Source organism: Rhipicephalus sanguineus, chromosome 3, assembly GCF_013339695.2.
Source record: "Rhipicephalus sanguineus isolate Rsan-2018 chromosome 3, BIME_Rsan_1.4, whole genome shotgun sequence".
NCBI classification, from domain to species: Eukaryota; Metazoa; Arthropoda; class Arachnida; order Ixodida; family Ixodidae; genus Rhipicephalus; species Rhipicephalus sanguineus.
The window spans coordinates 26,608,159-26,680,247 of NC_051178.1; positions in this window are offsets into that span (position 1 = coordinate 26,608,159).

Here is a 72,089-nt window from a genome sequence, read left to right on the forward strand (position 1 = left end):
ACACATGGTCAAAATCAATCCAGTAGGCGTCCCTTACTTTCTTGTAACTTCACGCAAAGCCGCACATATTTTTTGTCCACTAAGTTGAGCGTTTGTGATTGATTGACGGAAGGCAGCGGACATTATTCGCTTCAAAAAAGCATCCTTTTGTCCCATAAAATAACTAGAAGTTTGTTGCGTCAATATCATATGCAGACAGACAATGGAAGAAAGCTCTGCAGTGAACTGTTACCTTTTACTGTTATTGAAATAAAAACAAGCGCGTACGTGTTAAACGTCTCGATAGCGCTAAGGCGCGGCCGGCCATGTAAATTGCCTGACAAAACTGATCAACTCTCCAGATTTCATGGAGTACTGAGTAAGAAGAAGTACGGGCGCGTATCCGTGCACACAGGGCTATATTGACTCATCGGGAAGAAATGCGGGCCTTCCTTCTTGTTTTTTCTTTTTGGTATCCACACGAGCAAGATGTAAATATTTAATTAGTTCAGTCGTGGTACGGCGGTTCGTAGCAAGTCGAACACAAGGTAAACAGGTAGAAATAAAACAACAAACAACATCACGTGGCGCATAGCCGCAGGCTGTCGCCGAGGGAAAGTATCCCGTTCATTGGCAGGTTGCGCTTCTCTAAAATGTAATAGTAACTTTGGGTGAGCTTCCTGCATCGATTCGGCAATGGAGAACGTACATATTACGGTAGGCTGCAGTCAACGCTTTTATTCGAGACAGGCGGCTCCAACCGCTCACAACGAAGCGCCGCTGTCTACATTTCTATACTCACCGCCGACCGCCGATCCATATTTGTTGCTGCCGCCTATAGCCCAATCTCGGGGAAAATATGGTGCATGGCTGGCTACGCTGGTAGGAGCCATGTTGGTTCCATATTATGTTAAGTTCATGCGCGGCATGCATGTTCATCAATAATGGGGCAGAAAGCTTACACGGAACTGCCGGAATGCCATAACGACTACTTCGTGCCCAACCTTGGCTTTGCGCTACTTTGGTGGTCTTTAGGCACCAGTTCACCGCTAGTGAGCCGCTCTAGTAAAGTAGAGAGGTGGACGAGTTAGAACTGATGTATCCTTGAAAACATTTCAGCGCGAACTGGACGGAGCACAAAGAAGAGGACACAAGACGAGCGCTGTCTAACAACTGAAGTTTATTGAAAGAAAAATCAAACACCAGAACACCAACAACGCATGCGCGGAGGTTACCTGTAGTCAAAGAACTAGTTAAGCTTACGTAGCTCACAATCTAAAAGGCAGACGGAAGGCTCAGACATGCATTCATCTCCCGCATCTTTAATGAAGTACGCTTCCGCAAGTTCACGTGCCCTTTTATATCTATGCTTGTGCAAGATGACAGTGTTGTCGAAGAACGGTTTACATCCACAAGCCCTACAATGTATCGAAAGGTGCGACGTCAGCATTCCCTTTAAGGTGCTATTGTGCTGTCGGAGTCTTTCATTTATGCATATACGCGACTGGCCTACATACACATTACCGCAGGAGAGGGGAATCCTATAGACTACTCCAACAGAGCATCAAGCGGGGGGGTTGCGATGCTTGACCGTACAACCCACACCCGAAGTTCCTCTAGCCTTGTTTTCAATCGCGGCACAAGCTTTACCAACTTTTAGGTTTGATGAAAAGAGAACATCGACATCAAAACTTTTTGCTATCTTCTTAAAACGATGAGACAACCGGTGCACGTTAGGCATGACCGCGTATCTCGTGCGCTTATCGTCTGCTTCACTGGTTACAACTTGGCGGGATTTGCACTTCCGAAGTAATCTTTCCGAGGCTGACACTAGAACATGGGCAGAGAACTCAGCATTCTTTAGACTATCAACTTGCTGCAGAAATCTATCTTGACATCTGTGTGTGTAGGACTTTTTCAAGTTTGATTTTTTTTTCAATAAACTTCAGTTGTTAGACAGGGCTCGTCTTGTGTCCTCTTCTTTGTGCTCCGTCCAGTTCGCGCTGAAAAGTTTTCAAGAGCCGCTCTAATGGGTGGTTTCTATTCAGCGACTCCCACAGAGGGAAAGCTGTCACCAAACCTGGTCTGTCGGATTGTTGACACAGTGGGCGTGACAAAACGCAATGAAGAATGTTTGCTGCGGGTCGAAATCCCGCAGATCAGCCAGCTGCCTCTCCTTGGTTTGCCATGGCCTGAACGTGCGGTAGAGGGAGCGCATGGGTGCGAGGTCACCAAATTGGCGTCGCCGCATGGGTGCCGCCCAGCTGCTGCCGTACGCCGAGCTCAGGCACCGGTGCTCATTGGAGTACGCCTCACGAGTCTCTTCAGACCACTTCTGCAGGGATTCTCCTGGGCCGTACGGGTCAAAGATCTGCCAGGAGAAACAATTAATGGAATGTGCTATGTTTAGTACAGCGAAAAAAAGATGCTTGATATCCCTGCCATAGCAATCGGTATAACACGAAAGTTAACACAGAAGTAGTAGATTGCTTTAGTGCATTCGTATATCAGATGTTCTATAATGGCTATTGTTGTTTGGTAGATGTAGCACCGCCTGATGTGGACGCACTCACCTTGACGTCTAGTGGCACATCTCCGTACCGAAGACTAACGCTCATGATCATGCTTTAACCCTTGCGGTAGCTGACGTTCTTAACATATACGTGGAAAGCGCATATGGCGTATTCCGCGCAAATATGGCATCAACAAGCACTCCTACAAAGCGTCTTGAAACGCGAAGAGAAACGCTACGCGCGTTGTATCTTCCCTCTAGTCTGGGAGTTAATTCTCACAGAGCGAGCGGAGAACGCGGTCCGACAGCCAGGTGAGCGTCGGAGAGCTATTTTTCGATATGTATGGAAGCTATGAGCGAGGCTTGGGCTGCAGCCACCACCTCGCGATGTGTTAAAGAAAATTACACATCTATTGGAAACACGCTGAATGGGACGGTTCCAGCAACGGCGCGTTTTCTTTTGCTTTTTCGAGCCTGGTGGTAGACATGTCACCACACCGTTATAAAGGAGACGCTTGTAGCAACCATCCATCCATCCATGCAAGAACACTCTGAGAGGAAAGTCTGAATGATAAAAGCACGTTCATGTAGCCTCCGTTATGTGTTTAGCATTAGCCATCGTCGCGGACTGAGAGGTCATGTGTTCGACTCCTGTCAAGGTAGTTTTTGTTATAGTTTTCTGTCTTTGCCATTTGATGGCGCTCATTTTGCTGATGTATTTCCGTGACGAAAATACGTCTTGAAAATCTTGGTGGACCCCGCCATAAAACACTTTCGTGTTAAAATGAAAGGAAAAAAAACTAACCCTACATTCATTGCGCCAGAGTGCAATAGCTACTTTACCCGTGGGTATTCACAGTAACCAGCCTCGGCCTTAACACGTAGTCGTCATTATAGAACAATGAATAAACACTTCACGGCATGTACTTAATGCGCTCGCTGCTCATTTCTGAAATTTTCTGAGTGTACGTGAAGGCAAGCCGCATGTAAACGACAACTGTCGGCAAATGAAAATTCAAATTTGTATTTTTGCTATTTCGGAAGGAGTATTCGTCTCTGTAGCTTAAACGAAAGGGTTAAACTTAGGAATCTTTTTCAGCTTTTGACAAACACAGCCTCCAGTCGCTTTTTCACGATAGCTTTGCAAAGGCTTGATTCCAAGCAAATAAGTGGAATCAAGTGACTGTGAGTCACTGCAGTGACGCTTGCACAGGAACATTCCGTACATAGATTTCAATGCTCAATTCTCACTTAAGCAAGCTGGGTGTGTCGAGATAAGAACAAACACGATGCCCCAATCACCATTCTTGATTTTGATGAAAATCACTCCATGCGCAGGTGTTAGACCCAGAGCAATGACTTCAAATTTAGTCTTGAGAAATTTTTTTTGTTCGCGTAAAAAGAAATATACTGGCATTGGCCGCAAAAAAAAACGTTTCACTAATTTTCCAAGTTCTGGTTTTTGAGGGCACCTACTACAAGAAACTGCGCCCATTTTGGTCAGCATATTTATCTTAATTAAAGAACAAGTGAAATTCAATCTTATGAGCATTTTATTTCTCCTTGATGGCGAAGGTGTTTTGAAGGAAAGATCACAAACACGGCAAACGTTACAAAACTGGTGCATTTCAGGAATTTATTGCTGCAGACAAGCTAAACTAAACATAATAAATCTAAGTAAATATTGACTTTAATGTTTGATATTTCCCTTAAAAAGTTTTTCGTAGTTTTCGCATTCGAATTTACACTTCAGAATTTTGGCCAAACTTGTGGTTTACCAAAAACGATAAGTATGAAAATATTTTTCTCAAAAAAGCCACCTTTATATTTAAAGAATTTTGCTTATTGAAGTCGAGGACGTTGCCTACCATCCTGTGCAAAACATTTGCATTATTTGACTCGATAACAACTCAAAATGCATCAGATGTGACCAACTCAGCCTAGTGGACGCGCCACTAATAACGTGCTGTCATGTAACAAGTACATGTTTAGATTATGGAATTACCGCAAATTCTGTGCATAACACTTAACTGGATATTGTACTCAGCTGCACTGAAAAGGGTGGCCTTGTGCTGAATTCGAAGAAAGTGCCATTTTGGCGATTGCGGAACATTGTTGTTAGGACATCTCGTCGATATAGAAGGCATTAGACCTGACCCACAGAAGAGAGCGGCTATTGAATCGTTCGAGCACCCAGAATTTGTGAAGCAGATTCGTCGATTCGTTGGGCTCTGCTCATATTTCCGGTGGTGCATACGCATGTTCGGAGATGTCGTTCACCCTCTGACGATCTCCTGCGTGAGAACAGTCTGTTCAGTGGACCCCTGAGCGTGATGCCGCTTTTATCCAGCTCAAGTTTTTGTACCTCGGCACTCCGATCCGTCCTCTCCAACACTCATGCAGACGCAAGCGTTCTCGGTATCCATGTCGTTCTCGTCCTACGCTCTAACAAAGAACATGTCGTGGAGCACGTAAATTACTCTTTAAGCAGGCCTGAATGCAACTACGCTGTGACCGGGTTTGAATGCCTAGCGGTAGTGTTTGCCGTGGTGCGGTTTCGCTCGTACGTCTACGGTCACCTGTTCTCCATCGTCACAGGTCACCATTCTCTGTGCTGGCTGGTCAATCTTCGGGACCCATCCGGTTGCCTCGGATGACCCTTCGTCTGCAGGAATATGTCTTCGCTCTCTCGTACAAGTGTGGCTGCCGACACATAGTTTATGCAGCACTGAAAGACGAAGTCGTAGAACCGGAAAGCACAGCAAAAGCACTGATCTAGGTTTTCCACGTATTCATCTTTCAGCGCTGCATCAACCACGCAAATATTCAAAGTAGCCTAACTTTCCATAATGCCGTCAACACGCTGATGTGGATCGCCTCTCTAGGATGCCACTAGCTACACGGACTGTGAAATCGACAACACTGACCACCTTATCGCTTCTTGGTCGCCTGACTTTCTCGATGCCTTCACTTTCACCACTGAGGAGCGCAGTCACAAACATGAAATCTCTCTTGCCTGCATCACAAGGGCCTATAACCGAAGGCCAATTTTGCGTCCCATATGGTCTTCTTTACAAGAGGAACTTGTCAACGATGGGCGTCAGCTTTTCTCCTGGTCGTTCCTGTGTCTATTAAACCATCTATTCTGCGTATTACGCTGACCTCAGGTCACTTACGAAGCGCGCGATTACACCTAATCGCACCGAAAACCGATTCTACCTACCTCAAATGCACAAAATAATTGATACCTACATGACTAGTTGCACACAGTGTTAGGGCCACAAGCGACCCACCCCAAGTTCAGTCGGTCACCTGCAACTAGTGTGCCCATCGGTTCCCCTTTTGAAAATGTTGGCATAGGCCTGATCAGACCGTTTTCGTGTTACTCAAAAGGAAGCCGGTGCATAATTGTGAGTGCTGAATATCTGACGCAGTACTGCGAGACGGCTGCCTTTTCCTCTGCCACGGCATTGTTAGACTATATCCCGCGTTCCCGCCGAACAAATTCCTTCAAAAATATGTACTTCAATTGGGCGGAAGTGTACTTGGCAGTGTTGTGGCGCCTTATTGCCTGTGCAATTCGGATATTCTCATTTTGTATCACACACTTGCCAGAGTTGCACCTAAGGGTCCTCATGTAAGAACACCTTACCTTCTTAACAAATCGTCGGCCCTCTTTCATTCATCATGTTTTGGTTTTGTTGTGCCTTCATTTAATCGGGTCAGTCAGACATAAAGTAGCGCTTTTTAAATCAGCATTCCCAGCTTTCAAGTATTCTTTTTCGTGTCTGTTTCACTATATGCGACGCTCGAGTGAGCAACAGTGGCCATTGGATATGGATGTGAGCAGTGTGCATGTTAAAAGTCAATGTGTCATCACCAGTCCAGTAATCTGACGGGAGAATTGCAAAGCAATGTTCAACTGTTGGCGCCTTTCTGCCATCATAAGCAATAACATTTTTTTTTGTTTTCTTATCATAGGCAGAGGTGGCGCGCGACTTCACTTGAGATAACTTGCATTTGTGGAAAAATTTATTGTGCCTATATTAACGACGCTGGAGGCCAAAAACCTTGTTTTGTCTGCTTATTTCTGGCGCCCAAAGCGCGATTTCTGAATGAATAAAAATCCGGCCTCAAATAATATGTGACCACGGTCGCCAATTCACCGCCGATGTTGTGGAAGCATTACTTTGTTCGTGTGCCTCCACGTTCCCATACTCCCAGGTTATTATCCGCAAACTACTGGCCTGATGCAGCGCACAAACCGAACACTGATCAACGCATTATCAACGTAGAACGTCACGTGGAACCGCAACAACCGAGATGAACATTTACTGTTCGTGGCGTCCGCTTTCAACTGAACAAAACGACCGCCTGCATCCTTTTCTTCTTCCTGTAGTCTCACGCACGTGGGCATGTGCTGAACACTCTTTCGTTTCATTGTACATGACGCTTTGCCTATCACGGACTCCAATTCGCCAACATGGCTTGACCCAAAATCTACTCGCAGACTGCGCTGGGCCGTTCGTTATCCTGAATCATGGAAGCCAGGTTAACCACGTCATCACACATCTAACTTCAAGTGGCCGATGTTAATACAAGACTGTAGTCACGAATGTTGGCGGCCTGAAGCCGAGCAATTCGCCCGAGAGAGGGGAAACCTCCCGAAGTGTCACTGCCAGTGGAAAACTAGGGAAGTGCGAGCAGAGAAAGAGGACGACAACGTCTATTATGTGATTGCCACGGTCTCTGCTGAGCCTCAGTGCTAATTAAAACCCGCTGAAGCTTCTCCGCAGTATGTAACAATGTAGTGAATCTAGGCATGCAGTTATGACACCTGCGTTCGGACCGAAAACGTTGTTCCCTTTGTGCGAAACCTTATCAAAATAGCGATGAGTTTTTTTAAGGATCATGGCCCTTTAGCATGAGTAAAACCTATATTAGGCACAAAAAACGCGGTGATTGGTATTGAATGTTCATGGTCATTTGAAGTAGCGATCCCAGCTTTGAAAAACTGATCAGCTAAGTTGTACGTAAAGATTTTGAAATGGTTTTGCCAGCCCTCATCCTATCCGCGATGCGCAGCGCCTATAGGGGCGCCACTGAAAGCCGCGTAGCGGCGGCCGTTGGAACCGCTCGCGGGTCGCGTAGCAGACGCCTCATTTGCGCGCGTGCGATTCGCCGGTTGTGCGCGTCCCAGATAATTACTTTTGCGGCAACAGTGTGCGCAAAGGAGCCGCACTTTATAATAGTGGACATGTGTCCGATGTCACAGCTGTGTGGGACGACAATGTCCCCATACGCGACAACTGTTTGTCACAGACCATCGTCAACAAGCTTGTCCTACGAAGTGGAGCTCATCGTAAGTACACGGCTTTCTTTATAACGTCCCGATCCCTAACGCCTGCATGCATTGACGCGTGAACTGATGTTTTTTCTCGACACAGTAGCTTCGTTTACGTGCCATGTGCTGATATAGTAGATTTTGAGGGAGCGCTGCCGCACCGGCGTATATATTTCACAGGGTCGGCCACGTGAAGGGTCAGCGTTGGTAAAACTTTGAAACCAGCACGATAAACTTGTGAAAAAATAAACGATAAGCTTGTCATCATCGGCGCGGAAGCGCACAGCGAACATTCTGCACCGATGATCGCATTCGAGTGCCATCAATAGGTAGAATGCAGCCGATTTCGTACAGCACACGTGTGATTCCACGACGCTTTTTAAAGGAGCCGTCACCTGCCCTACATTCTCTCGCATTGCGCTTCGCGCCATTCGTTTTTCAAGTGAGCCAAGGTATCGCGTCTTATCAGTAATAACAACCTCATGTGAACTGTAGTGTCTACATTGCAGGCGAGGCGACGAAGTTTAAACATAGTAGCGTTCGCTGAAAACGTAGCGACAAAAAAGAAGAAATAAAAACACGGTAATCGTTCTAACACTGCCGTAAACAAAGCGCGATTGCTTAGCTTCTACGTCGTACAGCCGCAATCCACCGCCGCCGTCGCTTTCGCGCATGAAATAGCACCGGAAACCTGTAGATGTGCGTTCCTGGCGATTGTTTGTGTGCGTTTGAGCAGCCGACAACGCAGCAGGTATTTTTCGACATCGCTGAGGCCCGCCAGAATCGTTAAATCACGATGAAAAACACATCCATCCGTGCACTCGCGTATAGACGCTCGCGGGAACACTGCTAGACGGGCCCCGCGAGCGCTTCCGAGCCATGGCGGCAGATGGCGTCGTCGGCGCTTTGCGCATCGCCTATAGCGACTCTCTTGAGTGTCAACAAAAAGGTACACGCAGCACATGGAGCTATAAGAATAGAACACAAAAAAATCACAGTGTTCTCTTGATTTGGCGTAACGTCAAGGAATGCCAGTCTCTGCATCGTATGTGCGATGGGCAGCTTACACAGTGCCGGCTCACAAATGTGGCTGATACACGTTGCTGACTGAAGGACTTCCCTTGCTCTCTTTTGCTGCTGCCAGTGTAAACACCCGGCGCTCAACAGAGCTGCCCCCCCCCCCTTGGAGTTCGTCATAACATCCCCACGGTGCATTCACTATCGCAATTGTATCGCTAAACATTCTCAAAGAATTAAAAAAACTTTGATTTCACTCTTAGGTGCTAGCGAATAAGGATGTGTTTCGTGCGGCCACCGTGAGTTCCTATAAACGCAGCCATATGGAGTACCTAATTTAAGCATATGTCACGCGCTCGAAACGTAGTGGGTACAAAATTACAAGACAAAATCAAATGTGCGACGCTGGAGGAGTCTCCGAATGTTCACGGAAATAGCGTACATTGGGGATCACAGAATTTCAAAAAAGAAGAAAAAACAGGGCGTGAAGTGCCCTGGGATTTTCTTTTGGCAGCACAAAAATTCGCTAAATATTGTCAAGGGTGAGAGTATAAAAAGAAGAAATGTATCTACAAAATATACAGACGGAGATAGAAGCAGCTGCTGCCAAGATGGAGGAACAGCAACAACACGAGCGCTATTTCATTCTTCGTCTTCTTCGTCTTGTTGAAGCGTTCTTGTTCCTGATTTGGTTTCGAGGCGGGTCTCAAGGGCGGCAATGGAAGATCCCAGAGTAGTCGGCGGCACCGCCGCGCTCTCCATGGCTTCCGCATGCGGGCCAGGCTGGGGAGGGCGAGTAGATTGCTTTTCAAGAGCTTCAATTTTGGCTAGGAGCATCTCGTTTTGTGCCCGGAGAGATGCCACTAGGTTGTGGAGCTCAGCGTCAGCCGTTGAGCGGGAAGGGCAGGGGGAAGAAGAGGGGGAGGAGGAGACAACCCTACTAGCGCCGCTCACCTTATTGCCATTTTTGACGATAGTTGCCCAGGCGTCACCCGCACCTTGCTTCTTGGGTTGTTGCTGCTGGGAGCGGCTCTGATTCCCATGGCCGCCGTGTGGGGGCGGTGGTGCTGCTCCTCCCTTCTCGGCGCGCTCACTGGGTGGCACCGACGTCGAGTTGACATCACTGTGTCGTGGTGAGTCCTCGCCACTGCCAGAGTTTTGTGCCGGCGGACGTGTCGCTGACTTCCACGCCGGGTTGTTTTTGCCGCCCTTTGGGCTGGCCGACTTGGCGGCCGTGCGGTATTTCGCCGCACAGTCATTTGAGTTCGTGGCGTGGCCACCACCACAAACTGCACATTTCGCGTTACACTCGTGAGGGGCTCGCACCCCCTCGACAAATGGCGCGTGTTGTCCACACAGGCCACAACGACCTTGGTTTGGATTGGGGCACGTGTCCGTTCTGTGTCCCACGGTGCCACACACGCCGCAGGCCGGAATGGTACGGAGGTAGGGCCGGACAGTGATGATCTCGGAATTGTAGTGGACAGTCCATGGCTTGACCTTCCTGGCGAAAGTGAGTCGGGCCTTGTTGCACGTCCCAAACATGCGAATATCGAGGATAGCGCCCTGCCTCCATTGAATGCTATCGTTCAGGGTTTCATCGGTCTCATACCTGCCAAGTTTGGAGAAACAGAATCCGGGAGATCTACTCAACAGGGAGGGGGGGTATGAAGCATGCCGACCGCGGGGGGGGGGGGGGGTACTGCGATAGCATTTATATGGACACTGTCAGCGGGATTTTGCGGTCGCCGCTGATCTGTACAGAGTCCAAACCGATAACATCGCTGCGAGTAAATGCGCGCTATAGCGCTATAGGGACGAACGCGGTTGAAGCAGAGATGAAACGACCCGGCCGTCACCGTCGTGCGAAGGACACATGCGATAACATCGCTCCGCGTGCGAGGCCTGTCGTCGCTTGCTTACCAGTTATTTCGTCGGGCAGGGGACCATAAGGGGCGCCGTTGAGACGGGGACGGTCGCAAGCGCTGGCGATGAACACGCTATCTCGACAGACATCGGTAACGGCTACCCTTTTTAAGGCGAGATAACTTGTGGGATAGACTTGTGTGTAAACAAACGCATCATCTACGAAATATTAACGGCTGATATAACCTATAACACATTTAGGATCAATTTTTTAAATTGCGTGTAGCGCATCTGTACGCGAAACGTCCCACCTCGCGTCACCGTGACCCACGGGGCGCGCAATGCACTGGACGCGCGGGGCAAAACTGGATTTCCGGGAGATTTTCCTATGACCCGTACAACCGGGAGAAACGTTCAAAATCCGGGAGTCTCCCGGGTAATCCGGCAGACTTGGCAGGTATGCGGTCTCATGATTAGCTATGTAGACGACGCCATAGCTGACATCATCGTCAAATTGCTTGAGGTGGCCGCGGAAGGACACATCCCCTTGCGCCGAGTTGATGACGAAGTCCCTAAGAAGGCGGTCAGCCACGTAGGCGTTCTTGGTACTTGCGACAATAAGGTTCTGCTCACTGGAGATCACAAAGCTAAGGTCTGCAGCCAACTGCGCACCAAGGTAAGTGCGCAAGGACAGGCCGAGCTCACCAGGTTGGAACGCGGCTCCGAGTGCCAGGGCGGTCCGGGGCATTAGGACAACTACAATGTCGTCCGGGTGGAATTTCTGAAGAGGTTTCGGCCTCCATGCTGGTTTGGCTTGCCCCTTTTCCTTGCGCGAGGTAGGAGCTTGTGGCTTGGACAGCTGCTTGCCGGGAACGGCTTGGGCGGTGGCCACCGTCAGCTTGGCCTTTCGTCTCTGGGAGCGTCTCTCCACAAGACGGAACAGATTTTCATTGCGGATGGGCTCCGCTAGTGTCAAATCTTGGTTCCCGGCAGGCGCAACGGTCGTCCATGCCATTTCCTGGGGGTCGTAGCCGCGTTGAGCTTAGGAAGCGTCCATTTTGGCAGGAGCGTTGACTTCCCCGCTGCCGGATGCTAGCTGAGCCGCTGGACACGGCGTTGGCGCCACGAGGCGAGACGGAAAAGTCGCTCTAATTTGATGATAAATCGGCCCACCTTGACAAATTAGATGTCTCCGTGGTCCGGGTGACTTGCTGGGTCCAGATGACACAAAATTTCTGGGGTCCGGTAGAAAGGTCCGTGGCTCCAGTCGAAAATCGACAGAGCCGACGTGCCTCGCATCCGTTCGCTACGCGCGCTCGTAGCGTCCCCCCACTGAAGGACGCAGCTGCTGGATGCCACCGCCGCGTTGCGCAACGCACGTTGGAAGGAGCAACGCGCAACTGTTGGTATGCGCCGCTGCGCCATCACGTGATTGCTGAGAGAGAGTGAGAAGAAGAGGCCACAGCTGGCACCGTGCCAGGGTACGATCGGACGAACGGACGCCGCGAGTAAGGGACTGACTACCTTTCACGCAAGAAGCCGGTTCAGGGCTCTCCAGCGCGGTGACCGCGTGAAACGGCCGCTCCGTTTTCTACAAAGAGACAGCGACTGTAAACTATCTTGTGCTTTTTGTTCGTCGAACATTATTATTTCGACAGTAAAGAACATATTTTGTTTTGAAAGTGCCAAATGAAATGCCCTGAAGGGCTTCCGCAAGGTGTTTTTGTAGCGCCGACAGCAAAACGTATGGTGAGCGCGCGGGCGGTATCCTACCTAGCACGCAATCGAGGCGCGTCCGATAGAGCGCGACTCCGTAAGTCCTCGCCCCCATAGCACCGCTTGGTGAGAACCACGGAGAAAGTGGTGTGGACGCAGCCACGTTGACGCCTAGTGGCACATATACGTAGGGAGGACTAACGCCCATGATCAAGATATAACACTTGCGTTAACTGAAGTTTTCAAGACATACCTGGACACCGCATATGGTGAATCGCGTGCAGAAATGGCATCAACAAGCACATAGGAAACACTGATACACGATATGCACTCCTTCGAAGCGTCGTGAAACGCGACGAGTGTCCTGCCTTCTCTCTAGCCTAGCCGGTACTTCTCACAGAGCGAGCGGGGAACGCGGTGCAACTAAAGCCCCTTGATGTTGGAAAGTAGCGGCGCTCCTTAAACCACGCCGCCTCACCCTGGCCGCGCCGTCAACCTCCTCTTTATTCACCCTCTCTTTCGCGGAGCCGACGCAACCGCAACGCTGAATGGCTGCGACGCGCGATACCTCCCAGTCAAGTGACCTTGACGTCACGATAAGCGAGCGCAAGCAAACTTCACGCGCTTTCAGTTGCTCACGCACGCCATGAACCCTTCAGGCGTGTGTGTACGGGTTTGTGCAGGTGTGTGCGTGTTTGTACGTGTGCATATGTGCGCCTGCGTCTGTATGTGCGTGTGCGCACGTGTTAACGTGTGAGTACATGTACGTGCGTTTGTGTATGTGTCTTCGCGCGTGTTTGCGCGTGTACGCACGTATGTATGTATGTATATGTATGCGCATGCGCGTGCGTGCGATTTTGTGCTTTCGCGCGCGTGTGTGTATGTGCGTGCGTGTCTATCACGTGTGTGCATGTATCGCATGTGCATGCGCGTGTGCATGTATGTGCGTGCATATCTGTATCACTTGTGGTGCGCGTCTGCATCGCTTCTGTATGCGCGTGTATATGTATGTATGTGCGTGCGTGTCTAATCGCGTGTGTATGCGCGTATGTATATAAGTGCGTGCGTGCCTGTATCGCGTGCGTATGATCGTGTGCATCAATGTGCGTGTGTGTATCGCGTGTGTATCTGTGTGCGTGTGTGTATGTATGTGCGTGTCTCTATCACGTGTGTATGAGCGTGTGTGTGTGTCTGCGTGCCTGTATCGTGTGCGTGCGTGTCTGTCAGCGGAAATCCGAAGGAAATTGAGGAGGAAAACGCGCGCGCGCGGACGAGAGTGTCGCTACTCTCTAGTTGAAGGATCGTTAGGTGCGGCAGCCAGAGGTGCCTCGAAGAGCTATTTTTGGATATGGATAGATGCTATGAGTGAGGCTTTGGCTAAAGCCACCACCTCACGGTGTGTTAAAGCGTTCACCAAATTGCACTTCTCTCATTGTAAACGCGCCGAATGGGACGGTCGTAGCAACGGCGCGTTGCCGGAGCTAAATCTGCAGGCAACGAAGATTTTTTTTTTTTGGTTTTTCGAGCCTGATGCCACACATGTGACCGCCCGGTTATAAAGGGGACACTCACAACATCTATCCATTCATCCATCGACCCATCCATCCATCCATCCATCCATCCATCCATCCATCCATCCATCCATCCATCCATCCATCCATGCATCCAAGAGCACTGTGAGAGGAAGGTGTGAGGCGTAAAAGACGCGTTCATGTAGCCTCCGGTGTGTGTTTTGCCGTAGCTCAGTGGGCTAAAAGCTCGTCAGCCATCGTCGCGGACCTAGAGGTCGTGGGTTCGACTCCTATCAACGGAACTTTTTCTTCTAGTTCTTATTCTTTGCTATCTGATATGGCGTTCATTTTGCTGACGTATTTCCGTGAGTGAAGTGCGTCATGAAAATCTTGGTGGACGCCGGCATAAAACACCTTCTTCTTAAAAAAAACACAGAATATGTTGCCCCACTTCACTCAAACGAATGTAAAGCAAGCGACCAAAGCAGCTGACTGGATGTCACCCATCAATGCATAACGGCGAGACGATGAGGAACGTACTCGTAGGGCTTTTCGTACCTGCATAAATCCTCGGGCGATGAGCGCTCCCAGGCCTGCAACGTTCACAGCTTTTGGCGCCGACAAGTGGAAGTACGGCATAAACATGTCACGCACAGATATCAGCAGTGTGTCTGTGTCGTAGTTGAAGCGGACGCCGTGCCACAAGGGGTTGTAGCAGTAGACGTCCGCATAGCCATCAGCAAGAATGAGGTGCGGTCGCATCGCCTCCAGGGTGTTTCTCCACGAGGCGAGAAAGTCCTGCACGCGTATCAAGTCGTGCTTCAGAGGTGTATCCGTAAATATAATTTCTTGAAATATTAGACAGGACACGAGCGTCAAACTCAAACATGTCGAAATGAAAGTTACTTCGAACATAGTGAATTTTTACCAATCATACATTATCCTTGCGATGCCTATTCATTTTGAAGGTATCATCACAACTTTTTTCCTTTTTAAAATTTTTGTGCTAGCTTTTTTTCTATTTAATCAAGTTCATACATTTAATAACGTAATGACATTGTAGTTCGAAAATCTTGCTTGCATGCACAAGGCCCTACTGCAGCCTGCAACCTCCATTCCTGTATGTGGTTTTCATGTCATTAAAGTTTGTTATGAATAACTAGACAAATAAGGAATGTCGACACAATGACTGACACAAGCCACATTCAGAATACTGTTATTGTTTAGAACATGGACACCATGCGTCCTTCCCAGGCTCGCAGCTAAATTCTCCGCTGTGTTGGCGGAGATCATCATCATCATCAGCCTGTCTACGCCCACTGCCGGGCAAAGGCCTCTCCCATGTTCCGCCAATCAACCCGGTTCTGTGCTTTCTGTTGCCACGTTATACCTACAGACTTCTTAATCTCATCTACCCACCTAATTTTCTGTCTTCCCCTCACGCGTTTGCCCTCTCTTGGAATCCAGTCAGTTACCCTTAATGACCACCGGTTATCCTGCCGACGTGCTACGTGGCCGGCCCATATCCATTTCTTCTTCTTAATTTCAACTATGATATCCTTAACCCCCGTTTGTTCCCTGACCCACTCTGCTCTCTTCCTGTCTCTTAAGGTTACACCTATCATTTTCCTTTCCATCGCTCGCTGCGTCGTCCTCAATTTAAGTTGAACGCTCTTTGTAAGTCTCCAAGTTTCTGCTCCGTAGGTAAGTACCGGTAACATGCAGCTGTTATATACCTTCCTCTTGAGAGATAGTGGTAGACTACCATTCATGATTTGATAATGCTTGCCGAGCGAGCCCATCCCATCCTTATTCTTCTAGTTATTTCACTCTCATGGTACGTCTCCGCGGTTACTACCTGTCCTAAGTAGACGTACTCCTTTACAACTTCCAGCGTCTCGCCACCTATCGCGAAGCGCTGTTCTCTGCCAAGATTGTTCCACATTACTTTAGTTTTCAGCATATTAATTTTCAGACCTACTCTTCTACTTTCCGTATCCAGTTCAGTAATCATGAGCTGTAATTCGTCTCCCGCGTTACTCATCAATGCAATGTCATCAGCGAATCGTAGATTACTGAGATACTCTCCATTAACTCTTATCCCTAATTCTTCCCAATCTAGGGCCCTGAAAACCTCTTGTAAACACGCGGTGAATAGCATTGGAGAGATCGTGTCTCCCTGTCGTACGCCCTTCTTTATTGGGATTCTGTCGCTTTTCTTTATGAAGGACTATAGTGGCTGTGGATGCGCTGTAGATTTCTTCCATTATGTTTATATAGGCTTCGTCGATGCCCTGATTCCGCAGTGGCGGAGATACTCGTCATTAACTGCAATAAGGTACGCATTTCGGCTGGTTGGTTCATGACTAACTGTAGAAAAAGCGCTAAAAGACGGGACAAGAAAAGGACACAAGCCACGGCACTGACTAACAACCAAATGTGTTTTATTCTTCCAGTCTGCATATATATACTCCGCCACAATCTCAAGGAAACAAAAAGCAAAGAAACAAAGAAAAAAGATTATTAGCCTGCGCAGAGGCCAAAAAATACTCAATCGGACAGAAATGTTAACTCCTTCGGAAGGAGGGAGATTGAGGGGAGGCTGACACATGCTTCTCCGCCATTATAGATATGATACGCTTCAGAAATGAGACGCGCCCGTTCATCATGGTACTTCGACAGGAATATGGAATCTTTAAAAGATGGCTGGCAACCACATTCATTACAGTGAACCGACAATTGACTATCTCTGGCTTGTTTACGGACGTTGTTCGCATGCTCGCGCATGCGGTCGTTAGCGCAACGCCCCGTTTGGCCGACATAGTAACAGCCGCAAGAAAACCTATTACAACATTCAACGTACCTACTTCTGGCGATGCTTCTTGCTGCATCTTTTCGTCTTGGTCTCACGATTTACTTGCTGGCACAGGCTACCAAGCTTATTTTTTGGCAGAAAACAACAGTCTAACGCCTGCCCTGCTGACCACTTTCTTCAGATTATGTGCCACCTTGTGCACATAAGGAATAACCACTACTTTTTTCTGCGGGTGTGTCACTGATTGAACAGCATGTGAGCACTTGCTTTTAAAATCAGACGCGAGGCTTTCTGCGATACTGGTCAAAAGCGTTCCTGGAAAACCTGCAAGCTTCAGGCGTGCTACTTGAGAACAAAAGCTCGCTTCGACTTGGTGGTCACAGGACCTCTCAAGCGCCGCCTTCATGCAGTCCCTTGCAATACAACGCTTGACAATTTTAGAATGCCGACAAGAAAAAGGGAGAAGGCTCTTTGGAGACCTAGGCGCATAACACCAACGTACATGGCTGTTTGAGAACGAAAGTTCCAAGTCCAAGAAGCGTAGCCTATTGTCTGAAGGATGCTCAGTGGTCAATTCAAATGGACTTAATTCCGCGAGGAACACGTGAAAAATTTCCGCAGCAGGCTGCACGTCATGAGAGTAAGTGCTATAAAAAATTAAAAAGTCGTCCACGTATCGCATCACCTTTACCGTGCTAGTCTGTCTGAGCGTGTTTTCGAGGTCACGGTCATAGCTGGCTAGAAGAATGTAACTGAGAACAGGGGCGATGCATGAGCCTATGCAGACTCCTTTCCGTTGAATAAAAATCTTATCGTCGAAACTGATGAAGGTGGATTGTACTACGCTTCTGGCTACGCTTCTTGGCCTTGGAACTTTCGTTCTCAAACAGCCATGTATGTTGGTGTTATGCGCCTAGGTCTCAAAAGAGCATTCTCCCTTTTTCTTCTGCGCATTCAAAAATTGTCAAGCGCGGTATTGCAAGAGCCTGCATAAAGGCGGCGCTTGAGAGGTCCTGTGACCACCAAGTCGAAGCGAGCTTTAGTTCTCAAGTAGCACGCCTGAAGCTTGCAGGTTTTCCAGGAACGCTTTTGACCAGTATCGCAGAAAGCCTCGCGTCTGATTTTAAAAGCAAGTGCTCACATGCTGTTCAATCAGTGACACACCCGCAGAAAAAAGTAGTGGTTATTCCTTATGTGCACAAGGTGGCACATAATCTGAAGAAAGTGGTCAGCAGGGCAGGCGTTAGACTGTTGTTTTCTGCCAAAAATAAGCTTGGTAGCCTGTGTCAGCAAGTAAATCGAGAGACCAAGACGAAAAGATGCAGCAAGAAGCATAGCCAGAAGTAGGTACGTTGAATGTTGTAATAGGTTTGTGTATAAGATACCTCTTTCTTGCGGCTGTTACTATGTCGGCCAAACGGGGCGTTGCGCTAACGACCGCATGCGCGAGCATGCGAACAACGTCCGTAAACAAGCCAGAGATAGTCAATTGTCGCTTCACTCTAATGAATGTGGTTGCCAGCCATCTTTTAAAGATTCCATATTCCTGTCGAACTACCATGATGAACGGGCGCGTGTCATTTCTGAAGCGTATCATATCTATAATGGCGGAAAGGCATGTGTCAGCCTCCCCTCGATCTCCCTCCTTCCGAAGGAGTTAACATTTCTGTCCGATTGAGGATTTTTTGGCCTCTGCGCAGGCTAATCATCTTTTTTCTTTGTTTCTTTGCTTTTTGTTTCCTTCAGATTGTGGCGGAGTATATATATGCAGACTGGAAGAATAAAACACGTTTGGTTGTTGGTCAGCGCCGTGGTTTGTGTCCTTTCCTCGTCCCGTCTTTTAGCGGCTGTCTCTACAGATACTCGTCATGCCCTCTGAAGTTATACATATAATCACATGAGCATAGTGGAAATGGTCTGCAGGTGTCGAGAAATTATACTCAGTCTAATCACGTAATAACAGCAAAACGTGAGCTTAGGTAAGCCTGTCTTTTATTAGAGTTGTAGTAAACTTTCTGAAGATTTAGAAGAAACTATATTCTTGAAGCGGATCTGTTTAAAGCCAAGGTAAGCTACTGGGGATACGTCGTGCGCGCTTTCTAGCCCAGCTGCGAGAGCGAAGCCTAACGAGAGGGAAAGCATAGGTAGATCTAAGTGGCCGAGAGGGAAGCGTTCTGTAGCGAGTTGTACCTGGTAGAGAAAGCTTGTAGACATGGACGGGGTGAAGCTGGCTAAAGAAGAGGAGATGAAAGGAGAAGCTATGGCGGGAGTGGATCAGGTGGTGTGGAGAGTAGGCGAGCGCAGAAACGTGATTGACTGTACCAGTCAAAAAAAAGTTTGACCAATGGTAGCGCGCCTTGGAGCACAAGTGGTGCTTGTGAGAGAGCAGGAACGACGAGCCGAGCGTTGAAGAAAGCGGGGAAAAGGCCACCAGCTCCGCTGTTTAATCATCCTTCGCGATGTCAAATCATTTGAAGATGCGCATAGTTATTAGTTTTATTGCAAGGTGCACTGAGTGAAAGCAGCCAGAATTGCTAAAGGTAGAACAAATATTCTATCCGAATTTAAATCAGCTTTGTCATTTCACTTATACCACTACTTGATGAGCGATTTCCGTGACTAGGGATCAAAAAAAAACAACAACACACATCTTGGAACAAACTAAACTTGAAGTATTTTTTGGGCATTCATCTAGTTCGTAATTTCGCGTGTGTGCGTATCTGTTGCCTTTTCTTGAATCCACCACTGTGCGCCAATTTTTTTTGGCATGAAAATTACGCATCGACAGAGACGAAGCGATGCTAGAATGGGGGAAGCAGTAAATGTTTATTGTGGGGAGACGAAGAGAGGCCGCCGTGCGTGTCTCTAGTCGGCAATTCCTCAACGAGGTAAGGGCAAGACGAAGTAGTATCGCAGTGGGTTTCTGTACACACGTCACGTTCTCCTATCCACGCATGGGTGATACGCAGAATTTGAAGGAGTCTTCACATAGCACATGCTTTCCACTACGGGCTCAAGTGTTTCCCGAGCTCATGCTACAGTTGTTTATAGAGATCCGTTATATGTGACGGGAGCTATTTTAACTTACGTCATTACCGCAGAATTCAAGAAATAGATTTGATAGGGGTTAACGCTTCGCAAAGTAGTTATCGCGAGCAAAATGTATGTTTGGCTTTGTTTTGCAATTTATATTGCTGCGGACAGCCATCAAAAGACGATTAGGCTGAAGACGACGACGACGATTTGGAGACTTTGTGTGCCGCTGCCTTGCCCGAGCACTCTCCTTTAAATACACTTGTTTACAGCCTCTAGTCTTCGTCTGTTCACGTAACATTTTGGTGGAGGTGCTGGGTACCTCCCTTCGTCACGAAGCTTCGCAGTGGACGCCACCTTGAGCCTTCGAACATGGCTCTGGAAAATGCGCCGACCACTCCGGCTCCAACACCTGCCACCAACGCGACGTACATCAACGTCACCGCTCCTCGTGACCCTGGTGTTTTCTCTGGCGCCAACGGGCAAGACGTCGACAAGTGGCTCAGCCTTTACGAACGCGTCAGCACAGGCAACCGGTGGGACCCTACTCTCATGCTTGCCAATGTGCTATTCTACCTCGACGGCACCCCGCGAGTGTGGTATGAGACGCATGATACTGAGCTGACAAGTTGGGATCTCTTCAAAGAGAAGATACGAGAGTTGTTCGGCAACCCTGACGGTCACCAGCTCGCTGCGAAGAAGGCGTTGTCGACCCGCGCGCAGACGTCAACAGAGCCGTACGTCATGTACATACAAGACGTCTTGGCTCTCTGCCGTGCAGTTGACCCGCACATGACGGAACAGGACAAGGTTGCTCACATTCTCAAGGGTATCGCTGATGATGCGTTCAACCTGCTCGTCTTCAATAACGTGTGAACTGTTGATGCGGTCATCAAAGAATGCCGGCGCCTGGAACTCGCTAAAAGCAAGCGCATTCTTCCGCAGTTTGCTCGCTTGCCTAACACCGCGCCGACGTCGTCCTGTGCCGATGTTCCCCGTTCAACAAGCAACGATGCCAACGTTACCCGAATTGTGCGACGAGAAATTGAAGCTGCTTATCCAGCTACCTGCGAGCCCAGCACCTGCTCTCCCCCTGCAGTTCCGGTTTCGATGATTCAGGCAGTTGTCCGTCAGGAGATTGCAAGCATGGGACTCCACTCTGTCTGCTCGGTAAATCACGTGGACTCTCGGCCGCATCCTCCGACTGCACCCCCTTCACCGACCCAGTTCCAACCACGTTTCCGCAACGCTGAATGGCGCACTGCTGACGACAGGCCCATCTGTTTCATCTGCCGCCGGATTGGACACATCTCTCGGCATTGTCGCAATCGCTGGAACTCTCCTGCACAGCACACGTACACTGGCTACAACCGCGCCTATGGCTCTTACCGTCCCTCTACAGCACGTGCCGATCACGCTGCCACTGAATCTGTTGCTCCTAGCCGCCCGTACTCACGCTCACCTTCGCCCCTATGCCGGCAGTCCCGCTCGCCCCAGCCCCGTCGCTCCAATTCGCCAAGCTTCAACGCACGCTCCCACCCGGAAAACTAGATGATGCAGCGCCCGGAGGTGCCGCTGCATTGCTCCCTACGCTGCCAAATCCTCTACTGACCCTTTCGACCAATATGAACCTCATTGAAGTCCACATCGACGGTGTTCCTGTTCGTGCTCTAATCGACACGGGTGCCCATTTATCTGTGATGAGTGCTAGTCTTCGGACTCGCCTGGAGAAAGTTCTCACACCAGCCGCGAAGCCAGTTGTCCGTGTCGCCGACGGCGGAACAGCTTGTGCAATTGGCATGTGTACAGCTCGAGTCGACATCGCCGATCGCTCTACCATCGTTGTTTTCACCGTACTAGCCCACTGCCCCCACGACGTCATTCTAGGCTTGGACTTTCTTTCTGCTCATTCGGCGCTCATAGACTGCTCTACCGGTACTCTCCGCCTTGACCTTCCTCTTCCAGATCACCCTGCGCCGCCCCCCATTCGCCTAACCGCCGCAGACTTCGTTCGCTTACCACCCACAGCTCTGACCTACGTTGACTTGGTACCATCCTCACCCGTGCCCGACGGGGAGTACGTTGCGACTCCTGTCAAGGATGTTCTTCTCTACCAGGGTATTACAGTGCCTCGTTCTGTATTATGTATTACATCCAATCGCACATGTTTGCCAGTGGTCAACTTTGGCTTGACAATGCAAGTGCTGCCACGAAGGATATCCTTGGCACATATCAGCGCCTTCGACGATCCCTCGATAGCATCAGTTACGTTGGAGGATGGTACTACCGAGCACACCGACCACTCGCAGTCCGCCGCATCTGTTCTCGACGACCTGAAGAGGATGATTGCGCCAGATCTACCCCCAAAGAATGCTGACGACCTCTACCGGGTTCTCTTTTCGTACCGCGATATTTTTGATCTTCATGACCGTCCTTTGGCACAAACTACGACCGTGAAACATCGCATAAATACTGGCGATGCCGCTCCTGTTCATAGGCGTCCGTATCGAGTGTCACACGCAGAGCGTCAAGTGATTCAGGCAGAAGTCAAGAAGATGCTCACCAAGAACATCATCGAGCCATCATGCAGCCCACGGGCTTCACCCGTTGTCTTAGTGAAAAAGAAAGACGGCTCGTGGCGATTCTGCGTGGACTACCGGCATCTCAACAAAGTAACAAAAAAGGACGTTCACCCCTTACCTCGTATTGACGACGCCCTTGACTGCCTACATGGTGCTCGCTACTTTTCGTCTATTGACCGACGCTCTGGCTATTGGCAGATCGCTGTGGATGATATGGACCGCGAGAAAACCGCTTTTATCACACCTGATGGTCTTTATCAATTCAAGGTGATGCCATTCGGACTATGAACGCACCGGCCACATTTGAACGCATGATGGACTCCCTCCTTCAAGGATTCAAGTGGTCCACATGTCTGTGCTACTTGGACGACGTTATAGTGTTCTCCCCCACTTTCGAGAGTCATCTAGAGCGCCTATCTGCAATCCTGCAAGTTTTTCGCCGAGCCGGTTTGCAACTTAACGCATCGAAGTGCCACTTTGGTCGTCGCCGGATTACCGTACTTGGCCACCTCGTTGATGCCAATGGAGAACAGCCGGACCCAGCCAAAATTCGCGCTGTTACGAATTTCCCGATTCCTAAGTGTGTGAAAGATGTACGCAGCTTCATTGGTTTATGCTCGTACTTCCGCCGCTTTGTGAAAAATTACGCGGTCATAGCACGACCACTTACTGACCTTTTGAAAAAAGAGGTGCCATTTATATGGGGCGACGCCGAAGCTTCCGAGTTCGCTCATTTGATCCGGCTGCTTACAACGCCGCCCGTTCTGGCCCACTATGACCCTTCTGCGCCGACTGAAGTTCGTACCGACGCCAGTGGGCACGGCATAGGCGCAGTACTAGCCCAACGACAGCACAGCACTGATCGCGTCATCGCCTACGCCAGCAGGCTCCTCACAACTTCGGAGCGCAACTACTCTATCACGGAACGTGAGTGTCTGGCCCTAGTTTGGGCGGTTGCGAAATTCCGCCCATACTTATACGGCCGACCCTTTTCAGTCGTAACGGACTACCACGCGCTCTGCTGGTTGTCCTCACTGAAGGACCCTACCGGACGACTTGGTCGCTGGGCGTTACGCCTTCAAGAATATTCTTATACTGTCATATACGTCTGGTCGCCTGCACATGGACGCCGATTGCTTGTCCCGTTATCCGGTAGACGAGGCCGAAGACACCGACCACGACGCATCCAATGGCATCTTTTCTCTGTCTCCTTTCGAGAACATCGCAGACGAGCAGCAACGCGACCTTTCGCTGCGAGAACTCATTCACCGTCTGCAGACATCGCCCAATGACACTTCAGTGCCCCACTTCGTTCTCCAGGATGGTGTCCTATACCGTCGTAACTTCCATCCAGACGGGCCGGAACTTCTTCTAGTCATACCGAGACAATTACGCCGAACTGTTCTTTTTTAACTTCATGACGCTCCAACTGCAGGACACCTAGGTGTATCGCGCACGTACGACCGCATCCGCCGTCGCTTCTATTGGCCCGGTCTCCTCCGTTCTGTTCGACGCTACGTTTCTGCCTGTGATTCCTGTCAACGTCGCAAAACGCCCCAGATGTTGCCTGCTGGTCATCTCCAACCAATCGACGTTCCCGTAGAGCTGTTCTTCCGTGTTGGACTTGATCTTCTCGGCCCCTTTCCTACGTCATCCACCGGGAACAAATGGGTAGCCGTGGCGACTGATTACGCTACCCGATATGCCATAACACGGGCTCTCCCCACCATTTGCGCCACCGACGTCGCGGACTTTCTCTTACATGACATCATCTTGCTCCATGGTGCTCCACGACAGCTACTCACTGACCGTGGCCGTAACTTTCTCTCTAAAGTTATCGCCGACATTCTGCGTTCCTCCGCCACTCAGCACAAACTGACCACCTCGTACCATCCACAAACGAACGGTCTCACGGAGCGGTTCAACAGAACCCTCACGGATATGCTGTCGATGTACGTGTCGAATGACCACCATGACTGGGACATTCCTCTCCCTTACGTCACGTTCGCATACAATTCTTCTCGACACGCCACTGCCGGATTTTCGCCGTTTTATCTACTGTACGGTCGTGAACCCACTCTGCCACTTGATACTGTTCTTCCTTCGGCTGCCACCCCAACTACCGAGTACGCACGTGATGCCATAGCACTTGCCGATCATGCGCGCCAACTTGCCCGTACTCGGCTGACTGCCTCGCAAGACACACAGCGACATTACTACGATGCCCGCCACCGCGACGCACAGTTCTCGCCTGGCGCGCTCGTGCTGCTCTGGTCGCCTTCCCGTCATGTGGGACTTTCGGAAAAGCTCCTGTCTAGATACACAGGACCCTACCGCGTCATCCGCCAAGTAACACCCGTGACCTACGAGATTACTCTGGTCAGTCCTCCTTCACCATCTGGCGCGGTGTCAAGTGACATCGTGCACGTCAGTCGACTCAAGGCCTACTCCAGTGTATCTGACCCATAACTTTAAAAGCTCCGGGACGGCGCTTTTACCGCCGGGGGTCATGCTGCGGACAGCCATCAAAAGACGATTAGGCTGAAGACGACGACGACGATTTGGAGACTGTTGTGTGCCGCTGCCTTGCCCGAGCACTCTCCTGTAAATACACTTGTTTACAGCCTCTAGTCTTCGTCTGTTCACGTAACAATATGCACATAGGAGATGACTGCAGTAGCTTCAATCTTGGCATGCTTCGGCACTTGGTGCGCTTCTCTATAACGTGTTAATCTAGCCTCCCTTCGCTCCGCTGTTTCAGCAAGAAACTTTGCATTTGCTTGAGATTTCGCATTCTGCCATCTAGTTGTATCTACTGCATCACTGAATACAGCCTGTCCCTTACTATGAAGCACACGCACAGACGGCCTTGCCAGCGCGCCATTCATTGCGAGACTGAGCCACCAAGCGCCGGAGAAGCGTCCGCTAAGCCTTTGCCTAGTCACGTGGTGGAGACGCGAGGATGACGCCGTGCAGGTCGGACGCGTTCCGATCGGCTCCCATGTTTTCCTATTATCTTGGTGCTTTGTGAGGCCGCGTTCAACCGAAATTGCGTCGCATCGGACATCTGAGCTCATCGGAACTCTGTGGAGACAAAACGTGCACGGGTGGGTGGATTATTAGGGGCGAAGCTCCTTAAGGCGGCACCCGTTCGTCCCTCGTAGTCGTAGTCGTAGTAGTCGTAGTGCGTAACCAGTCTTACGCTTTGACCTCCAAGGTGGTGCCGGTGGGAGATTTTTCCTGTGCGTTGTTGAACAATAAAAAATTCGCAGCGTGCGCGTTAACTAAAAGCAGAATTCTTCTGTCTCTCATTCCCCATTAGCAGCCATTGGCATGTTCCAGTAGGAACCGTTAGTAGAAGTATAAGTGTTAGCTAAAAGCCGACTTCTTCTGTCTCTCATTCCCATTAGCAGCCATTGTTTACCTCCAAGGTAGTGCCTGGTGAGATTTCTCCTGTGCGTGATTAAACAATAAAAATTTTGTTCAAAACGCCGTTGATTGATGCAATAAACCAACGAAAGACGCCAGATGTTTTGTAAAAGCAAAACGAAAGAACGCCAGGTGTTTCTAAAGCAAAACGAAAACACGCCAGCTGCTTAACGAAAGACGCCAGATGTTTTCTAAAGCAATGGTTTTCTAAACAATGAAAATTCACAGCGTACATGTAAAATTAAAGTGAGCTGCAAGTCGTCATAACTCATCGAACCTTTAGTATAAACGCGCCCGATCTCACGTCGGTGATGATGTACTGGGCAGAATTCACGGAAGATTCACGGTTTACCGATGAACCTCCGCAGCTTCGCCCACTCATCATCATCCGTGGATATGCTGTTATAGCACTCTGAAACGCGGTTCCGAAAACACAGCGCGGTTTATTAATGTATCTCCGCCATTGTTCCAACTACTTCTTCTTTTTCCTCAGCCGACTACCCACTACTAGTCTATGTCCCAAGTGCGTCGTGCCAGAAGAAGAAGAAAAGTATGCCACAGATAGGCCCCCCCTGCAGACAAGTGGCCGTGGGCACTTGAAGAAAAAAAATGATCAGACGGAACTTGTCAGAATGGGTGCCGGCTTGATCCTTTCAATGCTGACTGTGTCTTCATGCCCATTACGCAGGATTGTAAAATGATGTTCAGAACGCTTGATGACTGGGAACGGACCGTCATAGCGAGGCTGAAGGGCACGGCGAGACGCATCGACACGAACAAAAACGTGTGAAGATGTCTGTAGGTTTGCCGGCAGAAAAACGTCGTTCTTAGTGTGAGCTGAAGTTGGTGATGGGCGCAAGTTTTGCATGAAGACCCGCAGACGCTGGACGAAAGAAGATGGATCCGAAACACTCTGCGTAGTAACGGGGCTGACGAGGTCACCAGGCAAACGGAGTGTGCAGCCATAAACCATCTCGGCTACAGAGCAGGCAAGTTCTGGCCGAAGTGTTGAACGCAGGCCGAGAAGCACGATGTGGAGGTGTGATACCCAATCTTCGGCGTGAGGCTGCGAGGCGAGTGCTGCTTTTAGATGACGGTGGAGTCTCTCCACTAAGCCATTTGATGCTGGATGATACGCAGTTGTGCGAATACGCGCACAACCCAGTAGAGATGTGACAGAGGTGAAAAGCGCTGACTCAAACTGTCTGCCTCGATCGGTAGTCACCGTTGATGGTACACCGAAACGACTAATCCAGGTAGCAAGAAAGGTACGAGCAACTGTTTCTGCCGTGATGTCAGGCATTGGAGCTGCTTCAGGCCACCTAGTGTACCTGTCAATACACGTAAGCAAATACGTATTTCCCCGACATGGAGGTAAAGGCCCGACAATGTCCAAATGAATGGTGTCGAAACGTGCATCAGGGAGAGGGAATTTTCCCCATGGAGGCTTGGTGTGCCGTTGTACCTTGATACGCTGACACGCTGTGCAAGTGCGAACCCAGTCACGAATGTTAGCGCGTATGCGCGGCCAGACATAGCGTTCAGTGACCAGGTGTTGCGTAGCTCTTACGCCTGGATGGCAGATGGAGTGGAGGGTGTCAAAAACAGCACGACGCAGCTGTGAAGGTACATAGATACGAGTGCAGTTGTGTGAAACATCGCACCAGAGCGTAACGTCGTCGTCGGGAAAGTTAACTTGTTCCAGTCGGAGGGAAGTAGAGTATCGGAGTCGTGGAAGCTCATCGTCTAATGCCTGTGCCTCCGCGAGCGAAGACAATGAAAGGTCGGTGGTGCCTGTCGTGGCATTGATGGTAATACGACTGAGAGCGTCCGCTGCACTGTTAAAGCTGCCTTTTACATAACGTATGTCTGTGGTGAATTCGGCAATGAAAGCAAGGTGCCGAAGTTCTCTAGGAGTGTGCGTGGCACTGCAGGAACGTAAAGCCGAAACAAGTGGCTTGTGGTCGGTGAGAATGGCAAATTGTCGCCCTTCAAGGAAGTACCTGAAATGCTTCACCGCAAGGTGGGCCGCGAGGAGCTCCCGTCCGAAAGTACTGTATCGGCGCTCAGTGTCGCGTAACTTGCGGGAGAAGAAGGAAATTGGAGCCCATGCACCATTGATCCATTGATGAAGAGCGGCTCCAACTGCTTCTGAAGAAGCGTCCACCATGAGGCTAGTGGGAGCAGTTGGTGAAGGGTGATGCAGGAGGGTGGCCTGGGCGAGTTTGGTCTTAACGGCGGAAAAAGCTTGATCCGCGACCGTGTCCCAGGGAAGTGCGGCTGACTCGGCTTGCGAAGTCGAGAGTAGTGCTTCCAGAGGCTGCAGCAGTGTAGAGCATGTAGGGATGAAGCGGCGATAAAAATTGACGAGTCCGAGAAAACGTCGCAGACTACGTATGGACGTGGGAGGCGGGTACTCGAGGATAGCTTGAACCTTGTCAGGTAGAGGAGTGATGCCATCTTTAGTGATCTGATGTCCGAGGAATGCTATCTCCGAGACTCCAAACTGACACTTTTCTACATTGATGACAAGGTCGTAATCACGCAGTCGAGTGAAAAGCTCACGTAGATGTGCCTTGTGCGTTTCAGCGTCCTTGCTGGCAACGAGAAGATCGTCGATATAGGCGAAACAAAACGGCAAGCCTCTTGTGACTTCGTCTATAAAACGCTGAAATGTCTGAGCTGCGTTTCTCAAACCGAAGGGCATTCGTAAATACTCATAGAGTCCAAATGGGGTAATTATTGCAGTTTTGGGAATGTCAGAAGGCTCAACGGGGATCTGGTGATAAGCTTTCACGAGATCAATCTTCGAGTATACTGTTGTGCCGGTTAAAAAGGCAGTACAGTCCTGAATATTGGGTAACGGGTATCGATCTGGAACGGTGACTGCATTGAGAGCCCGATAATCACCACAGGGCCGCCAGTCATTGTTCTTCTTGGGAACCATGTGTAGCGCCGACGACCACGAGCTTGATGACGGACGAATGATCTGCAGCTGTAACATATGCTCAAACTCGTTGCGAGCAATGCGAAGTTTATCAGGGCCAAGTCGGCGAGGGCGGCAGTGAACCGGTGGGCCTGTGGTTACGATGCAGTGGGTCACAGTGTGCTTGGGGGTCTTATCCATTGGAGACTGCGTTGTAATCTCCGGAAACTCGTTGAGCAGAGCTGTATATGGTGACGTAGGCGGTTTCACGAAAGTGGGGTTTAGGGCCGTAGCGCGTGACAGAAAACCATTGACCGATAAGCCGGTATAGCTATCCACCAGGCGACAGCGGTTCATATCCACGAGCAGATGAAAATGCCTTAAGAAATCGGCGCCTAAGATTGCGTAGCGTACGTCTGCTATCCAAAATAACCACTGCAGTTTCCTCTTGAGACCGAGATCAAGGGTCAGAGACTTCTGTCCGTAAGTTGCGATGACCGAAGAATTGATCGCTTGTAAAGGAGTTGACTTCTCGCGGAGACGCCGGTCAGTTTTGGACGCTGGAATTATGCTGACTTCTGCTCCAGTGTCCACCAGCAAGCGAAGACCTGTGGTTCTGTCGGTGATGTGGAAGAGGCGGCTTGATGCTTGGCCTTGATCGCCCGCCGCTGTTATTGACGATCGGCCGGAGCGTTTCCCATGCGCCATGAGCAGGGTGGCACACATCTGCGAGCCGCGGCACGAAAACGCCGGTGATAGTAGCATGTGTTCCGCGGTGAAAAGCGGTGCTCGGGCTGGTGGCGGGGCCGTTGCGGAGCAGGCGACGTGAGAGATGGTCGGTGTGGACGAGGCTGGTCATTTAAGTTGCGAATGCTCAGCAATTGCAGACGCAAGTTGGCGACTTCAGCTGCGAGATCTTTTACCGTTTCTCGAAGGGAATCTGCTTCGGAAATCGGAGAGGTGTGGGCAGCGTTTATGACTGCCGGAGCCACGTCCATCATGTCATCGGCCATTTCTGCCAGCTCCGACAGCGTCTTATCCTGAGCTGGGACAACAGCCATTCGCACGGTAGGTGGAAGACGCTGTAGAAACAACTCACGTAGTATGGATGTTTCCAAGCCGTCCGGCTGGTCCCCAAGTAGATGCTGCAGGTGACGTAGAAACTGTGTAGGACGGCGGTCCCCGAGCTCTTCGTTGCACAGAAGTTGCTGAATGCGCCGATGCTTAGGCGGAACGAGTCGGTGAAGAAGAGCCTGTTTGACTGTCGTATATGGAGTGTCACCAGGCGGGCCCACGAGGATGTCGCGTATTTCGGCCATTGCCTGTGGCGGCAACGCTTCAACGAGCATCTCATGCTTGCGAACTTCTGACGTGATGCGATGAATGCGGAACTTGTTCTCGACTTGAATGAACCATAAGGAGGGATCGGCAAGCCACAGCTGTGGTAGCGTTATAGTAGTAGTACCTCCAACAACACCGGAAGAGGGTACATGGCCAGGTGCAGTGGCAGCGGTACCAGGGCTGAGGCCGTCGAGATGCTCACGCTGCTCCATGGAAGGTCGCGTTCGTAGTCCGGGTCACCAATAAATATAGCACTCTGAAACGCGGTTCCGAAAACACAGCGCGGTTTATTAATGTATCTCCGCCATTGTTCCAACTACTTCTTCTTTTTCCTCAGCCGACTACCCACTACTAGTCTATGTCCCAAGTGCGTCGTGCCAGAAGAAGAAGAAAAGTATGCCACACTGTGATTTTTTTTTTTGATATTTATAAGTAAATTTCGTGTCGACTACGCCGGGTGTGAAGCTAGACGCCGCCTTTAGCTCCAGCCGCGCCGCTGTCTACGTGGCGCGCAAGCGTCCCTTCTCTGGCAGAAAATGTATTTTTCTCCCCAAATTATGAGATGCACTGCAAGGAAGCGGGGACCCAGTTTGATGATGAGGAGAATAACAGGAATTCCGGTTGAATTACAATGACTAGAAGACGATCGGAAGTGAAGAAAGCCAGCGGAGCTTTACGCCGGCGTTTAAGCCCAACGCTGAAGCGCCTACGCCCGGCTGTCACGGCTTCGGCGATGTCAAGAAAAAAAATTACACCACCTCCCGCTAAAGGGGACCATGATGCGATGCGAAGAAACATTTTTTTCATGTCGAGCCCGCGTTTCATCCGTAGCAGGTTCCCGCCGACGTTGCCGTTTGCGCTGGGCTTCCCTAGCTCGGAGCTCGGGGTCCGCTTGCAGACGCTTACGTTGCGCTTCGGCGCGTCGAGCCTTCCGCTGCTCCACCCGCTGCTCCGTGGTCTCGGCAGAGTTAAGGTATTACTGCAACTGGTGTCGACGTTGACGTTAGAACACATGACACCGGAGCAGCCGGCGCAGTGATTGAGCGTATCTACGACCTAACGCGAGCTATTTATCTAAACGAAGAGGGGGAGTGGAGAAGGTGAGTGGAGAGGAGGTGTGTTGAGAGGGTTTGCGCATGCGCAGTGAGGGTGGTGACGCCGCACACCGCCACCGGATTGAACTCCGCCATAGGATGCTTCGCACCTAAAACATTACAAGGGCCAGCAAGAATCTAAGGTCGTCGTGAGGCCGAGAGGCGGTCTATGTATCAGCAAGCTTGGCCTGTCTATCGTGGCCGAGGCCATATCGGGGGTGGAGGGCTCGATCCGAACGAGAGAAACCAGGACACGATGTGCCCTAATCCACTGCAAAACATCATGTTCGTCAGTACTCCGAGCCAAGAGAATGTCAAGCGCTACGTTAACGCTCAAGCTATTACCGTGGCATGTCAGGAGCACGACGTCAGTGCATACGTGGCTGCTCCAAATGCCACCTGCAAGGCAGTCATCCGCGGGATCCCGCTAAGCGACGGTCCAGAAGCCATCGACCATAAGATTGTTAATGAAAGAAATCCGCTGGCCCTCGGAGCGAAGGGAATCATGAGTACCGGCGTTACCATAGTGCTATTCGTTGGATACAAGGTTCCCTATTACGTTTCCTACGGCGGCACCCTAATCAAGTGCACTTTATACGGGAAGCAAGTCGATCTGTCTGCTATGCCTGCGGCCGACTCGGGCACCGCTCTGACATCTGCCCGACGCCCGACGCATCAGGCTGCAAGGCTTGCAGAGAAGCTATGAAGCTAGACGAGGATGAAATTTGTAAACCGATATGTAGTTTGTGCGGCGACAGACATCTCACTGCATCCAGGGACTGCAAACACGGATATCAGACACCTTATGTCGTCAGACGCACGCGAGACCTGAGGGCCCGCGCCACTCAAGGGAGGTCCCCATCATTCGAAGTGGACGCCTCGCTCGAGTCAGGTGGCTGTCATCAACAGGACCAGACCGGACCATCACCAGCTGGAGGCCGATGCAGATCGCGAGGAAGATCCAGACCCAGAGGCGGCAGTGGGAGCCGCTCCACATCCTGGGCGCGTCAAAAGTCCCGCTCGAGATCCGGGGCACGCTCCAGGTCCAGTTTCAGGGCATGGCCCCGATCCCAGGCCCGTTCCGGGTCCAGTTCCAGGCCTGATCATGGAAGGGCTGATGCAGCCGGCACAGGCCCGGGCCGTTCGCCCAGGGCAGGCTACAAGTATGCCCCAGGGCTCCAGCTATCCGCGGCGGTCCACGCTAATGAGGACCAGGGCAGGAGAAAGTCAAACCTCACCTGGCCTGACAGGGTCCGTAGCAGCGACGCCGAGCAACGCATGCAATGCGACCCGCCCCCAGAGCTTGCTAGGGATGCGGACGTATCGCAATTGAGAAAGTAAAACGCAGAGCTTAAGGATTCCCTTAGCAAGATGACCAACGAAATGGCTGGAAATTAAGAGAATGCTAATTGCGAAGCACAACAACATTGAACGCGAAACAACCGATACGCCGGTGGCGGCCCCTGCTGGAGAAGGGCTCATGGCAACCAAACGCAAGGCCGTAGTGAGGAAGCTTAAGAACATGGAATCTCAGGTAGAGGAGTGTAAACAAACGCTGGTAACAATTACGACGAACTTCAAGCTGGTGGTAGATAGTGGAGCTAGCATCACGGAGAGCGTTAGGCAGATGCAGCCTGTACTCAGCCACCCAGTCGAGGGGCTAGGGGCAATGAACGATCGTATCGTAGCGCTCGAAAATCACGTCAAACTAATAAATCGGGGCCACCTGGAGCGTCGGCAGGCAGCATGAAAATGGCCATGCCAGCACTAGTTAATGGCCATGCCCGCACTAGACTAGAGGTGCATCACAAAGAGGAACAGAATTTCGGAGCCACCTTGACCTCCCAGAGCGTAGATGAAAGTAGAATATCTAATGGCCAACGATAAAGGCAATATCTGTATTTCGCAGTTGAAGTGGGGGGAAGGTGGTACGCTGGTAAAAGAGCACTGCTGCAGCAGTACTTTAGAACAATAACAGACAAACCTCATATTATAGCACTTCAAGAGACTAGCCTCTGCAGCGTCCCTCGCTGGCTACTGGGCAGTTCCTGTGCAGTCAGGAGGACGATGTGTCTGCACACTTATAAATAAGAAGCTAGCACACCTCGCCCACAACCTGAAACTCGTGAGCAGCAAGGTCAGTCATGTATAGGTGGAGATGCTGCTTGACACACAGCGGCGCAATCAACGTAAGGACACTGTCTGTGTGTTCAACGTTTACAGCGACCACAAGCACAGGCGCCAGCAGTTCCAGACGTTGCTCGCGAAGGCAGAGGAATTAGCTGGTCCTCGCCCTCTAGTCGTAGTCGGTGACCTCAATACTCCACACTGCTTATGGCGAGATATGCAAGACGAGCGAGCGTCGGTACCACTGGTATGGAAATTCCTGCGCATCAGGAATTTTTCCGAAGGTGTACTGCTGAGACATCGAGGCTCGCCCCAGGGATCTGCCATTTCTCCGGTGCTGTTCAATCTCTGTATGATTGGTCTGTGTAAATGACTGGTTGCCGTGGACGGTATCAAGCATACCATCTACGCCGACGACATCACGATTTGGTGCGGCGGCGGTAGCGATGCCGGGTGCAAGGTGCCATTCACGCGGCAGTCGTCGAGGTGGAATCGTACCTGCGCCCAACGGGACCCACATGCTCACCCGCCAACTCGCAGCTCCTGCTCTACAGGAAGGAACGGTTCTCCCGACCCAAGGGAGGGGAACTCGTCGAAGAAAGTGACAAACACAATTACACCAGCGACGGGGAGGAAATCCCGAGGGTATACACCATCAGGAATCTTGACATGTTTATCGAAGCAAATGGCGGCAACGGCACCGCTCTGCGGAGATCATCGTCAAGACTGACAAAGCTTTCCGACTCGTCAAAGATCTCCGGGAGACACAGAGGACTTAAAGGGCCCCTCACCAGGTTTGACAATTTTGAGCTGACAAGTGCAATGCATACATTCGGCGTTCACGATCACGTCTGCCAAAACTTGCACTGCTACGCGCCGCTGACATGGTTGAAATTTCAAGATGAATGCTGCTTCCCTTCTCCTCGCGGGCGCGCGCTCAGAGAATGAGGGGATGACGTACACGAGGGAATGGCCGTACGTTGACGGTAGTGCTGTAACGTCGCTCGTCTATGTAGACGACTGTGCTCTGACGTCGCCAACAGTAGCACGTGACATTGCGATAAATATTTGAGACGACGTGTAGTTTGTGTAATTTGTTGCTTGAATAGATTAACAAAACTTGAGAACAATAATAAAACACACAAACGGAATGTGTGCGTTTTCCTTTTATTGCGATAGTAATTATACGGACAGTGTCGGCTGATTTTTGCCGTCACCGTCGCTGCCGTCATGCGCCGTATATGTATACGCGTATATTATATATATATATATATATATATATATATATATATATATATATATATATATATATATATATATATATATAAATATATATATATATATATATATATATATATATATATATATATATATATATATAGAGAGAGAGAGAGAGAGAGAGAAAAGCCACAAATAAAAATAATTCAAGAAATACATTCCGACACGCGGAATCGAACGGCCGACGTCTCGCTCCGAAACGCGGTGCGTTAGACGTCTAGGCCACGAGGAGTGCCGTCTTTCAGCGTGCTAACGCGAGCTATTTATATACACCATTTACTTCAGCGTGCTTTCTTACTCACCAGCGAGGTGGCGCGATGTGCGCGCTAGGCGCTGGGCGCGATTTAAAGGTCGTCGCCCCGCTCCTGCGAACGCCGATGCTCTTCGCCCTACAGGGCGTGGTCGCCTCCGTGCGCTTATCTCAAGGAAAGAAGGGGGGCGGGCGGGGGTGGAGTGGGAGCTTGTATATCTTGTGCGTTCCCCGCGATCTCTGTGCTGAAGTCACAGAGCGTACGAAGATCACTTCGCTCGCTGCAGCGGCCGCGTTTGCGAAAGGAGCGCGCCGTTCAAGCAGAAATAAGTAACAACTGCGATATTTAGTTCGCGCTCGTCCTGTGTGTACATGTTCATTCGTTTCGTGCGTCCTGCTTCATGTTTCAGCAGTGCGCTTCAAGTATCGAGCTTTGATTCGCGCTCGTCCTCTGTGAGTTCTTTTCGTGAGTCCTTTGCCCTCGAGCGACGCGCTGGCAATTTCGAGCTGCTTTCCGTTCTTCGCGTTACATTCCAATTTGTTGCTATCGCATTGTTTACTTCGCCGTTGCGGCAAAACTATGACATTTTTTTTCAATTTTTACTGCAAATCGCAGCGAGATGCGAGACTAATCTACCTCTGTTTCGCATGCGTTCATGCGTTCGTGTTCTGGCGCTTTGCGCATTGTGCAGACGCCACTAGACGCCACCTCTTACAGCGAAACTAATTTTGTGCCGCGCTCTAGCGCTGATTAGGCTCATTTAGCCTCCCGCGTCTAAATAGATGTTCATGCGGCACAGCGCTGGTGTCGCGTCCGTACAAATGTCGCAGCTTTCGTGCTAAGTAATAGGTTGAAAAAGCCAAGTGATTGGCGAGGGCGCATCGGGATAACTTGCAGAGATTGAGCGCAAAGATCGCCGTCACAACTCCGCTCGCGTCTCTGGGGCTCGGGCTGGTACGGGCAAGTCATGCGCTCGTGACATTGTGTGCGCATGACGTGTTCATCCGTATGCGTCATGTGATCCTCCCGCTCGCGTGCAAAAAGGGGTTGGGAAGGGATTTGGCTTGCGAAGGCTACACGGGGCGAGCTGCAAAGGTTTCAAGCTAGCCTCGTCGCATCATGGTTTCGCGCCACCTCAGAACATTGGTTTTCTCAGCTTCTAATGGACCGATTAGGAACATTCTTGTGGTATAGTGCTGTTGGGCGCGCAACAATTTCCAGTGTCTAACTAAAATTTGTTGTCACCTGGTGAGGGGCCCTTTAAGGAGGACAATTTGCTAAGGCTCATCAATCCGTTCGTGCTCTGCCAATTTACATGCAGCGTTGCCGTGTACAACTGGTTCCGGTCGCAGCTGGACAAGCTGGACGTTGTTATCAGGAAGATCGTCAAGAAAGCATTCGGGCTTCCTGCACGCACACACACCGAAAACCTATTCGCGCTAGGTGTGCACAACTCTGCGGCAGAGATAGTGGAAGCGCAGCAACGCTCGAAGCTGGCTAGATTGTTCACTATGGCGGCTGGTCGACTCATACTTAACGAACTGGGTTTCATCCCTATGCAGGTGGAAACAAATAGCGTGCGTATATCGAAATATGCACAAGAAAACGTCACTGTTGCCCCAGTCCCCCGCAGCACTCCCCCTGTACACAATGAGGGATGCCGTCGGGCGAGGGCGACAGCTCTACTGAAGAAACGGGGAAAACCCCAAGCCAGGAAAGCTAATAGGGAATGTATTAGTATTCAAGTTGGTATGATGGGCAAAGTCTAATGGTAATATCTGGCCTTCATCGCACGCTTCATCGCGCGATCAAAAAGCCGCTCACATTAGGGAATCAGGTTTCAACAGTGTAAGTGCTGAAAGTGTGTACAAAACTGAGAGAGAAATCTGGTTTCTGTTTGGTTGATAGCGTGCGCGCGTGTCTAAATACTCGCTTCGTGCATTTCAATAAAATTAGGTTGGAAGTCAGCGCCAGTCTGCCGTGTTTATGTGTCTTCTCTTGTCCTCCTTCTTCGCGCTGCACATAGTACATATCAAGACATGCAACAATTAGCCCATTCACGGATTCTTCTGGATACCAACGGGTTATATTTGTTTGTTATATACAATAGGCGTTCTAATGTGAATGCGATATCCACATTGTGTTTCAAATTGTATAATTGATATCCATGTGTAGTGTGAATGCGTATCGTAATGTGTAAAAATCACTTATTATGTCACATGTTATGTACATGTCTTCTTTGAATGAACACCTCCTTCACAAACGTAACCAGGGCCGGAACCTTTGTCAGGATGCTAGAAAGCGACATTTTTCTCCGGTCTTGGCATTTAGATTTCTCTGTACGAACCAAATGCCAAGTAGACTATGTATATGACTATGCCTATGTCTAGAGCAAGGTTTTGTTCTGGTGGGACGTGGTTTACTAACGCGTGGACTTACGGAAAGTCCAGAAACGTCAAGGGTAGAGCGTGGAAGGGCGGCGGGCGTCGAACAGCTAAAATCTGAGAAAGCGTGAGCTTCTTAGATTTTAGCTCAGTATCTGTGGCAGCCCGTGACTACCATAGACACTGAGGCATGCTTGCTCGTATGTTTCGTCATCCTCTCTTCCCTACATTGGTCACATTTTTCACACGGGTGCGAATTTATACAGTTTCCTTATACTATTTGGCACTATTCAGCATTTCTCAATCAACACAGCGCTAATGTGCAACTGCAGTCTTTTAGTGCAGACCGTATAGTGATAAATATTTGCCATTGAACGTCTCCTTCAGGGGGAAGAAAACGAGCATTCGACTTAAGCCTACTATTTTTTGCCGTTTCACTAAAACATCACTGTCCCCCTCCAGCATGAGATCTAGTACGCGAGTACTGAATTGCAGCCAGTCTCGACGTACAAGCAGCTCTAAATAACGGCAGCTACTAAAAGCAACTGCTGGTAAGAGAGCTTAAGCAAGGTGCTCAACTTTTCGCAAAGCTCAAAGTTCCCGCTACGGCGGAGTGGCCCTAATCCGCATACCAATGCTTGTTTACTGTAGTATCGGTCGTCCTAGCTTCTCAAACGCGTTCACAGGGGCCACAGTAACTGACGTTGGTATGATGCGCAAAGTCTATTGATAATATCTGGGGTTTTACGTGCCAAAACTACGATAAGACATGAGGCACACCGTAGTAGAGAGCTCAGGAATGTTTGACCATCTAGTGTCCCTTTAACATGCGCCGACATCGCTCAGTACAGGGGCCTCTAGCATTTCGCTTTCATCGAAGTGCGACTGCCATGGCCGGGGTTGAACCCGCGCCCTTTGGGTCAACAGCCGAGCACCGTAACTGCTGAAGGTAAACATTAGAAGTCTGTCTGGTTGGGTAAGTAAACTGAGATAACTAATATTTATTCTCCAACCAAAGTTACGAAAACACGTAAAAACCCGACGTTTCGGAACCAGCTCGGTTCCTTCCTCAGGGGGGACTGCGGCGGCTTGGCAGCGGCCTCTTTAAGGCACTCTCGCGGCGGTTAACGATCCCACGCATTACCGCGGAGCGTAATGCGTGGCCTATGCGCATACACGTAGCCCATGCGCATACACCGGGGGGAGAGTTCCGAGGGAACGGTTGATATTTTGAGTGGTCCTCTGTATGTGCCACGACTCCAGTAGTAACCTCCTCCTCCACTTGGTTTCACTTTCGAGGATGGCGGTTCCGTTGAAGTCTATTCTGTGGTCAAACGTCTCCGCGTGCTTGGCGACGGCGCTGCGTTCTTTGTTGAGTTTACGGACGCCGTTGACGTGTTGCCTAATTCGTTCGGGGAAGTTTTTGGTCTCGCCGATGTATGACGAGGGGCAGTCGGCGCACGGTATTTTGTAAACGACGCCGGGCGGCCTGTCCTTTGTTGGTCGGTCTTTCGGGCGGGGAAGGAAGCGGCCCAGCGTGCATGAAGGCACGTGCGCGATGTGCACACCTTCTTTTCTAAAAATCCGGGACAACGCCGCGCTGGCTCCCTGAACGTATGTTCAGCGGCCCAGCGTGCGTTCATGCACGCTGGGCCGCTTTTTTCCCCGCCCGAAAGACCGACCAACAAAGGACAGGGCGCCCGGCGTCGTTTACAAAATACCGTGCGCCGACTGCCCCTCGTCATACATCGGCGAGACCAAAAACTTCCCCGAACGAATTAGGCAACACGTCAACGACGTCCGTAAACTCAACAAAGAACGCAGCGCCGTCGCCGAGCACGCGGAGACGTTTGACCACAGAATAGACTTCAACGGAACCGCCATCCTCGAAAGTGAAACCAAATGGAGGAGGAGGTTACTACTGGAGTCGTGGCACATACAGAGGACCACTCAAAATATGAACCGTTCCCTCGGAACTCTCCCCCCGGTGCATGCGCATGGGCTACGCTCCGCGGTAATGCGTGGGATCGTTAACCGCCGCGAGAGTGCCTTAAAGAGGCCGCTGCCAAGCCGCCGCAGTCCCCCCTGAGGAAGGAACCGAGCTGGTTCCGAAACGTCGGGTTTTTACGTGTTTTCGTAACTTTGGTTGGAGAATAAATATTAGTTATCTCACCGTAACTGCTACACCACCACGGCGGACGATGCGCAAAGTCAAACACTAATCACTGTCAATAAGCATTGCTGAGCAATAGCCCGATCCTTAGTGCGTTCAACTAGGAAATGCATATAATTTTAATGACATGGGATCATTTTCCAGGATTTTATTTCGCAGCGCAAAATTTTTCGTTCGTTGTTGGCTGTAATGACAACAGTCGTAGTCAACGCAACGAGAAGCTAGGAGAAAGTAAGCATAATTTGGAACATTTACTCTCCGGCACACTGCCCTATATTGTGCACGGCACTAGAGCGTTCCATGCTATTGATGAATTTCACTGCCTTTTATACAGCACGCTGAACTGACACAGCACTGAGTTATTCCCACTCACTTTTGCAAGTCCTATAGGAGGGAAATGAAATCGCAAACGGAAACTCATTATGGCGGTACCTGGGTACAAATACGTACAGAGGTGACGGCAGGGACGTCTGCGTAAAGCATGGTAAGGATCCTCTCGGTTTCCGCCTCGCGGGATGTACCCAGCACCACCTTGATCTTGGTGAGCTGGGTGAGGGCGATGTCCTTGCTTTTGGCATCCATCCACTCGCTCTCGTTGATGCTGCGCTGGATCGCTGCGGAGATGCTGTACATCAGTGTGTCGGCCATGTCACGCGTTTGCTCGACGATCCTGTAGTGAATCTCTGGCCAAAAGGGCACGACGCCCATCAGATGTATTAGCAGCTCCATGCAGCGCCCTGTTTGCACAGACACCAGTTTGCCTGCGAAGCATCAACCGGAAAGATTAGTGTGAGATCTAAAGGCGAAAGCCTTAGATAGCTCAACAAACGCGAAAACTGACCGTCATTGTCCCGCGGCGTCTGTGTCAACACGAGTGATTAAAAAAAATCATCACGTTATGACGTCATAATATGAGGCCACAGATCGCAAAAAATTTGTGACGTCACAAGGGTGTAATTATTATCTCATAATTACATCGCATAATGTGACGTCACATTATGACGTCATCACATTACAGCGTCGTTTTATCAAAGGTGGGGCAATGACGGAGGCAGTTCCGAACTACGGGAGGTGCAAAAAATCACAGCATATCCACGGAGTGGATGATGATGAGTGGGCGAAGCTGCGGAGGTTCATCGGTAAACCGTGAATCTTCCGTGAATTCTGCCCAGTACATCATCACCGACGTTTGATCGGGCGCGTTCATACTAAAGGTTCGATGGGAGTTATGACGACTTGCAGCTCACTTTCATTTTACATGTAGGCTGCGAATTTTCATTGTTTAATCACCCACAGGAGAAATCGCACACACGCACTACCTACGAGGTCAAAATCCAATGCCTATATATACGAGGTGGTCAGTGAACGGTTGTGCAGCGCGAGCGGTCGGTTTTTAGGGGCGAAGCTCCTTAAGGCGGCACCCGGTCGTCCCTCGTAGTTGTCGTAGTCGTAGTGCGTAACCAGTCGTAACGCTAGTACCAGATCTTGACCTCCAAGGTGGTGCCGGTGGGAGATTTTTCCTGTGCGTTGTTGAACAATAAAAAATTCGCAGCGTGCGCGTTAACTAAAAGCCGAATTCTTCTGTCTCATTCCCCATTAGCAGCCATTGGCATGTTCCAGTAGGAAACGTTAGTAGAAGTGTAAGTGTTAGCTAAAAGCCGACTTCTTCTGTCTCTCATTCCCATTAGCAGCCATTGTTTACCTCCAAGGTAGTGCCTGGTGAGATTTCTCCTGTGCGTGAATAAACAATAAAAATTTTGTTCAGAACGCCGTTGATTGATGAAATAAACCAACGAAAGACGCCAGCTGTTTTCTAAAAGCAAAACGAAAGAACGCCAGATGTTTCTAAAGCAAAACGAAAAGGCGCCAGCTGCTTAACGAAAGACGCCAGATGTTTTCTAAAGCAATGGTTTTCTAAACAATGAAAATTCACAGCGTACATGTAAAATTAAAGTGAGCTGCAAGTCGTCATAACTCATCGAACCTTTAGTATAAACGCGCCCGATCTCACGTCGGTGATGCTGTACTGGGCAGAATTCACGGAAGATTCACGGTTTACCGATGAACCTCCGCAGCTTCGCCCACTCATCATCATTCACTCCGTGGATATGCTGTGAATTTTTTTCAATCAAGACGCTGCCGCGACGCTGCCTCGCGACGCTGCCTGCGTCGGCGCCGCTGCTCCTGGAGGCAAGATAGGGGGGGGGGGGGGGGCGTAGGAGAGGATAAAGAGGGGGAAGCGTAGGAGAGGAGAAGGCGATACATATCACGTACTGTCGCAGCGCATTGTCTTTAGGGAGCCTTCATGTGTGCACGCCCCCTCCGTTTTTAAGACTGGTTACACACTACTACGGGACGAACAGGTGCCGCTATAAGGAGCTTCGCCCCTAAAAATTACATCTCCCGCTAAAGGGGACCATGAGGCGATGCGAAGCCGGAGCACTTGTACGATCGCGTTCTGTTGGCATTCGTTGGGCATGCTACCGACCTCGGTCAGATTGTTATTGAACCAAACTCGGTCGCACACGTTGCAGCTGTGCCAGAAGCTCCGGTCGAGGAAATCGCGCTAGAACCGGGCGTCGGCACCGTCGAAGCCAGGCGTTGAAGTTTTGTCACGCATAACCCCAGCAATTATGAATATCATTACGTAGCAGTGCGCTCTCAAAGAAAGGGTAGGAACAAATCTATAGTGCACAAGTGGCGAACACCACGTGCGCGCATTGTTTTGATACTTCGTAGCTTGTTTCTTTCTCCACAGTCGGTCAAGAGCGCGCATATGTACCACGCGGGTCCGCGTTGCAGACCGGCAGTACGAAACTGGAAGAGTGCAGTTGTTAGAACTATTCTCCTGCTTGGTCCTGCTTATCCGCACACACTGCTGCCCAGTCTGGGTTGCTTTTTTGTGTCGCACGGTACAAATAGGGATGACAGAATTATTTTTAGTCCGTCGAAATAGTGGAAGCCAGAGGCGCTCACTGCAAATTACTGGCAGAGTTTTCGTTGCATAATGTGAACCTCGTTCGCAATTAAGTTTTCTGCTTCTAACTGTCGTACATTCCTTGTCTTATTCGCCCTCTGGGCGTCGTTTTCCACGCGGAAGCGAAATTCAGCCTCGGTCCAAGCGGCACTGGTAGTGTGAGCACCTGCATCTCCGAGCTGCCGCCGCTACGGGTTTGCCAAGTGGCTGATCACAAGGCAAAGCTTGTCGCACCATGCCACCTGGCGGCGAATTTGTTGTTTTATAAGAGCGGTTGCGTTATTATGTCGCGTACTATATTTTTGACAAACCTGTACCCGATTTGTAGGGCATAAACAATGGCGGGGCCGCTTGGTTGAGTTGGTCACAGTTGACGCATTATACCTTGTTAGCGACTCGTAAATGCAATGTTTTTATTGCGATAGGAATTATATGGACAGTTTCAGCTGATTTTTGCCGTCGCAGTCGCCGCCGTCATGCACCGTATATATATATATATATATATATATATATATATATATATATATATATATATATATATATACATCAAAGCCACAAAGAAAAATAACTCAGAAAAACTTTCCGACGCGCAGAATTGAACGGGCTACCTCCCGCTTTCTAGCGCGCGGCGTTAGACGGTTAGGCCACTAACAGAACCATCTTTCAGCCTGCTAACGGCGAGCTATTTATATACACCACTTACATCAGCATGCTTTCTTAGTTGCCACATAAATGGCGCGATGTGCACACGTGGCGTGCTTTAAAAATCGTCGCCCCGTTCCTGCGAAAGCCGTTGCTCTTCGACCTACAGGGCGTGGTCGCCTTCGTGCGCTTATCTCGAGGAAAGAAGGGGGCGGCTTGCGGGGGGTTGTATGTCTTGTGCTTTCCCCGCGATGTCCGCGCTGAAGTCACATAGCGTACGAAGGTCGCTTCGCTCATTGCAGCGGCCGCGTTTGCGAAAGCAGCGCGCTGTTCAAACAGAAATAAGTAACAACTGGGACACTTAGTTCGAGGTCGTCCTGTATGTACCTGTTCGTTCGTTTCGTGCGTCCTGCTTTATGTTTGAGCAGTGCGCTTCCAGTGTCTAGCTGTGACGCATGATAGTTTGCGCTCGTCTTGTGTGCGTTCTTTTCGTGCGTCCTTTGGGCTCGAGCGACGCGCTGGCAATTTCGAGCTGCTTTCCGTTCTTCGCATTAAATTCTAATTTATTGCTATCGCATTCATTGCTTCGCCGTTACGGCGAAACTGTGACATTCTTTTAACGCGCTAGTTGCGTTCGCGACTGGCACGTAGACAAACGTTGCGTTCCACGCGCGAGCCGCATTCGCTTTTAGCCGTGTCGGGGCCCAATTTGGCTCAGACCTGTTGCGCTGCTGTCGCATTTCGACCACTCCATTGCGCGGTGCCTATACGTCCCCGCGTGTGCTCAGAGCTTCATTAAACACCGTCATCGCTCCAGCTAGACCTTCGACTTCGCATTCTTAGAAAGCTTGGAGCATCTCTCGTAATTTTTATTTTTGTGTGCTAGGGTTGATGGCCCACGCTCAAAATCGCTATCGTGGAATAGGATGGATGGATGCTATGAGCGTCCCCTTTAAAACGGGGCGGTGACATGTCTGCCACCAGGCTCGAAGAAAAAAAAAAGCTTCCTTGTTTCATGTTGGCCTAATACCTTATCTACATTGATTAAATCTATGTTATTATACCAAACAAATATAAATTCACGGTCCATCTCTCTGCCTCTTAAGGCAGAATGACCTCATTTTTCCCCCATTATTTATTTTTGTTCTTTATCTCTACTTTTCTGCCACCAATACTCTAACCGTCTCTTACTTATTTCTATCGCGGACGTGTGCAGCTTTCCATTGTTGTCCCTAAAACCCAAGGCTTCATGTGGACTCGTGCCCACACGTATACCTGGGTGAATATCGCCACATTCAATCAGTACATGTTCCATCGTTTCCTTAGTTCCCCCGCAGCATGTACATTGTTCTTCTTCGTTAATGAATCTCGCTTTATAACTACGCGTTCTAAGGCAGCCCGACCTTGCTTCAAACAGTAAAGCGCTTCCCCTTGAATTATCATAAAACCTTTCCCTCCTTATTTCGTTTTTTCCCTTTCGGTAGTTACTCAGAGCCGGCTTCTTTTCCATCGCTGCCATCCAATAAGTCATCTCCGCCTCTCTGACCTTCCGCTTAATGCTCCTTGTTGCCATATCGCCCGCACTGCTAGCCGTATATTTACTGATGAGCCTCCTAGTTCTTTTTCTCCACTGCGTGTCAACGCTTTTTCTATACAAATACCTGAAAACCTTCTTTGCCCATCTATTGTTCTTCATTTTCCTCAGCCTCTCTTCGAATCTCATTTTGCTCTGAGCTTCCCTCACTTCAAAGCCTGTCCATCCCATATCACCCTTTACAGCCTCATTTGTCGTCTTCCCGTGAGCGCCCAACGCGAGGCGGCCCACCGTCTTTTGATTTACATCCATTCCTGATTGTACCTCTGACTTCATGCACACTACTGAGTTCCCAAATGTAAGCCCCGGGACCATCACACCCTTCCACAGCCCTCGAAGCACCTCGTACCTATTGTATCCCCATAAAGCTCTGTGCTTCATAATTGCAGCATTCCTCTTTCCCTTTGCTACCGATGCTTTCTCTTGTACCTCCATATATCTATCCCCCTCATTTACCCATGCTCCGAGGTACTCGTACTCGCTTACCCTCGGTATTTTTTGGCCCTGTATAAAGACCGCATGGTCCTCGTGATCATTGAATACCATCAATCCACATTTTGTTGCACTAAATCCTAGTCCTAGAGCCTCACATTCCCTTCCGCATATATCTGCCAGTCGCTGTATATCATCTTGACTGTCCGCAAATAAGACAATATCATCAGCATAAAATAGACCTGGAAGCTTCTGCTCAACCATCGTGCCGACCTGCTTGTGTGACAAATTAAATTCAATGTTGCTACCTTCTAGCGCTTTTTCCATCCTCACCATGTACAGCATGAATAACAGCGGGGACAAAGGACATCCCTGTCTCAGCCCCTTGCTAATTTCAACGCTGTCCTTACTACTTATTCCTTCCCATTCTATACAAACTGTATTTTCTCGGTATATTTCCCTCAAAAGCTGTATACAGTCGTCACCTATGCCCACTTCTTTCAGTATATCCCACAAAATTTCCTGATTAACGTTGTCATACGCCCCGGTAATATCTAGATAAGCTACGTATAAGGGCCTGTTTTCTATTTTCGATATTTCTATACACTGGGTAAGAACAAACAGATTATCGTCTAACCGGCTGTCAATTCGAAATCCATTCTGAAGTTCTCCCAAAATATCATTTTGTTCTACCCACGCTTCTATTTTTAATTTTACTGCCTGCATCGCCAACCTGTATAGCACCGATGTAATGGTTAGCGGTCTATACGAGCGAATGTTATCCTTTTCTCCCTTGCCTTTATAGATTAAGTTCATTCTACTTTTTCGCCAACTGTCTGGTATTTCCCTCTCCTGTAAGCACTTTTCTACGGCTTTCAGCAGTGCTTCTTTAGTTTTATGTCCGAGTTCGTTAATGAGGCTGACGGGAACCCCATCTAAGCCCGGAGTAGTGCGCTTAGGAATTTTTCCTTCGGCCTTCTTCCAATTGAAATTCTCTAGTACTACATCTTCATCGGTTGCACTCCTTTGCGTAATTTTACTCATCGGGGGAATCCCCTGGGCGACCTTTTTAAACGAATCGGCTGTTATCTTTCGGATGTATTCTAGCGCTTCATACCCTTCCAATTGATTTCCTCCTTCATCTACCATATGTTGTTGCATAGTGACAGACTTCCTACCCAGCGCTTTTAGGTGGCTCCAAAATATCCTAGGCGCGGCCTTCTTCTTTTCGCGAATCTCTGTCATCCAGCGTTCACTTTCACCTTTAATTTTTGCCTCGACTAATTTCTGCACAAAGGATTTTTGCTCTAAATATATTTCCCATATTTGGTTGACTTCGTCCTGTGGCCGCTTCTCCTTTTTTGCTTGTCTGTGCTCCCGTGATGCCTCACGTCGCTTCTCGATCGCCTCCCGGATTTCTTTGTTCCACCAACGTTTTGGCTTTCTCTTTCCTTTCCAACAAATAGTTTTCTTCTCTTTTTCCATTTCTTTCGTGATTACATGTAGCAGCTCACTATACTTCCAGTCTTTGCCTGGTAGTTCGTCTACTTTTTCCTCGACTCTTGCGGCTATATTTCTGATCTGTTTGTCATTTAGATACAAGCTGCCAAACTTTGATTCTATGTTCTTATTTTCAGTTTTATATCCCATTTGTAATATTATGCGTTTATGATCACTACCCAAGCTGTTAATGCCTTCCTCGTCTGTTCTCATCTCTCTAAGTTTGTCATATATTCCTTCTGTCATGAGACAATAACCAATGCTCGATTGCCGGTTTCCGACTTCCCACGTGATCTGCCCCTCACACTTAGGCCCCACGTTAACTATCTCAAGACTACGTTGCTCGCAGATATCTTAGAGTAGGTCTGCTCGCAGAGATCGCAGATATATGTCCCAAGAAGTAGCGCCACCTACAGGCAAAACGGAGAATGAAGACGAAGCGATAAAACGTCGCGAGAGAGGCGCTTGTGAGCCAAGGACGGCGAGTTTAAGCGAAGGGAATATGCGCCTTAAATACATCAACTTCCAGAGTGTGTGGTTGCAAAATCAAACACGAACACATCTCATTAAATGACCCCGAACTCCTAATTTCAACTGCTAGGGTCAAAAGTTGGCAGGTGAATAACTTTTGACGCAAGAGTAAATGCGCCACTTGTGAAGTCGCTGTCATAGAGTGTGCCGCCACAAGTAGCACCAACAAGACGCAAAGCGGAGAAGGAGAAAGAAGAAGCGACAAAGTATCGCGAAAGGGACGCTTGGGAGCAAAAAAAAAGAAAAACGCGAGTAGGCGGGAGAACATTCGCAAACCAATAGCTTTCAACACCATGGTGTCTGGTTACACAAGAAAACAGGAAGGCATCTCACTCCATAACCCCGCAAGTTTTATTTCCCGACGTGGAGGTCAAGGGGTGGCGGGCGAACCTCTTTTACACAGAAGGGCAAATGCCGCATTCCTGAAATGTCTGGTCGTGGAGTGCATGGAGGACGGTCTCGGCCAGTATCCCAATACCCTTTCTTTTGACAGTGGGTGATTAAGTCCATCTAACACTCGGTTATTATTGCACCATCTTCGGGGTACATGCGCATGGATTCATAATGGCAGCATGCTTAGAGACAAAGCTGGCACAACAATAGTAACGAAAGCAAAAACTTCCTTATACCTGTCTCTCCAATTCACTTGTAACGTTGCGTGCGAAAAAGTCTCCCGATCAAGTGACAGTGCCAACAGGGCACAAGCGCACAAAATATTGAAAATAAGGTTTGCGTCGTCAAGCCACTCCTTGTAAATCGGCCATTCGGAATCGGAACAAGGTGTCGGCGAACTGAGTCGCAATTCGTCGACTTAGGAGTGGACACACATAAACACGCACATGCTGTCACCACCGGTCAACACCGGCCAACATACCTGTTGACAGGTGGTGACTCACAGGTCTGTAATTCGTGACGTCAGCCGCTAAACATGCCACACATCTCACTGGAATCCCGTAAACTACAAGCTCCCAGGAAATCCAACAGCACATGTCGCCCCATTCCTCAGTGTTCACAGGCGGTGAGCCGTTATTGAAAACAATGAAAGATCCCATTCATAATCAACGTACACAGTCTGCATGCAATACACTCAGCTGCGGTCGTTGTATATAAACGAAGCTTGCTTACGAAACGTCTGGTTCAAGGCCTTTGTGAGGGTAATACTAATGACAAATTGTTGCATTTTACTGCCATAATCACTTGTCATCGATTCAACACCGGTAGGCCACTCCACGTCTCACTGCCGTAACTTCATGCTATGTATATAAAGCTTTCTTCGAGCGACTGATTTTAGGCCTCCTTACAGCTGTGTCACAACACTGAAATCCATTTCTCAACAATAACATGAACCTCACAGACATGGCGCTCATTGGCCAAACCTGGGAACACCGACAGGACAGTGCTGCCTGTTTTGGGCAGGCGAGGTAATGCATACTGCTGCACATTGTAAGAAGCACTTATGTAGGCTATGGGAGTGCGTCAAGTAAAAACGTGATGAAATTACTTACCGGTATCGTTCTCGAATGCGGCTACCAGAAGTTGTCGAAAGTACGGGCTCACGGAGGGCGCCAGCTTCTGTATGACATACCAGCCGATCAATAGGTTGGACTCGAGCCACGTAAAATTCGACAAAAATAAGGCTATGCTTTCCATTGCCACTGGGTCGATAACGTACACAATTGTCTCTGGTGTCACCCTGGAGGACCTGCGCGAGAGATGCGCATCGCCTTATGAGAACTATTAGAGAAATATTCGGCTAAATTCTAAATGTACGGCTACCAATTCTTGCAATCAGAATTTGTGGAAGTGTTCCTTCCATAGGCTGGTAAAATAAATGAAACTCACGGATACTCAGCAATCTATTCTTGCCTTAGGCCTCACTCAGACACCACTGATTTATTTAAATATTATTTATTTGATACACACTACGGACACGAAGTCCATGCAGGGTGGATAGAATACATAAGGACAGCAAATGAAAAATGTTGTAAGTTGAACGTTAGAGTTCTCAGCCTACATCTGAAAAAAAAGCATCAGAACAAGTTTTTAAGAAGACTAATTTAAACAATTCAAGTGTTAAAGGGTAAATAATAAAGCGTTTACAGAGCATTTACAGCGAAAAAGGGGGTATTTTAACAGGTTACTTTGTGCAAAATAGGTAATTAGAGCGTTTTGGCGGTGCTGGCGTGTACGCCTCATCATTAGTGAACTTAGATACACTGCCGGGACGAGTTGCGAGTTTGTTAGTAACTGGTGAACTGAAAATGTCATTTTTTCAATGGGATTTATGTGTTGGAATATGATTACACTGCATTTCTTCACTTGATGAGTCAAATGTTGAAAAGTTGTTACAAGCAAAGATAACCTGTCTTTGAATTCGCTCAAGCTTCTTTATGTTACATTGTGTGTAGGTGTCCCATGCAATGCAGGCGTAATCGAGCTTCAGTTGAATTAAGTAGTAATAAGCGAGAAGTTTAGCAGAGGCTGCAGCCTGTTTAAGCTTGTTCTTAAGCGCAATTTTCGGGAGGCAGAGGAAATTATGTTTTGCACATGAAGGTTCGAGGACAGGTTGTTGTAAATGCTGACACCTTGATATTTATAGTTAGTGACTTGTTTAAGTGCAGAGGAGTCTAGCATATTACAATAATATTGTCACGTGGTCGTGACGTCCACGAAGGCAGCAGTCAGCACGTCCGAGATGAAACTCTTTATTAGGCCGAACTTGCGGCCGGGAAACTGAAAGTCAAGCTACAGCAATACACTGATAGCGGCGAACAGAGCGTCGACCGTCGATCAACTCACAAGCAGTGAAGCGCGTCGGCATTTATACATGTGCCGTCGAATATTCCAGCGGTTTCGCTGGTTATCGCGCAAGTTCTAGAATAAGCTCGAGTGTTCGCGTCTTTCGCTCAATCTTAACCAAACGATCTACAATAATCGCGAAGCATCTCTAACAATGAGGCGCGGTTTGCGCTGAGCATTTCTGACAGTCTTTGTGGGCGACAAACGAACACAGAAAAAGTGATAATAAGAAACGCACGTGGCAATGCCCCCCTCAGAAAAAGCATCGTCCCGATGCTTAAAACAGAACAGGCCAATGCATGCAACAATAAAAACAAGAATAAAACCACAAAGTACAATAAACAATAAGCACAAGCAAGAAAGTACAATAATGAAGCAAAATGAGAGTCCTCAGATTCGCTAACGCGCGTATGATGGTTTGAGGCGAACGACATGGACGACTTCAGGTCGTGCACGGCGCCTCTGAGTGTTCGTAATGCCGTCAGGGACAACCTCGTAGTCAAGTGCGCCGAGGCGTCGAAGTATCCTGTACGGTCCGAAGTATCGTCGAAGAAGCTTCTCACTAAGTCCCCGTCGGCGTACTGGCATCTATACCCATACGCGGTCACCGGGTTGGTATTCCATGTGGCATCGTCGAAGGTTGTAGCGGCGGCTGTCAATCGTCTGCTTGTTCTTGATCCGTAGGCGGGCGAGCTGTCGTGCTTCTTCGGCGCGCGGTAAGTAAGCGGCGGCGTCGAGATTTTCTTCGTCGGTGACATTGGTTAGCATGGCGTCGAGCGTCGTTGCCGGGCTTCTTCCGTAGGCCAACTTGTACGGCGTCATCTGCGTCGTTTCTTGGATGGCCGTGTTGTAAGCGAAGGTCACGTACGGAAGGACGGCGTCCCACGTCTTGTGCTCCACATCGACGTACATGGCCAGCATGTCGGCGATGGTCCTATTTAGACGCTCGGTGAAGCCATTGGTCTTTGGGTGGTAGGCGGTGGTGCAGCGGTGGCTCGTCTCGCTGTATTTGAAGATCGCCTGAGTTAGGTCCGCCGTAAAGGCGGTACCTCTGTCTGTGATGAGGATCTCTGGGGCGCTATGACGCAAGACGATGTTCTCCACGAAGATCTTGGCCACCTCAGCGGCACTGCCTTTGGGCGAGGCCTTTGTCTCGGCGCAGTGAGTGAGGTAGTCAGTTGCTACAACGATCCACTTGTTCCCGGAAGTCGACGTCGGGAACGGCCCCAGTAGGTCCATCCCGATTTGCTGGAACGGCCGGTGAGTTGGTTCGATTGGCTGCAGAAGTCCCGCTGGCCTAGTCGGCAGTGTCTTACGTCGCCTGCCATCTCGGCAAGTCTTTACGTAGTGGGTGACGTCGGCAGGAAGGCGTGGCCAGTAGTATTTTTCTGTATCCCCGCCAGCGTGCGGGAAAAGCCGAGGGGGCCAGCCGCCGGGTCGTCGTGCAGGGCTTGCAGAACTTCTGGTCGCAATGCCGAATGTACAACGATAAGGTAGTTGGTCCATGCCGGAGAGAACTTCATCTTTACGAGGACGTCGTTTTTCAAGAACAATGACGCCAATCCCCGCCTGAATACTTTCGAAACAACGGCGGTCCTGCCCTTGAGGTATTCCACTAGGCCCCTGAGTTCCGGGTCAGCTTGCTGTCGTTCATTGAAGTCGTCGGCACTTATGGTTCCCAAGGAGCAGTCATCATCGTGGTCGTCCTGCGGCGGTGCGTCGACGGGGGCACGAGACAAGCGGTCGGCGTCGGAGTGTTTTCTTCCGGACTTGCAAACGACAGTAATGTCGAATTCTTGAAGTCTTAGGCTCCACCGTGCGAGGCGACCTCAAGGGTCCTTCAAGTTGGGTAGCCAACACAAGCCGTGGTGGTCGCTCACAACTTTGATGGGCCGACCGTAGATGTAGGGGCGAAACTTCAATGTAGCCCAGATGACAACCAGGCACACCTTTTCTGTTGTGGAATAGTTTATTTCTGCCTTTGATAGCGACCGGCTAGCGTAACTGATTACCCTTTCCAATCCGTCGGTCCTCTGCACAAGGACGGCACCGAGTCCTACGCTGCTTGCGTCGGTGCGGATTTCCGTGTCGGCGTGCTCGTCGAAATGCGCAAGTATCGGAGGCGTCTGCAGGCGTCGTTTCAATTCTTGAAATGCCTGAACTTGCGACGTTTCCCACCTGAATTCGACGTCGGCCTTCGTGAGTTGCCTCAGTGGCTCGGCGATCCGTGAAAATTCCTTGACGAAACGTCTGTAATAGGCGCACAAGCCGAGAAAACGGCGTACGGCCTTCTTGTCGGTGGGCGTCGGGAAGTCGGCGATGGCAGCTGTTTTCCTTGGGTCCGGGCGAACACCATCCTTACTGATCACATGACCCAAGAACAAGAGCTCCTCGTACGCGAAGCGGCACTTTTCAGGCTTCAAAGTGAGTCCGGGGGTATTTATTGCTTGAAATACAGCTTCAAGGCGCCGAAGGTGGTCGTCGAAGTTTGCGGAAAACACAACGACGTCGTCCAAGTACACGAGGTACGTCTGCCAATTCAAGCCGGCCAGTACTGTATGCATAACCCGTTCAAAAGTCGCAGGTGCGACTCAAACAGGCAGTCTGGTGTTATAAAGGCGGTCTTTTCTCGGTCTCTCTCATTGACTTCTATTTGCCAGTAACCGGTCTTGAGGTCCGTCGACGAAAAGTACTTTGCGTTGTGCAATTGATCCAGGGTGTCGTCTATCCTGGGAAGGGGATACACGTCCTTCTTCGTGACTTTGTTTAGGCGACGATAAGCGACGCAAAAACGGAGAGTCCCATCCTTCTTCTTCACTAGCACCCCGGGGGATGCCCACGGACTCTTGGACGGCTGGATGGTGTCGTCGCGTAGCATTTCGTCGACCTGTTTCTTCACGGTCTCCCGTTCCCGCGTCGAAACCCGGTAGGGAGTCTGACGGAGTGGTCGAGCATTTTCTTCTGTTATAATGCGGTGCTTCGCAAGGGGCGTTTGTCGGACCCGCGATGACGACGAGAAACAGTCCTTGTATTTCTGCAGAAGGCATCGAAGCTGTTGCTGTGGCGAGCGGGAAGACTTGGGTTTACGTCGAAGGGTGGCTCAGGTATTTGGGTAGTCGTCGTAGCTTCGTCAGAATCTGAAAAGGCAAACGCATCGCTGACGGCCAAGATTTCTTCGATGTGCGCAATTATCGTGCCTCTGCTTAGATGCGGCTGAAGTTTGTTAGCATCACGCTTCCTTTTTCTTCATGTAACCGAGCAATGCTCCTTGCGACGCATATGTCACGGTCTAGTAGCAAACGCTGATCGCTCTCGATGACACCTTCGATGTCTTCAGCTTTTTAGGTGCTGGGGGAATTATGACGCTAGAGCGAACTTGATCCTCCAGCACGTTCAGGGCATAGTGAAATGGATTTTATTCGACGGTGTCGTTTTTTCCGACGATAGGGTTATCGACTTGGTTCTTAAGTCGATGACGGCGCCGTGATGGTTTAAGAAATCTATGCCAAGTATGACGTCCCTGGAGCAGTGATGCAAGATTAGGAAACTCGCAGGATACGTGCGATTATTGATTGTGACTCTTGCTGTGCAGACTCCAGACGGCGTTATTAGATGGCCTCCAGCGGTACAGATTTCGGGGCCTTCCCAAGCAGTCTTAACTTTCTTCAACTTCGTGGCGAAGGGCCCACTGATGACGCAATAGTCGGCTCCAGTATCGACGAGAGCGGTGACGTTGTGGCCGTAGATGACAACGTCGAGGTCACTAGTTCATCGTCTTGCGTTGCAGTTGGGTTGCGGCGTCGGGTCACGGCTGTATCGGTCTGTTCCGTTGCTTCGACGTTGCGTTGTCACGTCTTCTTCGGGCCGTGAAGTTTCGACGTCAGGGCTTCGTTCGGCTTGCGGCGTGTTCTTTAGATTTCGTTGCGGCGTTGTGGTCGGCGGCGGATGATCTTCGGTAGTTCGTCGTACAGCAACCGCGCCTCCATCGGTTGGTGCCCTTAGTTTTCCGGATACGGGCTAGGCGACCGGCCCCGGTTTGAGCCAGTGTACTGCCGGCGGTGCGGTGACATGTAGCGGCCGGGCGACGGCGAGCGGGAAGGTCGTCGTTCTTGCCACTGTGTTCCGCTCAGGTAGACGTCGATGCCGCGAGGCCGTTCGCCTGGCTGCGGGCGCGGCGCGTTAACGGCGAATCCGCGTAACCCCATCTGTCGGTACTGGCATCGGCGGTACGTGTGGCCGGCCTCTCCGCAGTGGTAGCACAGCGGGCGGTTGTCAGGGGCGCGCCAAACGCCGGTCTTTCTCGGCTTGTATCGCTGGCCGGCTGGCGGGCGGCATGACGTCGGTGGTGGCGGCGGTGGTGCCTCGCGGCAGAACTGCTGGGGCGGCGCGGCGTCTTGACGTGGTCGAGGAGGGGGGGGTAGCGTCGGGCTGCAGCAGCATAGCTCATTGCTTGCAGCTGCGGCTGCGCTGACTCAGGGACGCCCAGGGACTGCTGGATTTCCTGTCAGACGACGTCTGCGATCGAGGCATCTGGAGCATGGCACGACGGGAATACTCGACGAAGTTCTTTGCTCACTACGGCCCTTACGGTCTCGCGCAGCTTGTCGGCACCGATAGCTTGAAGCGCTGCGCTGTCTTGGATCAAGCGGTGGTTGTATTGCCGGGTGCGCATTTCTAACGTGATCTCGATTGTTGTGGCCTCTGAGACAAATTCCTGGACTGTCTTGGGTGGGTTCCGCGTGAGCCCAGCGAACAGCTCTTGCCTTACTCCTCGCATGAGGAAACGGACCTTCTCCTCGCTCATGTTAGGGTCGGTGTGGCGGAACAGTCTGGCCACTTCTTCCGAGAAGATTGTCACTTTTTCGTTCGGGAGTTGGACCCGTGTCTCCAGTAAAGCGGTGGCCCTTTCTTTTCGTACGACGCTTGTGAACGCTGCGAGGAAGCTGGTCCGGAAGATGTCCCACGCTGTCAGCGTAGACTCCCTGTCCACGAACCACGTCCTGGCGCTGTCTTCCAAAGCGAAGTACACGTAGCGTAACTTGTCGCTGAGGTCCCAGTTGGTGAAGGCCGCAGTCTTCTCGTAACACTCGAGCCACGTTTCCGGGTCCTCACATGATGATCCCCGAAAGATCGGAGGCTCCCTTGGCTGCTGCATCACGATCGCGGGCGGTGGCGCAGTGTCTGCCATCGTTGCTGCAGTTATGGTCCTGGCCTTTGTGTTCCGAGTCTTGTCGGGTAGAGGCCCGTACTCCGGTGCTAGACCTTGTTGCTTACGGCTAGCTCGCTGGTCGTGGTTGGCGTCGATGTCTTCTCCGCACTGTGGGCTGGGATCACGGCTTGACGGGGGCGTCCGGAACATGAACGAACAGCACCTCCACCAGATGTCACGTGGTCGTGACGTCGACGAAGGCCGCAGTCAGCACGTCCGAGATGAAACTCTTTATTAGGCCGATCTTGTGGCCGGGAAACTGAAAGTGAAGCTACAGCAATACACTGATAGCGGCGAACAGAACGTCGACCGTCAATCAACTGACAAGCGGCGAAGCGCGTCGGCATTTATACATGTGGCGTCAAATATTCCGGCGTTTTCGCTGGTTGTCGCGGAAGTTCTAGAATAAGCTCGAGTGTTCGCGTCTTGCGCGCAATCCTAACAAAACTATATAAATAATCGAGAAGCATCTCGACCAATGAGGCGCGGTTTGCGCTGAGCGTTGCTGACAGTCTTTGTGGGCGAAAAACGAATACAGCAAAAGTGATAATAAGAAACGCAGGTGGCAATATACAGGTGTTTTGTCTAAATTGAAGGACATCTCTCATTGAGTGCACCAGTGGAAAATTTGAATGGGGCTTTCATTCAGATCATCTTGGTCACTAGCGCGGGCGATTTCTTCAAACACACAATCGTCTGCAAATAGTCTTATATGGACATTTGGCTTCACAACATTAACAATGTCATTAACGTACAGGAAGAACAAAGGTTCGAACACGCTTCCCTGCGGTACCCCACAAGTGACTGAATGATAGGCCGCGTGATGCCCACCTATACCGACGAACTGCTCGCGATTGTTTAGGTATTCAGCGATCCAAGAGTGAAGTAGTGCAGGAATAGCATAGTTTTTAGCATAAATATTAGTTTGGAATGATGTACCGTATGAAACGCTTTTCAAAAATCTAGAAAAATTATATAAATTTCGTTATGATTATCCGTAGTACAAGCAATAGTGTCAATGACAGTGACTATTTGTGTAGCTGTGGAACATCCTTTTCTGAAACCGTGTTCAGAGCTGCTTAGAATTTCTTTCTCTCCACCAAACTCATTCGGGGCTATTACAATACAATGCTCAATTAGTTTACAACAAGACGTTGTTAGTGATATGGGACGATAGTTTTGTAAAAGGAGACGATCACCTTTCTTAAAAATGGGTACCACATGGGCTGTCCTCCAGTCTTTCGGCAAACTCGAACGCGACAAAGAAGCATGAAATATAATGGCGAGGTACTCTGCAAAAATTTCGGCATTTCGGCGAAGAAACCATTAGGAATATTGTCGGTTCTAGAGGAAGCTTTAGTTTTCAAGTTAAGTAACATTGTGAGCAGTCCAGACTAACTAATAAAGTTTGAAAAATTTGTAACGCTGCTGACCCGAAGGTCGCTGGTTTGATCCCGGCAGATTCCACGATTCCCAATATCCACGATTCCCAGTATCCTTCGTTAATCGAAAGTAATTTACATTGTGCATTTGTGCTGTGGCACAACAGTGCGCATGACTCTGTCTATTTATTTAGTGCGTTTGACTACCTACGGTTCCTCTAGCAGGACACGTTTCTCTTCTCTTTTTTTTTTGGTAAGCGATTCGCACGTGCCGGCGACTAGTTGCGCAGTCGGCAAGAGCACGCGCACGAGCTGTGCTCACGTTAAGTATCTACGAGACAGCGGTCGCGCTTACTCGTAGATTACGAACCATCCAGATTATGCGTGGGGCCTACTGATTAATCGATAATTCGATTGCAATTGGAATAAATTTTCTGGGTAGTAATTTATTTATGTCCTCTCAGTGCCTTGAAGGAGTGAAGCGTGAAATGGCATATAGGCACTTCGAGTATGCACAAACCGTCTCGTTGGTATACCTCATTCACGCACGCAGTACACTACTTGGTTTGATCCTAGCGGTATAAAAAAAAAAGATCATACTCATATCATTTATTCGCATTTGGTGCACGTCAGCGTCTTCAAGCTGTTTCTTAAAATGAGCACCGGGTAGTTAACTCAGGCTATGTGCGTCCTCATGCCAGGAAACTAAAAGCTGTCGACATTCGCAGTAAAATGCGCATCATCGCTGGTCTCGTTGCCTCGTACAGGATACTACGTGGATTGTGAGGATGCACAGCTCGGGCGAGGTATCATTAAAAAAAAACATGGGTGATCCCTACGTCATAGGAATCGGTATAACACGAACGTGAAACGTGTCTTTACAGAAGTAGTTTGTTTATTCTGCATTGATCTGCGAGAGTTTGTAGAATGTCTGTTGGTGTTTGGCAGCTATGACATCGTTTGATGTCGATGCAACCACTTTGACGCCTAGTATAAAGAACAGAGACCGACGGCATCGTTGCTTTTTTCTTCCACCTTTATTCCACACACTAATCCTACTGATGATTGTAGGCGCGCGGTGCTAGACCGTCATCGTCTTCCATTTTCAACACCTAGTAGCACATCTACATCGCGGCGACGAACGCCCATGATCATGATTTAACCAATGTGGTAGGTGAAGTTGGTAACATATACCTGGTGTCACAAATTAGCGGGTAATAAGCGCGCGCGAGGCCGCTTTCAGCTGGCTACGAGACAGAACGGCGCGAACCGCTCGCCCAAGAAGCGCGAAAAGACGAAAAAACAAGCATCAAAAGACGCCGGCGCGCCGCATCCTCCTCACCCAATCGAGCCAGGCGCAGACGACGCAATCAAACGCCCGGCAAATCCTGGATGTTTCTAGAGGGAAGGGGGGACGCATCCGCGAGCGATGCCGCCGCGATTCGAACCTACGAGAAAGCTCTCGCCCTTTCCATAGGCTTGGCTGTACTAGACGCCGAAGAACGCTCCCGGCGCTTCTAGAAACCGGGAGAGAAGGGATAAAAGCGTGCAATCGACGGTAGTGAGAGAGACGAGAGAGGAGTGAGTCAGTCAGCCCGGTGATGGTGAAGTTATGCTACGTGTGGCTCTGTTAGCCAAAGAAGACGTGTTTATGATGGTGTGCGGTCAGTCGATCGTCGATTTGGTAGAATCCGATGACGACACCGTGTGAGCCGTGACAAGTCACGACGACGGTTGAGCTACGACGATCAACGCTGGAGCTGGCGTGAGTGTTTCCTTGAAGAGAAGCATTCAATTACCGTCCAAGTATTGCGGACTGGATACGCCATTATATATTCAGGACTTTAACGGTCATTGAATAGTTGTAATGCATGCGATTGCATTTGTAGCGTGTGATCTGTTCGTTTAGTTCCCGTTGTGTAAACACCATCTGAGTTATATTGTGAAGCTGTAACTGGTACCAGCCGAGTGTGCACGTGTTTGTGTTATTTGTATTGCCTTAACTGTGAATATATTTCGTTTTCGTTGTGTTATCGACTCTCGGCTCTGACTCGGTCTTGGACCACAACCGGCGTTCGCTGGCGCACCAAAGGACCAACTCTAAATTGTCCGCGCTTTCGTGGTGCGTTTTCGGAGGGCCGTGACGCCAGCCCTTAGAATCCGCCCGGCGATTGCCAACCCCATTAACGGGATCAGTGACAATTATTCTGGCGTCCGCGACAGGACCTTTTTGGTGCACAGTGTGTCCAAGGTAGGGAGAAAGAGCCTTGAGACGTTGATAGTGCTTGCGAACGATTTTTGTGTGTTGCACCGCGTTCTCGCTAACCTGTGTGCAGAGAGTGGTTTGTATTCGAAGTTAGGCAGATATTTTGTGCACGCGGCTAGGTTTTGTTGACGGGCATCATGGATCTTGAGAAGTTAGTTGCCCTTGGTGAGAAGATGGGTCTTTCTGGGGCCGAACTACGAAAGTGGGTGAGCCAAAAGGAAAAGGAGGCGGTTGAAAGAGAGAAGTTGGCGGTTGAGAGGGCCAACAAGGAGAGAGAAGCAGAACTTGAAAAATAGAGGTTGGCAGCCGAGAGGGTCAAGGAAGAGAGAGCAGCTGAGCTGGAGAGAGTGAGGCTAGCAGCTGAGAGGGAGAAAGAAGAAAGAGAGGCGCAAGAGAGACAGATGCAAGCTGAGATGGCTGAGAGAGAAAGGCAACGGCAGCACGAATTGGAAATGGAACGGCTCCGTTTGCAGCAGCGCACAGAGACTCCCGTCCAGGCTAGAGTGGAGAGCAGCGAAAGGGAAGATCATAGCTTCCGTTTGAACCCAAGCAAACTGCTTGTGGCGTTTGATGAAAGGAAAGATGACCTTGATGCATACTTGCACAGGTTTGAGACTATAGCTAGAAGGCAAAATTGGCCGGAACAGCAATGGGCAACAGCTTTGAGCACTTGTTTGAGTGGCGAAGCGCTCAGTGTGTACGGTAGGATGACACTTACCGATGCAGCTAATTACACGAAAGTGAAAGCTGCTTTGCTGAAGCGATTTCGATTCACCGTGGAAGGCTTCCGCGATCGGTTCCGTACGGGAAAGCCAGCTGATGGCGAGACGGCAACGCAGTATGCCGCGCGGCTCTGCCATTATTTTGACAGGTGGATAGAACTTTCAGAGACGGCACAGCAGTACGGGGAGCTTAGAGAGCTTTTAATCAGAGAGCAATTTCTCACCAGTTGCCATGCGAGCCTGTCGCTGTATCTGAAAGAGAGGAGGGCTAAATCGCTCGAGGATATGCTTGAATTGGCCGATCAATTCTTGGAAGCGCAAGGTGGCACGAACCTGGCCAAAGTAAAAAAGGAAGTTCACGAGGAGTCGAAGAAATCGGCTCCTGAAGAAAACAAGCGTGCACCAGAGAGTGTTCCGCGATGCTTTCTGTGTAACCGCGTGGGTCATCGCGCTAACAGCTGTCGGACCAACTTCTCACGCCCCAGTGTGATGAAGTGTTTTAAATGTGGTCAGACTGGGCACAAAGCAGACGCATGTCGAAACGATGCTAGTAAAGCCCACCAAGCAGCTTGTGCGTATGCCCCGCAAAAAGAGGAAACAGAAGCGATCAAAGATGAATTGACCGATCTGAAAAGCGGGAAGAAGATGGATTTCATTGGTGCTGCGGTGACAACAGACACAAAGAAAGAAATGCCGACAGTTAAGGGGAAAGTTGGTGGAAAGGAAGTCACGGTATTAAGAGATAGTGGGTGCACCACTGTTATCGTACGAAAGAGATTGGTACGAGAGAGTGACTTCACAGGCAATAACCAACCGGTTTGCCTGCTTGATAGTTCCATTCGAATGCTTCCCGAAGCCAAGATTGAGGTTGAGACCCCTTACTTCAGCGGGAGAGTTACTGCCCTGTGCATGGATAACCCCTGTTTGACCTAATCGTGGGAAACATCGACGGAGCTCGAGGGCCATACGATCCTGAACGTTTGGGAGAAGCCCCGAAGATGGAGCCCTCGTCAGTTCGGGAACCGCGACAAAAAGGAAGCGCGGAAGGGAATCTCATGAAGGATGTCGCCCGAGCTCCAATTCATGCCGAGGCGTCAGAGAATGGCAACAATGGAACACCAACGTTCGCTGTACCGCCAGTGAAGACGCGCCGAGCAGGTGACATTGCAACTGAGCGACCACCATCATCTGCGGCTCAAAAGATGACGAAGGTGGTCCTCCAATCAAAACACCACGACGCGCAGAAGTCGGCGAAGCACCGCGAACGTTCTAACGAACGCGACCACGCCTTGCCGGTGTCGAATGTGTCGACGGCAGCAGAGACGCCCCCTCCGGCACCGTCAATGGAACGGCTCGCAAGAAAAAGAAGAGAAACAAAAAGAGAGCGAGCGAGCACCGAAAGAAGGGGCGCAAGCGCGGCACGATTTAAACAGTACAGGGTGTTGGGATTGAATTTGTTTGAAGTGTTTTGAGTTTGAGTGAGTTGTGCTATTATATCCTGCGGGAAGTGTGTATGGCTAGTGAGCCCGAGTGTCGTTTGCGTAACATTATGTGTACAGTGCTACTGATATAACTGTATAAGCATTGTAATTGAAGAGCTTTGTTTTGTGCGTTCGCATTATGAAAAGCATGATGCTGTGTTGTACTTATGTACTTGTGTTTATATTTCGGCATTGAAATGCCCTGTGAATTGTATTGAGAGTTCTATTATGAATGTGACGCGCATTTTGTGTGGACTGAGTTATGGACTCTGTCTGTGGGACATTTTTGGTTATGTGTATGTGCGCGCTAATTTGTGAGGTTTGAATATTATGTGATAATATTCTTGAAGTGGGGGGCAGTGTCACAAATTAGCGGGTAATAAAGCGCGCGCGAGGCCGCTTTCAGCTGGCTACGAGACAGAACGGCGCGAAGCGCTCGCCCAAGAAGCGCGAAAAGACGAAAAAACAAGCATCAAAAGACGCCGGCGCGCCGCATCCTCCTCACCCAATCGAGCCAGGCGCAGACGACGCGATCAAACGCCCGGCAAATCCTGGATGTTTCTAGAGGGAAGGGGGGACGCATCCGCGAGCGATGCCGCCGCGATTCGAACCTACGAGAAAGCTCTCGCCCTTTCCATAGGCTTGGCTGTACTAGACGCCGAAGAACGCTCCCGGCGCTTCTAGACACCGGGAGAGTAGGGATAAAAGCGTGCAATCGACGGTAGTGAGAGAGACGAGAGAGGAGTGAGTCAGTCAGCCCAGTGATGGTGAAGTTATGCTACGTGTGGCTCCGTTAGCCAAAGAAGACGTGTTTATGATGGTGTGCGGTCAGTCGATCGTCGATTTGGTAGAATCCGATGACGACACCGTGTGAGCCGTGACAAGTCACGACGACGGTTGAGCTACGACGATCAACGCTGGAGCTGGCGTGAGTGTTTCCTTGAAGAGAAGCATTCAATTACCGTCCAAGTATTGCGGACTGGATACGCCATTATATATTCAGGACTTTAACGGTCATTGAATAGTTGTAATGCATGCGATTGCATTTGTAGCGTGTGATCTGTTCGTTTAGCTCCCGTTGTGTAAACACCATCTGAGTTATATTGTGAAGCTGTAACTGGTACCAGCCGAGTGTGCACGTGTTTGTGTTATTTGTATTGCCTTAACTGTGAATATATTTCGTTTTCGTTGTGTTATCGACTCTCGGCTCTGACTCGGTCTTGGACCACAACCGGCGTTCGCTGGCGCACCAAAGGACCAACTCTAAATTGTCCGCGCTTTCGTGGTGCGTTTTCGGAGGGCCGTGACGCCAGCCCTTAGAATCCGCCCGGCGATTGCCAACCCCATTAACGGGATCAGTGACACCTGGTCACAGTATAGCGTGAATCCCGCGCAAAGATGCCATCATCAAGCACCTAATAAACATTGGACTCGATATGCACTTCTTCAAAGCGTCGTTAATTGAGGAGAGACATAGCACGATGTTTGCTCCCGAGCAATAGGGTAACCTGCGCCTGTGCTCATGCCTACACTGCCACACTGCGCTTCAGCAACACGGTAGGCAGAGATTAGTAGCTTGAGCCGTGAGCGCGTGCAAGCATTCCACGTTTCGCTGGCGTCTGTCTCCCTCCACGAAGGCATGGCATTCGCCCGTTGACATCACTGCCTTTCTGCGCCGCTTACTGCAGCAGTTTTATTAGTCGATGCTACCGCACTCGAAGCAGTAAGCGGCGGAGAAACGGCGTTGGCAGAGCGCTGCTGCACGTGGAAGTTGCATGACTCCGACAACAAGCCGTCACACGTTAACACCACGGAACACTGCTAACACGAGGCGATAGCCAAAGTGGGTCTAGGGCTCCTCGATGCTAGCGTGACCAGCGTCCTATCTGGCATCGAGACGCAGTGACGATGACCTCCGAACATGCGCGCAGGCAGGTGTCTCTGCCGGCGCGCAATCTCGGCGGCCGGCCATGTTCTAACTACGTCATCGCCAACGCTCTCTGTCGGCGTCCGTTAGTGCCATGACGCAGCAATTCACTCTATCGCTCATGGACGGAGGCACCGCCCCGCTCCACCAACAGAGAACACCTTGCAAAAGAGAATGCGCGAAAGATATTGTCCTCGAGGGCCACCACTGGAAACGCCGGCGCCACCGTCGGCGCGACGTGCTTGGCAGGATCACGTGGTCTCAGCGGCCACGTCGGCTGCTTGTGGAGCGCTGCCGCGTGGTTTGAAAACGAGTTTCAAGTACCACATGCGCTGCGGTCTGTTCAAATACGGAAGTTATCTCGCATTTTCTGCTCAATTGAAACCATTGTAATAGAGTGGCTGCCTCCGAAGGCGATGAACATGGGGCTCTACCGCTCGGTGCCGCAGTTCCAGGCTTACGCAACGGAGCCCAGTGTCAGCCTGCACCGGTAACTACGGGACAAGAAACTGCGTGAAGCATGGGTTGTAAAGCTAAGAACCGGCAAGTAGCCATCGGCTAGGAGTCGTGTGCAACAAGCATTTCCGCGACGAAGTCTTTTGTTACTGCGTCGGGCCTGCGATGTTCGCACTGAGACGATGGCTCGCGCGCGCTTCCCGCCGGCAAATGATGCTTATCTGCCACAGGATGGAAAAGGCGCTACCTCTTACCACGTGTGATACCATCTCAGAACCCTCCCGTGCGACCTCTTGATCGTCGGCCCCGTGCTCAGCGTCCAGAAAATCGGCTGCAGATGCGCAAGTCATTGTTTATGTACGTTGAATTAAAAAACTCACAGGGTCCCTTATGCACTCGCCAAAGGTCACTGCAAGGCGAAAACGATCTCCTTCTTCTTCTCAGTCGATGTATTGATTCTCCCGCGCCCCTCTCCTAAAGCGCTCTGCACCTAACGCGGTTTTGCACGGCCTCCGTGACCGATCACGGAGGCAATGCAAAGCGACCATGACGTTGAATACGTCATCATGTGACGTCATGTTATGTGGCCTCATAATGACGCTACATATTTTGGCGATCTGTGACGTCATGATGACGTCATATGATAACGCCACCACGATCACGGAGGCAATGCAAAGGGACCATGTTGTGTGAATACGTCATCATGTGACATCACGATGCACGTCATGGCGATGCCATAATGAAGTTACAAATTTAGGAGGTCTGTGACGTCATGATGGCGTCATAAGGTGACCTCAACACGTGACCCTTGTTTTTTGCGTCACTCGTCTTGACGCCGCGACGGTCAATCTTCCCGTTTGAAGAGGCATCTGGCTTTCGCCTTCATAAGCTACGCGACGTTTGCTGGTGGATGTACATAGCGAGAGAGTGAAATGCTGCAGCTGTGTGCTGCATTTATGTTGGCAATAACATTTTTTCAGTCAAGCTTGCGTTCCCCTCACGCAAATACTCGTCAAATATTTACTATCCTGTTTTGCAGCTGCTGGTTGCGGGAATAACTTCTATTTTATTCACCGCTATTTCAAGTTCACGTGGGTCCTAGTTCACAGCCGACGTTTCCAGAACAAGTCCGGAGAACGTTACTGTATTTTCTTTCTTTTCCTTGACGTTGCATACTACGACCAAGCTCCGCCTCGTAGACTACTTCTCCTTCCACCAGCAATATCGAAGTGGTGAAGCTTTGGTCTATGTTGATGACAGAGAGCGGCAAGTTCACTAGAATGCAAATGGAACGATAATTAAGGAGCATTAAAAAAGGCGTCGCATTTGCTCACGTTTTGTCTGAACACCAAACGAAACGAATGCACTGAATAAATAAACAGAAGCAGCGGCATTTGCCCGCTGAGAAGGCCGATCAATACACAGTGCGAAACAACTTGTCAAATGACATTGAAACGTACACAAATTTAGACAAAAAAAACGCTGAATCGTCGGGACGGCACATCACAAAGTTGCCATGCGCACCGTAGCCGTAGTTGTAACGAAATTGTTTTTGAACTGCTCTCATAGCGTCCGCGCAACAGTAGTTCTTTGTGTACTCACAAATTCTCATATTTTGCGGCCTAAAGTTCACAGCGTGGTGTCAAAACACGCTCGTAGCAAAAGCGAAACCATCAGTACAAGCATACATGCAGACGCTCATACATGCAGAGGCACCGTCAGTCGTCGCGAACCCGCGCGATCGCCGACTTGAGGCTTCTTTCTGTTATGCTCCGTTTGGTTATACAGGCAGTCTACTCTAACGAGATATTTCACACATTTTGCACTCAGCGAGTGACTACCTTTCACGCAAGGAGCCGGTTCAGGGGTCTCCAACGCGGTGACCGCATCAAGCGGGTGCTCGGTTTTCTGCAGAGAGACAGCGACTGTAGACTACCTTGTGCTCTCTGTTCGTCCAAAAATATTCTTTTGGTAGGAAAGAACATATTTATTTTCGATATAAAGGCGTTTATTGACGGCACTAGTCGACGAAGCACAACGGCGACAGTCAAGACAGAGCGCGGACTCTGAGCGCGAGGAGCGTGCTGTCAGAGAAGAGCCGAAGGGGACGACCCACTAGAGAGCGCCCGAGAGGGCGACCCATTACAGACTTCCAACGCTTCTGCTACAATTACCCCGGGTACGAAAAAGGGAGCCGCCTGGCGACCTAACTGCTTGTCACTATGAGCGGGTCATGATAGGGCTTCAGGCGCTCCACGTTGACAATGTCGCGCCCTCGACGGCGCATGTCCGAAGATGGTTCAATGGGCTCGATCAGGTAGTTGACCGGGGATGTGCGTTCGACGACACGGTAGGGGCCGTCGTACTTGGGCAGCAGTTTGGAAGAGAGGCCAGGTGCAGTGGTAGGGACTGAGAGCCACACGAGTGCTCCAGGGCGGAACGTGGGCGCAGAAGTGGTGGTGTCACTGCGAATGCTGTTTTGCCGCTCTTGGTCATGCGTAGTAAACGTCTTGGCAAGCTCCCGACACTCCTCAGCAAGTCTGGCTGTGGCAGAAATAGGCGCACACTCAGACGGATCCGGCTTGTATGGAAGGATTGTGTCGATTGTGTGCGACTGGTGTCTGCCGTACGATAAGAAAAAGGGGGAGAAACCAGTAGTGCTCTGAGGGGCGGCATTATAGGCGTAGGTGACGAAAGGCAGAATGGCATCCCAATTGGTGTGATGCCGCATCCCAATTGGTGGATTACGGCCGCCAGTCGCCGTAATTGCGTCGGTGGAGGAGGTCGTCGCGAACGGCGAAATGGCGGGCTTGACGACGCAACGCGCAAGTGGATGGTGTTGCCGATGGATCAGTCAGCAAGTCTATCAATGAGGCGATCCAGTGATCCTTGCGCTGTTCAGTAGCGATGGTGTGAATGTCGATAGAAGAAACGGCATTGTGAGACACTGAGCTATGGGTATTGTCGTCAGGCAAGGGGGAGCGCGAGAGTGCTTCGGCGTCAGCATGCTGGCGTCAATTTCGGTACAGCACGCGAATATCGTAGTCCTGTAGGCGAAGTGCCCAGCGGGCGAGGCGACCTGAGGGATCCTTCAGTGACGACAACCAGCATAGTGCATGATGGTCGGTGATCACATCAAATGGGCGACCATACAAATAAGGTCGGAATTTCGTAAGGGCCCAGATGATCGCCAGGCATTCCTTTTCGGTGACGGTGTAATTGGCCTCGGCTTTAGTAAGCGTACGACTTGCATACGCCACGACATATTCAGGGAACCCTGGTTTGCGCTGCGCAAGGACAGCACCAAGGCCAACACCGCTAGCGTCTGTGTGTACCTCTGTAGGAGCCGTAGGGTCGTAGTGGCGTAGTATGGGAGGCGACGTCAACAAACGGCGGAGCTTTTCGAAAGCGTCGTCGCACTCGGACGACCATGAATGGAGGGGCCCGTTACTTCCGAGGAGCTTCGTCAGAGGCGATATGATAGTCGCGAAATTTGGAATGAAGCGCCGAAAGTAGAAACACAGTCCTACGAAACTGCGCAGTTCTTTGACGGACGTAGGTTTCGGGAACTCGGTCACGTCGCGAAGTTTGCCTGGATCGGGGAGAATTCCGTCCTTGGACACGACGTAGCCGAGGATTGTCAGCTGCCGTGCTGCAAATCGGCACTTCTTTAGGTTCAATTGCAGACCGGCGTCGCTCAAACGCGTCAAAACATGCCGTAGGCGTTGAAGATGGGTGGAAAAGTCCGGAGCAAAAACGACGACGTCGTCGAGGTAGCACAAGCACGTGTGCCATTTCAGGTTGCGCAGAACGGTATCCATCATGCGCTCAAAGGTGGCGGGCGCATTACACAGCCCAAACGGCATGACGTTGAATTCGTACAGGCCGTAGGGCGTGACAAAGGCGGTCTTCGGTCGAGCGTCGTCAGCCATAGGTACTTGCCAGTACCCTGAGCGCAAATCGAGAGATGAAAAGAATTCGGCGCCTTGCAGGCTGTCAATCGCATCGTCTATTCGCGTCAGTGGATACACGTCCTTACGAGTGATCTTGTTGAGTCGTCTGTAGTCGACACAGAACCGCACAGAACCGTCCTTCTTCGCAACAAGAACTACGGGAGACGCCCAGGTGCTGTTGGAGGGTCGAATAACATCGCGTCGAAGCATGTCGTCGACTTGCTCGGTGATTACACGGCGTTCTGTGGGAGATATGCGATATGGACGTTGCCGCAGTGGCAGGTGGGCGCCAGTATCGATGCCGTGCGTAACGGCCGACGTGCGGCCGAGAGGCTTTTGAGCGACATCGAAAGAAGAGCGAAATTCTTCCAACAGGTCCAGAAGCTGGAAACGCTGGACCTGCGTAAGGTTGTCAGCTATGGTGGAACCAAACACGTCAGCGGGTGATGAACCAGACATCGAAACAGCACTGAGCGTACTGGAACTGCGGCCGTGCGTGTCATCGGGTTCGTCCATAACTTCTGCGTCTTCGAGGGGTTCCACGCTGCCGAGACATTCCCCTCGCACCAACGTAACACTGTACGGGGAGGGGTTGATTACAAAAATATAGGTGCTTCCGTGAGTGATTTGAACGGTCGCGAAAGGCACCAGCAAGCCTTTCCTCGTGCAAATACGGTCATATGGCGAGAGGAGTGCAACGGTGTCGGATAGACTGGCGCAGTAGACGGACACCGCCGTTGACGAGTTTGCAGGCAATTTGATGTCGTCTTTGACGAGTACCTTGCTCGCAGCCGATGGACTGTCTTCCGGCGTCAAATTAGAGAATGGTGACAGCTCTATTTCGGCTGGTGCGCAATGAATGACGGCGTCCTGGCGGGAGAGAAAATCCCATCCGAGGATGACGTCGTGAGAGCAGGCAGGAATTATGATCAGTTCGACGGCGTACATAGCGTCCTTAATCATGACGCGGGCTGCGCACACCGCTGTAGGGTGAATACGTTGGGCGCTGGCTGTACGGAGGGAGAGCCCGGAAAGTGGCGTCGTCACTTTGCGCAGTATTCGGCTAAGCTTTGCGCCCATAACGGATACAGCGGCTCCAGTGTCGATAAGGGCAGATGCACGAACACCGTCTACAAACACGTCTATCACGTTCGATGGGCTTCGCTGAGGGCTTTCGCAGTTCGATCGCGTCGCAACCCTTGCCTCGTGGACTGCGACGACTAGTTTTCCTGGTCGCGTGGGACCAGACGTGGCCGCATCGAGGACAGTGAGCGGCGTCGTGGTGACGGTGAACGGCGGGTAGAGGGCGCTGGGCGAGACGGCGGTGACATAGGCTGCGGTGAATCGTAATACGGGCGGCTCGACTGACTTGGCATGGTTGAGGCGACCGGAGGCTGCACGCGATTGCAATAGCGGGCGACGTGACCGGCGCAACCGCACGCAAAGCAGATGGGGCGGTTGTCGGAAGTGCGCCATCGGTTCGCCGGGGTGGGTCCCATCCATGGCCCAAGACGCGGTGGACGGGGCGGCGGCTGATAGGACTGCATGGTGGGCTGCAGTCGTGGCCTAGGAATGACGTCGGCGTACGCAGCCGGCACACTCGCCTGGAAGGCCTGTGGTCTGGCGACGACTTCGGCGTAAGGATGTGGGGCAGACACAGGGATCGCTGGGGGTGGCCTGGCTACAACTTGCGCGTAAATGAGTGGCGCAAGCGCCGGAGGTGGCTGGTGGTATTCCGGCATGACCTCCGCGATTTCCTGTTGAATAGCGCGGCGTAAGGGAGGCAGCAGTGTGGTCGACGGCTGTTCAACATGCTGCGGCTGAGGCAAGGTCAGTAGAGAAAGCTGGCGGGCAATTTCCTCGCGTACAAATAACTTGACCTCGGTGAGCAAGCCCGAGTGATCAGAAATGGCCGACAAGCCAGCGAGGTCGGCGTCGCGTGATGGAGGTCGACGGGTCAGCAACCGCTGCCGGCGCAGCTCCTCGTAGCTTTGACAGAGCGTGATCACCTCTGTCACGGTACGAGGGTTCTTGGCGAGCAGCATGGTGAAGGCATCGTCGTCGATGCCTTTCATAACGTGTCGGATCTTGTCAGACTCAGACATGGTTACGTCGGCCTTCTTGCACAAGTCGAGGACGTCTTCGATGTAGCTGGTAAACGACTCACCGGTCTGCTGAGCTCGCTCACGTAAACGCTGTTCGGCTTGCAGTTTACGTACGGCAGGTCGGCCAAACACGTTGATGATGGCGGTCTTGAAATCAGACCACGTGAGGAAATCGGTTGCGTGGTTGTTGTACCACAGGCTGGCCACACCCGCGAGGTAGAAAACCAGGTTGCTCAGCTTTCCTGCCTCGTCCCATTTGTTGGGTACGCTCACGCGCTCGTATATCGCGAGCCAGTCCTCCACGTCAGTGCCATCCGCGCCGGTGAATATAGGAGGGTCGCGGATGCGGGGGGAACCGGAGCATGGTGTCGGTACAGGGGGAAGCGTTTGCTGGGCGGCGTCTTGAGGCATGGTAGAGGGCACGGTACGGGATCGAAGCGCCAGGGGCATCGAACGGACCGAAGCTGGTTGGACGGCGCAGCACTCTCCACCAAATTATAAAGGCGTTTATTGACGGCACTAGTCGACGAAGCACAACGGCGACAGTCAAGACAGAGCGCGGACTCTGAGCGCGAGGAGCGTGCTGTCAGAGAAGAGCCGAAGGGGACGACCCACTAGAGAGCGCCCGAGAGGGCGACCCATTACAGACTTCCAACGCTTCGCTACATCGAAAGTACCTGCAGAAATGTCCTGGAGGGCTTCCGCGAGGTGATTTTGTAGAGCGCCGACAGCAAAACCTATGGAGCGCGCGTCGGCGGCATTCTGCCTAGCACGCAATCGAGGCGCGTCCGATAGAGGACGACTCCGTAACTCCTCGCCGCCAAATGGGCGCGCTTGTAGAGTCACGTCCACATGCGCCGATAGCGTAGTCGGTAGTGTGCTGAGCACCTATCGTCGAGCACGAAGAGGGCGTGTGTTCGATTCCAGGCGGCGGAACTTTTTCTTCTGTTTTCCTTTTTGCTTTGTCGTCCGCTAGTGCGCATTTTAGCAACGTTATATCCGTGACGAAAATACTTCAGTGAAGCCTTGGTGGACCGCAGCATACAACACTTTCGTGTTGAAAAACCAGTTTCGCCGCAAGGGCGAATCAATGAATCCGATAGCGACAGATTGGGATGTTATGCGAAATAAGGCTACCAGCTAAGCCTTTCGGATACGATCTGGCGTAACTCCACAAAACGCCGGTTTAAGCGAATATGCTTGCTCCAGGGAACGAAGGTGTTTCCATGCTGTCGGTCGTCTCAACGCAAAGAACGCGGTGAGAGTACAGGCGCTGTTACAGCACTTCTATGAATCGTCTAGTGATCTCTGTCAATGTATCGCGATACGCGTGCGACAGCGCTAGAGCCATTATGATCAGAATTCGCAGTTGCTGTTGAGAGACGCAGCCACCCCCCTCCCCAGCGCCGCTTCACGCTCCTTCGCCCGACGACCGCCTCCTCTATTTATTTCAATGCCAGTCAATGTTCCAGATCCAAAGCTTGATGGCGTTCGAACGTGTTTCGCGTTCAGTACCCTTTAGGTGGTGCCTCCCGACGGAAGTCCGGGGAGGTGAGGTTTTCTTCAGTTGTAGTTTTATCGCTTGGGAGTTGTCTCGCATCGCTCATAATCACTGTGTTGGCTGTCACGCTGACTTCCTAAGAGACGCGCTGTCTTGATATGGCGCATCTCTGCGCGACGCTGATGCACACGCTGGCTGGAAAACGTGCCCGAAGAGCACTGTAAAACGGCGGCGGCATTGCTTCGAGCCACAAAGGAAGGAGAACGAAAGGAGACATCTGACAGGGTAATGATATAAAGAAGGGGACTGCGCGACTACGGCATCTCCACGGGAAGAGCAGCGTCGGGCGTTCAGGCCCACGTGTGACACAAGCAGTCGTACCATTTAGGTGGCACCGCCCCACGACGACTCCATAGCCAAAATAAAAAGGCGCGGGCATTCGAACGCCTGCGTGCCTTTCCAGTCCGGCTATACCGAAACCAGCGCCTCCTCTATTTTTCTGTGCCTGGGCGAAGGAGCGGAGAGCAATGGGAAGCGGCCGTCGGTGTTGGTGCGGCTTTTAGCCGCCACGCGCCGCCACCGAAGTAGAGCTGCGGTCGCACCGTCGCTCACGGAAACGCAGGTTCGCAGCTGTTACATTGTTGAGTTTTCGGCCGTATTCGCGCTGTTTGACGTGTAATCAAAACGTTTGTAAGCAGAAATTGTGAAGCACTTGTCGCTCTTGGCAACAAGAAATTTTTTGAAGGCATATGTCTTTTGCGGCTGTTGCTGATCGAGCCGCTCGCGCGTCGTCTGCTGAGCCGACATGAGCGCGGGCAAGTGATGCGCGGAAAATTGTTCTTTCACGATTATGCTCGCTTGTCTGCAAGTCGGTTTTTCAGTGTCTGAGAGTCGAGTTTTGAAAGCAGTGTTTGCCAGTAGCTAATACTGAAAGCTTCGGCGCTTCAAGAGTTCCGATGCATGCTAACGTCTACTGGTGTAGCAAACTACACGCAAGCCTTGAGTGCATGCGCTAACTAGCACGCAATGTCGCGAGACTGCTTCCAAGGAGGTCCGCAATCTCACGTTCCCTTCGTAAATCTTTTGACAGGTACATTTGTTGCCACTGTGAGGAAGCAACAGCTGCCAGCTGGTGCCAAAAAATGAGGAATTATGTCGAGTGATTCCACCATTTCAGATCTTAAAGCAATTTTATCGTGATAGTACGAAAAACAAACAAAAACAACTCCTTCAT